This window comes from Peromyscus eremicus, chromosome 14, assembly GCF_949786415.1.
Source record: "Peromyscus eremicus chromosome 14, PerEre_H2_v1, whole genome shotgun sequence".
Classification (NCBI taxonomy): Eukaryota; Metazoa; Chordata; class Mammalia; order Rodentia; family Cricetidae; genus Peromyscus; species Peromyscus eremicus.
In genome coordinates, this window is record NC_081430.1 from 42,527,661 (window position 1) to 42,599,749 (window position 72,089).

At 36.5% G+C, this 72,089-nt stretch overlaps 1 non-coding gene across 1 annotated transcript; it reads right to left on the bottom strand.

Annotated features, from left to right (window-relative positions):
- Positions 1–28,847: 28,847 nt before the first annotated feature.
- On the bottom strand, positions 28,848–28,949 carry LOC131924725 (U6 spliceosomal RNA). The gene has a single exon (XR_009383022.1). It is a non-coding gene; the product is annotated as a U6 spliceosomal RNA (small nuclear RNA).
- Between the last annotated feature and the right edge of the window lie 43,140 nt (positions 28,950–72,089).

Sequence of the window (72,089 nt, forward strand, 5' to 3'; positions counted from 1 at the left end):
TCTCTCTCTCCCTGTCTCTGTCCCTCTCTTCCTATCCCTGTCTCTCTGCGTATGTGTGTGTGTGTGTGTATGTGTGTGTGTGTGTGTGTGTGTGTGTGTTCATGCAGTGTAGGTTACCATATACATGTGTTCACATGCTTATGGCAGTAAGAGGTAAATGTCAGGTGCCATTCTTCAGGTACTACATATCAGTTTTGTGAAGCTGGGTCTCTCACTGGCATGGTTTTCCTTGTTAGATTAGAGTGGTGAGCAAGCAAATCCTGGCAATCATCTCTGTCCATCTCCTCAGCATCTGGACTAAAATTGTGCTTCACTAATTTCCAAGGGGTCTGGGAACCAAATGCAGATCCTCATTCTTGTGCTGCAGGCCCTTTACTGACTGAGCAGTCTCCCAAGTCATACCTTTTGTTACTGACTAATAGGAAAGGAAAATATGTATGAATTCTAGCATCATCAATTTATGATTTTTCATCTACAAGGCTATAATAAAGCAGAGCATAATACATGCAATTGATTTTAAAGTAGCAATCTCATGATTGAACTCTAAAGCAACAAGTATTTGTGTGAACTTTATAGTGTTACTGTTTTTAATTAAAATAAATCGTATTCATGTAGTTCAAATGTTATTCTAAAATAAAAGCCATTCTGCATTCTTCATTTGAAACAGTTTTATCGTTCTCTCACTTTATATAATGCATTTGTTATTGAAAATTCAGAGTAATAAATATAGGAAAATGATGCCTATTTTGTAATTCATAATTTAAACACTCTGGTGTCATTGCTCTTTGAACAGCAAATACAGTGCTCATCCACACGTAGACATATGCATACACTTCGTTGCTCAGCTTATTCTTTTCATTTATGTCTTTGGCTCTTATGTATTGCAAACAGTAATTGCTTCTAGCAGTGCAATGCCTTAGCACCTTAACGTAATCACAACGCAGTTACTAAATATTTTTTACATGGCAGTATCTGTCTTTGGATGTCTATTAAGTTGGATATTACTGTAATTCTCTGTATTCATGTCTTTGTACTTTGAAGATGGGTACAATGGAACCGGCTTCTGAGCAATTAAATGGGGTATTATAAACAGGATGGAGTATTAGGAGACTCTGTACTTGCAGAATTTGTGTTCGGCTGAGAAGCAGCTGCAGCCCTCAGCTCTCTAGGAAAATAACACATTTTATCTAAAATAATGTGAGGCAGCATGCTTCCTTTATGAGGTCTGGTATTCACTTCTCTGCTCATTAGAAGGTGATAATAGTGTGGGCCATCCAGCAAGGTTTGGCTGTGTGAAAAGACATGGAAGCAGGAAACATATCAAAACATTCCACCCTCAGATCCTTTTCAGAAATTCTGCTGCCGCTGTCTGCTGATGAAGATCAAATAGAAAGATAATAAAAACTGGCATTTGGATTATGATTTCTAGTCAAAGCTCAACAGAAATCCTACTCCCTTTCTATACTTCTCTCTTTTTTCTTTCTTTCTTAACATTATTGACATAGAAGGCAATATTCTTAAAGTGCTCAGGAACCTATACAAATATTTTCATGTCCTCATTCATACAAGAAAACACTTAAGAGTATAATGTAATCAAAATATTAGAATAAATTATTTCACTATCTATAGTTACTTTTCATTATTCTCACTATGACTGACATTATTATGACACAATTTTCACATCTTAATTTATCATGGTCCAATACTAGTCATTAGATTTATAGGACTCCAAATTTCATAACATAAAAAATTTTTCCCAGGATACAGATCACATTTCATTTTCTTATCATCTTAAAAGCACAGCCTATGTCAATTTCTCTTTTCTGAATCTTATATAATTTGCATGCATTTATTTCTTCTTCGCATGTCTTACATAGTATTTATTTTGGGGTATTTTGCCATTGATATTAGAAATGGTTTGACATATATAGGATGGCATTTTATTTGCACTCTGCAGACTTTAAAATTTAATAGAAATTCAAATGATAGTCAACATCAGTGTTAGGCCTATGAAGACTTCCATACTACTAGAGCTTCCTTGTTCTTCGGAAAGATGAGACTATATTCATTCCGTTCCAGGCAGAGCAAGTGGAGACTAATTAAAACAATAACAATGGGGCTCTTTTTGGAAATGACGAAATTAAGCTTGAACCAGGTTTGAGTTACTTAGACTTAATGATTCTGAAGGCGATAGTTTATTTCATACTACAGTTACTTTAAGACTAAGTACTCAACTTAAATTTAAGGAACAATTAGATCAAATTCAGTCACTTCAATAAGGGAAATTGTATTAGTCAACTTTAATCAACATAACAACGTATCTGATACAAGTTAATTGCATCCTTTATTTTATTTTCAGTTTTTGTCAATTGTTAGTCCCAGTGTCACAGTGGAGGGCAATGGCTGTGAGCTTATCAGAGGGAGAATTACAATTTAAATCAAGAAATAAGGTCAGAAGGATGGGTTCAAGCATATTCTCTTTGTAACCACTGTCTGCAAGAACTACCAAGCAATTGCAGACAAGAAACCTTGATCTGTTTGTAGGACACATCTCTGATGACCTCCATGTCTTCTAGTAGTGTTTACTTTTTTAATATTACAACACCTTCCAATAGCAGCACCAGAGAGAAAAAACAAAAAACAAACAAACAAAAAAACAAAACATGTACTCCTGGGGACATCAGAATAAAACACAAACAATAGCCGGGCAAAACCTAAATATAAGATTAACAATATTAAATACATATATATAAATTTGTCCAATGACACAAATAATTGCCTATATCAAAGATACGTGACTGTTTTGACTTTGCTGTCATGAAGTAAAATCTAATTCTGTCACAACATTAGGACCCTGATTCTCAAGTCCAGACTTTCCTGATAAAGTGACAGGAGGAAATTGAGGGATTGTTAGCATTCGTTAAATTTGAAGCAAAGTAATCCTGCCACTTTCTGCCAAAAGTAATCAACCTCTGAAAGAATAAATGTTCCCTAAATTGTTTAAGCCTGTACCATAATTAATATACAACACTATAAATTTAATTACATTCCCATACCAAGGAAGGCCCAAAGTTAATTAGTGCCATAGCCCTAAGCATTTCAAGTACACTAGGAAAGTAATTTAGTGGTAAAAAGCATGTTTATCTATTGTAACTTGAAAGACCTTATTTGTGTCTATAATTTCTACATTAATGTTTTTCCCCCATATGATATTCTTTTATTCTGTAGCCATACTGCTTTAGTATAATACTTGTCAAGTGATGATGAATACACAGAGGAAGGCACTAACTCTACAGATATGCCCATTTTTCTTATTTTTTCCCTTTGGTTTTTCGAGACAGGGTTTCTCTGTGTAGCTATGCGCCTTTCCTGGATCTCATTCTGTAGACCAGGCTGGCCTCAAACTCACAAAGATCCGCCTGGCTCTGCCTTCCGAGTGCTGGGATTAAAGGCGTGTGCCACCACCGCCCGGGAAATATGTCCATTTTTCAATGTTCTAGACTTGGACTGACAGATTAGTCTAGATTCTTCAGCTTTAGATATCCAAAGGGCTCCTTCAGTTCTCACAAAGTGTGCCCTGAGTATGTACTGCACCATTACTGAATAAGGAGCACCATCCCCTCCTCCCCAAAACAGACAGCCCATGGGTGAGTCCCAGAAACCATTCTCTGGTTACCTCCTCTTACCAACTGCCTTCTAAGAAGAAACTGTCTGCTGGGGTCTGGATGTTGTTAACCAACCCCCCCCCCCCACTATGTATACTGATGTTCTAAGTTCTAAGATAATGGTATCAGGGACTGGAGCTGTTGGGAAGTGATCCAGATATGTCTAGCCTTATGGATTGTGACTTGATGTTATCTTCAAAGTTCAAAGGGAAGAACCCTGCTACAGAATCACAAAACAGAACACAGATATTTCAAAATTCTCATGTCTTATGTTTATAACTTTGTATGGCACTACATTTATTGCTATCCTTCACCACATGTGGCCATTGGGACTAAGGTCCTTTTTAAAGGGGCCACAGAGAAACCCTTGCCTTTCCACCAATGTGACTGACAGAGAAAGAATTGTGCCCTTGTTAGTCACTGTATTTTCAGGTAAACCAAGGGTTTCTAGTTTTTAGACCTCAGTGCAAAAAAATCAATTGCGTATGAGCCACCTAGTATGTAGTGCTTTATGATAAAAGTCTAAATGGGCTAATCTTATGAATGTAACTAATTCATAACTTGGCATCCTAGGAAACTACATCGGGAATAAGGCTTCCAGAAGAGGCATTTCTAGTATTGGAATCATCACCAGAGATGCCCTATTTATTTATTTAAAACCCTTGTTTTCTACTCAATCTTCCTGTAGATCTAGGGGATAATATTCTCTGCATAGTCTTGAGAATGATTTTAATTCTATTTAGCAAATATATCTATTAGTTGTCATTTTTCAAAATGATAATGGATCTGTTAGGATGCCAAGTATTTCCAAAGTATCTAGTATGAGCGAGCAATAAGAGCCATATTCAGAAGTTAATGTGACTCTTTTAGTAGATCCCGACTTAACCAGTCATATGAGCTCATGACTTGCAATTATATACTTTCCCCATTTTCTTTCTTTGGCTAGTTGTCCCTCCCAGTCCTCACAGCAGTTCCTAAGAGTCTCTGTCTCATCCTATTCACCACTCAATAACCCTCACTCTTTGGCCTACTTGAATCTCCCAAGTATAAGTCCCACCTGCTTTTGGCCCACTCTGCTGAGAACATCACTCACACTTCTCTGTTGACACAGAAGTACACAACTGTGTATCATCTATCCCACTTGGTGATAATATATTTGAAGGAAAGGATAAGCTTTGTTTTCATGTTGGTAGTGCCTGCTACACTATCTAGTTTATAACATGGCTTTAAGAGTTTCTTCATATAGTTTTGAATATAATAAATTATAGGTATAATATACTACTGTGTTATTCATTTAAGTGCTAGGTATTTTGCATTTATTGTTAATATATCATTTTTCAAACCCCATGAAATGTTTTCTATATATGACATTGTCTTACCCATGCATTTTAAAACAAAAAAAAATGTCAGTTCAAACATCTGATGATTCCTTAGTCAATGTTCTTAACTATTGCCCCATAGAAACCAATAGCCTAACCTTTATACCTAAAACTCTAGGTCTTTACCTACAGAAATACAGTTAGAGGCAGTGAAAAAGTCACATGATAGCCTGGAGTTCCAGGTAAAATTTCATGAATGCATTTAAACAAGTCTAGTCTTGTCTTCTAGGTTCTAATTTTCTTTTCTCCAAGCTGAATGTGCATATCTTTTTCCATGCAATGCTAACACAATTTTATAGTGTCTCCATAGCTTATTTACAAGAAGAAAAAAATTAGTGTTGTTTTCATCATACATCATTTTTGTTTTGAATCTCTGAAGTTAGAAACGATTTGATCTTCAAATATGCAGATAATTTTGGTCTCTGATCCCACACAGAGAGTATGCTTTGTATTGTGGAGAAAATTAACCTGATAAACATATGCTCTCATAAAATCAATAGTTGACATAGCGCATCTCATAGTGATCTGTCAAAAGGAAGAGCTACCATAAATCCAAACATCTGTAAAAAGTAAATTCACAGACCACATAAAGTGTTAGAGATAATACAAAGCCGAATCTAGTCAGAGGCATACAAGGGGAGATTGGCAGGATTTATGCCCTAACTATAAACATAAATACACTAAAAGTAAAGTTCCTGATTAAAGTATTTCTGACTCTCCCCTGTGTATATTGTAAAATATGTTTTTCTGAAGAGAAGAAAATGAGAATGGACCATGAAAGACTAAATTCCAGAAAGATTCTTCAAAACCTGACTATAGGAGAATACATAGAAAAATGCACTTTCTCTCCTGAAAATGAAGAAAAACATCAAATCCTCTCTACTTGTCAAGACTCAGTTTCTCACTCTTGATTATAACTTTCTGGAATAAAACCCTAAAAATATACACATTTTGGCTTAGAGGGACACCTCATTTGGTAACTTGAAGGGTCATATGATCCTGAGTTTGATCTATCAGAACACATGGGAAATCTTTGTGCTGTAGAGATGGAGAAAGGACAGACAAAAGATGGAAGGATATCTGGAGCTAACAGTCTAACCAGTCTAGAAGAATCAACAAGGTCCAGGTTCATGTGTGGATACTGTCTCAAGAACTAAGATGGAAGGTCTAGAGAGATAGTTCAATGCTTAAGAGCACTGGCTGTTCTTCTAGAGGACCTGATTATGATTTCCAGCACCCATAAGGTGACTCATAACTGTCTATAACTCTAATTTCAGCAGATCTGATGTCCTCTTCTGGCATCCATGGATTCAAAGCATATAAATGCCATGTAGACATACATGTAAGCAAAACTAAAATATTAACAATATACTAAAATACACAGTATACTAAAATCATTATTATTATTATTATTATTACTATTAATAATAATAATGAATAAAGAGTTTGTTGGAAAGCTTGAGGAAGACAATTCATGTTTACAGATGACCTCCACACACATGTACTCACAACCTTACATAAATAATTGAAGACATATACACACATACACTCAAAAATAAGGTTTTAATATATTTGTGTCAGTATTTAGGCATTTTATCGTTTAGATGGCTCTTCACATTTCTAGGCTATTTTTCTACATAAGTATGAAAACACATTCATTTACTTCTCAAATATAAGTCTAGCTTCCATATATAGATCAAACGCATTAAGACTCAATCAAATTCAAGGATTTCTAAATTAAATATACAATGTTATTGTATTCAGATAGTTATTGAAAATACATAGCTTCAAACACTGTGAATAACTGTATCTGTGTATTTTATAAAAAGTATGTTACTCTATTCATATGGTTATTAAAAATACATAGTTTCAAGCACTGAATAATTGTGTTTTATAAAAATTGTGTTAGTCTTTTTCTTTTTGTATTTTTCCTCTATTTATTCTTGTGCTTGCTAAGTCAAGATCGCTCAGGCTTTATAATATTTTCATACTCCCTCAGACTTCTATGAATGACATCACACCAATACACTTCTATTCCATCTGTATCACACACTTGAAATTATAAATGCTAGCCCAAATCTCTCTTCTGAGCTGCAGAATACAAGCTCTGTCAACTACTGGCCTCTGTTCATTAGATTAGTATTTTAGAAATTTTTAAATGAACATCATCAACCTGATGTAAGTTATCCACACACATAGTCCCGTAACTCTTCCCAAGTACTGTTCAGTTGGTGACCTCTTCCTGCCCAGCTTTTCTAAGACAGCTATTCTGTCATGTATCTAGTGCAATCTCTCTGCTGAAGCCAAGTTGTGTGCTCTCTTAGAGAATCAGATTCAAACTCTGCTGTGGTTAACACTGTAGGGTCATTCCAGAGGTGGTATGTGGGAGGGTCAATCAATTTTATCTGATGAAAAATACCACTGATCAAAGATTCCTTCAACTTGATCTTTTGAGGGAAGTTGTCAGTTTCAGCCAGACAGTCCTTTATGAGTGGATGATGACAGGTGAGATATAAAAGATTCCTCTAACAAAACTTCTTGTAAAGCCAAGAAATATTTACTTTCCAAGGAAAGTAGAAAGACAGCTTTTGGGATTCAAAGGTGCGTATCAAGATAGGTTCTCAGTACATTCAGCTGAAGATCCTTAGGTACCCTGAATATCACAGGTGACAGAAAGATTGGCAATAAAAAGTAAAAAGAAGGATCTACTCACCTGTCCCTGGGAAACCTGGCTACCCAGGTGACACTGTGGGGATTTTATGTCTTCACTTTTGAATGTGTTCTGAGGCTTAAAAATAGGATTTCCTGAATCTAAAATGTCTGTTCCCTATAAACCATTATGTTTGTCAGAGTTTAACAGCCTCCCTCTGTGTGAAGGTATGGTAGAGGGAAAGCTCGCCACTGAACTTGATAGCTCATTTCAAGTTTGCTTCCTTTATGATGGCCTTGCCCTTTTGGAAGCACCTTCCCTGACAGCTCTGCAGGCCATCACACTCAAAAGTAATGCTGGGGATTTACAGTGTGCTTCATTCTGCCCAGCTCCAGGTATAGGAAGGCAAGCTGCAGGTAAACAGAACAAAGGGGATTTGGTAGGATCCTCAGACTTGGTTGTCTGTTTTTAAATTTAGAAGAAAGTTACAGAAAAGTGATCATTTCCTTTCATTTGATCAGTCCAAGTTCCTTCCCACATCATTTGTCTGTCATTTTATTTTGTTTCAAAACTCACAGTTCTTTTAATGATGTATCCCACTAAAAGATCTTTATTGCTTTTAATTAAAATTCAGATCTATAAATCATTTACTGATCAAAGATGATATTTACAAAATTCAATGTGTAATTTTGATCCTTGAATAGTAATCTCCCAATCACTTTATTCACTACCTAACATTTAAAAAATTCCACTATTAATTATCACCATCTTGCATCATCCTTCTTCAGCCCTAATACAAGAGCTACCAGTAAGAATAGTGTACAAGTATTTTAATAACTGTCTTAGAGATAGATGGGAAGAATATTTCATTTGCAGTTAAGCTATCCAAAGACCAGGTCACAGTAAGAACAGCTGAAGATTTTTCAATGTGGATGTCTGGTTTACATTCTTTTAATGACACTGATATCGTGAGGACCAGTTATTACATGAATTCCAGGATGTCATTTGATTTTTCATTTTAATGAAACTATGGTTCTCAATATATTTGTTTTCCAGGCTTTTTTGATGTAGAATTTGAATTCCACTGTCTTTGTTTCTTCTTCTTCTTCTTCTTCTTCTTCTTCTTCTTCTTCTTCTTCTTCTTCTTCTTCTTCTTCTTCTTGTTTTTAACAAGTTGTTTTTTTGAGGAATTTTCTCCTATTAACACTTCTAAACACTTGTCCGTGTTTTTCCATCTACCCATTCAGCTACACTCCTAACTGGGTGGGAAGGGAAAAACCTAAAATGTGATAGTTAATTAGTTCTGCATTCCTTCCAATGTTATTCCTAACTTAAAGTAGCGTAAAAAGTAATTTCTTGTCAGAATGCATTTTTTATTGAATTTCCTCTGTGCTTAAGTTCAGTGGCAGTGCCGGTTTTCAGTCTTGCTTCGATGTCTACTCACTGGTACAAATTGTTTATATCACATTTCAGGAAACCGTCAGTGGAGCTTTCTTGTTTCCATTGATTAGAGAGTCAAATCTTTGGTCCCAATCTTAAGTGCTAGGGCTGTACAAATAGATGTGAGCTTTCTTGGTAAATGAAACCTACATTTCTAGTATGGGGTGCAATCCTCATTTCATTCTTTTGGTTCAGTTTTAAAGAAGTGCAGGAAATTGTATTTCTAGAGGATAACCTTCCCAGGGCATTGATAATATATGGCTTTGAAATAAAGACCTCTATAGACTTCTCATAAACATCTGATTCTCCATAATTACTACCAGAGAAGAAAAATAAAAGACTTGTTTATGTAGTAGATTAAACAAATATCAAGAGCTTCTAAGGCCCATGTCCAGTTGTTTACCATTCCTCAACCACAGCATTCAGATCTATATCAATAGACCATTCCTGTGAAATAACATATCAAATCAAACTTGAGAGCCTACATTTTCTAAATACCTCAAGTCATTCTCCAAACCTGTTAGGAATAATACTATTAACTAATTGTGACTTTTTGGAAGATATGTTTTTCTGAGGTTGGCTGTTTTGTCCAATTTACCATTACCTGTTTGTATGACTGTGTAGAAAAGAAAAGTGACTATATATATATATATATAACTAAGGATTTGGATAATATTTTCTACTCTGATCATTTTAGAAAATTACACATAATATACAAAACAGAGTGTGTTTTGAGTTGTTATTGTCATCAATGTTTAAATTAATTAACCAGTAGGATATTTTAATAATTCTGTTATTTTTTTCAGGAGTCTGAGGAAATTTAAGTACTTCTCTAATGATAGTGGAAATTAGTATTAGGAAAGCAAGTAAAAATAAGAAAGATTCAATTGATTTGACTAAAACAACTTGCGCAGACCTAACCTGGAACTGCACAAAAGCCTCAGTTTCTGAAAGACTGGGTTTGTCCTCACTGCAGATGCTGAAATGATTCAAAAACTAAAATGTCTGTCTGAGAGATCCATATAGTACAAATGACAAAGCACATGGAGAAATAAAGCTCCCAAGCTGTAGAGGGGACAGGGTTGTGTAAAGTCGTTTGGGGAAGTTCTTCTCTAAGAGCTTAGCTGTGCAAAGTACCTGAATTTTTACAGGTGGAGAAATTAGGGAAGACCTGTCTCCCTGGAGGGTATTTATAGGTAATACATGAAGACATCACTAAGCATAGATAGCAAAAATGATACTGGAATGGAGAATTTGAATGCACTACAGCAGGTTCTATTCTATATGTGAGAATATGGGAAAATTTTCAGGCCACATCATCAATGCAATTTAAAAAAGTCATTTACACCAAAGCCCTGAACACCACCACCACCAACAGCAACAACAAATACTCCGTTCTGCTGATGAGTGTTTTTGACTCTCTGGCTTCCCCTCATCTGTCTGTCCTAATTCTAAATAAAACTCTCAAAATCTCTTGAACAACACATTATGCAGGACCTCAATGATTCCTTTAGATACCCAAGACTGCCATTATCATAAATTACTTTGTGGAAATTTAAGAACTAAGACAGTTTCATTACCCTCTTGGCTCAGCTTCACTAGGTTTATTCTCCATCGAATGAGGATTTTGAGCTATGTTTCCAGAAATTATCATTCAGCAAATCCACTATGGAAATTGGCAAAGTGCTTAAAACAAACAAAAAGCAGATCCCTTCTTCTTAATCATTTTTTTTTCTGTTTTGTTATTTCTTAATATCTGGAGCTGACTCACCAAAACTTAACAGTACACTAGTGTAGACAGAAATGATTTGAGGTATGCCTTAGAAAAATATTTTTTAAAATCTCTACTAGTAACTTTTTATCAAAATTTCCAATATATTAGTAGTATCTTGTGTATTCACATAGTCTGACATATTTTAACCACTGTATATAAATGCATGACAAAAATTTCTATTAATTTCCCATATTGATATGAACAACATCAAAATTAACAAAATTTGAATTTAAGTGAACACCAAATATCTCTAGTAAGTAAAATGTTATTCTTATTGACAACTTTCCATAATTTAGTTTATTTATACATAAAATACGTTACACATCAAAAATCTTCATCAACCTCAAATGTATAATTCAAATATTACATTAGAATAATGATTTCAGAACTACTTAGAATAATTTTGTAAAAAGAAAACTACTGCATGATGAATTTCTCAATGTTTAATAGATATTATTTATTACAGCCTTTGCACATCTATTGCAATCATGGGACTTATCTCCAGCCCAGACTCCATTATTTGATACCGTCTGCTTCCCTTTGGTGCAGCACTCATCAATTTGCGCTGCATCCATTGCATTTATCTCCATTTTGAAACCTCTGATGTTACGAGGGCTGAGTTCTTGGTGAGAGAGTTCTCACATTCATTATTTCCATGGCAATTTGCCTGCTTAGATGCTCTGATGTTCAGTTTGACATGAAATGGGTTTAATATGCTTTTCCATGTGTCTCACATATGTGGTGTTTCTTGTAGCAACTGTCTGCTTTGTAATAGGAATTGATCTCGACTCTGAAATTGATCTCATATTTCCCTAGAGTTCTTTATACTGGAGAACTGCAATTTGTTTCAACTTTATGAGCAATAAACAGATCTCTACTGTTTTTCCATACTGTAGAATGTAATTTGTATTTCTCTAATATTCATTTCCCAGAAAGGCCTCAGTTTAATGATAGTTTCTCACTTTCAGATAATATCCTCTAATCTCCAACTGAGATCTCAAGATCTCAAGCAAAATTGTAGCTAAGTAAGGTAGCTAAACAAGGGTTCACAGAAAATTATTAAAATGTGTTAATGACATCAACCACATATGAAATATTTTAAAGTATTTTAGAAACATACATTTTGAGAACACTATTTTTTGATGAGAATGGGTTCTGTGAGTCTCTTTCCTCTCACATAAAAGAAAGTTGGGGCTATGGGTTGTATTGAGCTCATGGAGATACTTTTGAATTTTGGTTCTAGGAAATATTGAGATATTAGTTAAAATTTAAAATCCACTGAAAATGAATTTTTAAAAACCAATAAAAAATAGACACTGCAATTGTCATTTGTGACCATGAAAAGACTAACTTTAGTCAAAGAAATTCCATGGAGAGAACGGAGGAGAAAATAAAGTAGTCTGTTAATCACTTCTAATGCAGTTTTATTTTCTGATTAACTCATGTCTCTTTCATTGTTTGTAACAATTGTTTTCCTTTAGTTTGATAATCAAATCCAAAACCAGTAAAACATACAATGTCTTTTGAGCACAATACATTTGTCCTCCTTCCATGGTCAGTTATGAAGATATACATGTTAACAAGACTTATGTTCACAACATGACAACATGCTTATATTTTCTGTGATAGAATACAAGCTTTTGTTTTAAAGGGGAAAAGATTCCCCTGAGTAAAAAGAAATCACTCACTCAATTCAAAGTGCTCCGTGGCCCCTTTTTCTTTTAAAATGAAAGCTGGAATATGCTTATGGATTCAAGATCTGGTCAAAAAATGGGTGACTTTTTGTTCTTATGAGTCTGTCACCCTTAACACTTTAGAGACATATGCAGAACTAGGTTCCAGGAAGCAAGTGGAATCATTAAACCACTGTCAAATTTTACACTTGAAGGACTTCTTTCCTGACATATTATAGAAATATACACAAGATGCTACATAAACTTAACCACAGTTAAACATTAATTACTTATGTTTCCCAGTAACTGCAAGTGTACAAACACTTCTCAAAATATTAATGCACAAATTTGTATCAGTTCATAAAGGTGTATAGTCACAATGCTCATTCTATATGTTGGTATGTAGATGCTTGTGCATGGATGAATGTTTATGTGACATGGATACATGCAAGTAGACAGCAGAGCTTAATTTCAGAATCTTCTTCAATTACTCTCCGTTTTATTTTCTGATACAAGGTCCCTCACTGAACCCCAAGCTCAGCAGATGGCTTAGCTGGCTAGGCAGCAAGCCCTGGGGGCCTTGTGTCTCTGACACTAAGGACATTGTCTCTGACACTGGTATTTAAAACAGCATGCGTTCTGTATGGTACCAGGAAAGCTGGTCCTCTGCAAAGAGAGCATCCAATTCAGTCCCAGCTCAGGCTTCTTTCAGTCATGTTTCTGAAGTGCATGCTGTCTTCAGTGATGAGGAATTATCTTCTATACAAGCTTCCAAAGGAGGGACATAGCCTAGTTATGATGCCTATAAACCACATTTATGATCAGCATGACACAATAACCCTACTGGTACAGTGTGGGAACAAATACCTTGGTGATAATCAACAGCCCTCTACTTGGACTTAAGACCTGCTCAACAAGAGGGAACTTACACTTGGTACTAGATGCTTATCTAAGTACTCAGTGCTAGTGAAGTCATTGTTTTGCTGAGAAAAATTTACAATCACTAATTCACTAAGCTAACTTAATCCCTAAGAATATTTTATTATTATTTGTCCTTATAACTACAAATAAGTGAATCCCTTACTACTCATCAAGGAAACGTTGCAACTGATGTAGACCACTACGGAAATCCAAAGCCAACATGCACAGTTTGTGGAGTTGAGTTCCAAGAGATACATAGACAAAATATCTCCATGCCAAAGGCCCAGGGAATATCACAGAAGAAGGAGCAGAAAGATTGTAAGAACCAGATTAAGGAATTTGCTACGAGGCTGTGTATCCTAGTAATATCAGAGGATACACCCACAAAGTCTCACCAAACATTTTGCTCATACATAAGTGGAACAAGGACAACACTAATGGCCATGTCAAAGTGAACTGAGGAGAGCCCATGAGGCTGCACCCTTATATACACAACAGCAGGCAGCTGAGAAAATCTGGGAGTAGGATAGGTTGTCTTTCCTAGGGAAATTACACCAATTTTTGGTCCGGTTCCGAACAGTCAGCCCTGAAAGCATTCATATAAGTAGAATTATACAGAATGAACAGGTAATATTTAGTGTTTTATATATATATATATATATATATATATATATATATGCATGTATATATACATATGTAATTTTATATATGTATATATATACACATATGTGTGTATATGTATGCATACAAATCATATATGAGTACATTTATAATTTGTGAAAAACAAGACTCTATGAATTCGAAGGAGAGTGAAGTGGCACATATCCATAGCAAATTGAAAGGTTTGAAGGGAAAGAAGGAAATGGAGCCATATTATATTTAAATTATAACCTCAAAAGTAAAATTAAAAATACATAAAGTAGAAAATAGTAGTAAAAGCACAGTTTGTCATTTCTGGATTCTTACATAATTACTGGGGATTGCAAGTGAGGTCCTTCTGCTTGGGAAGCAAGCACCTTACCAGTTGTGAAGAACAGAAGTATGAATTTTTTACTATCAACTATTATTTACTAATTTAATGATTGCCCAATTGTGTTAAATTCACTTCATTAAAGCAGTTAGTTTTTGATAGCCTCAATGTATTAAAACAAAACAAAAGGCAAAAACAGCCAATGATCAATAATTCCCTGATAATTAAAATAGCTGAATTAGCAGAATCTGCTCTTCCTCACCCAGCTAGGAAGGAAGGAAACAATGACAATGTGTTGCTATCAGGGGCTTTTCATAGTAGTGATCTTATTTTCAGTGTCACCTCTATTTGTATGAAAAACAAAATTATCTTTCCTCTGTGCATCAGTTTCATTCTTAGATAGGTTGGCTGAAATCTATGTTAGGGATTATCATATTCTGCATGGTTTTCTTGTTTTAACTTCACCCAGGACTGGATAATTCTGGCATGAATAGCAACAACCTATGGCATGACATAAGGCAGGATACATTTTTTTAACTTCTCAAGAATTTCAAATCACATGGTGTCTGTTTCTTGACTTTGAATGGAATTGGTAAAAACTATTTTCAGTGCATGCAGTACATCATGAATATTGAATAGAGCCACTGAAAACCGAATCATTGACAATACTTCATGGCAGCAGGGAACTTCCAGCGAGTGAAGAGTTGCCAAAATTTAGTGAGATCATTTTCTTGGCCAAAGCTCTGTTTAAGTGAGATTTCAAACCCTCTGATCCACAATATAATTCACAAATAATCTGAGTCAAGTTATGCACTTAATATACACAGGATTCAAGTACAGTGATGCTTGAGGAAAAACCTGGAAAGGAAGGATAATTTTTATAAATAAGATTTTTTTCTTTAATTTATAGACCTTTATGCTAAACTGTAAGATATCTGTGGCTAAGCATAAGGATAGTATTATGGAATTTTGTTCCATAAATATAGTTTATCAATCTTCTTCCTAGAGATATGAACACAAATATATATGCATATGTATGTGAATCTCTAACATATAAGTAAATCTCTGTAAAGAAGAACTACTGTAAGGAATTGGATCATGTGACTGTGAGTGTTGGCAAGTCCAAACCTGCAGGATTTCTACACATCAAAGAAATAATGTTCAAACTTCAGAATGAAGGCTGGCAAATTAGGCAAACTCTTTGACAAGAAGGCAAGTCTTACTTTATTTTAGCCATTGCCAAATTGAAAACCACCTACCCATATTAAGGACAGTAAGTTGTTTATTCCAGAGTCCACAAAAGTAAAATTTTAATCTCATCCAAAAATACTCTACTTTCCTGTTATTTTTAAAATTAATATCAAATTCAGGGACTGAATATTGCCATTGGAAACAAGATAAGGAGCAAGAGAAAACAATGTTAGAAAAGAACAAAATCACATATGCAGGGTCTATGGTGCTATGGTTAATTTTTTATAGCATAATGGTCTCCTTATTCAGTTCCTCATATGTCATGAACTTAGGTAGATGATAAAATCAGAATTTTATTTCTTATGTCTCTGGAGGCTAGGGAGGGCAAGACTGAGGTACCAGTAGAATCAATGAAAGAGAGCCCCCTTTTCTTGGTTATGGAGACATCTCTTCACTATGTCCCTTCTTGATGAACTAGACAAAGAAAAATACTGGCCACCTTTTAGAAATCCCCTTAATCCATTCATGATGACTTTCCACTCATATGCTAATTATTTCTCAAAGATTCCAGTTTCTACTCATAATTTTACAGATAATATTTCAATATATAAATGTGGGAAAGACACAGTCATTTACATCATGGCTTAAAAACTGTTAGCCTATAGACTGTCACTAATGACTCTAAAATACTGTACAGAAAGTTTAATGCAATAATGGCACAAAGCTTAAGGGAGTAACCAACCAACATCTGATTTGAATTAAGGCCAATTCCATGAGATGGAACCTATACTCAACTGTACTTTGGTGGCCAAGTATCTGAGACAAGATAGACCAGGAACCTAACAGAAAACCAAATACAAATGTTATGCTAATGGAGCATAGCAATAAAATGACTTCTGATAACATTCTGCTATATTCATAGATCAGTGACTTAGCCAGCAAGCATCAGAGAATCTTTCCCTTCAGGCAGATGAGAACAAAAATAGGTAGCCACAATATGCCTGGAATTATGCAGAGAATGAGAGATCATGAAATGTTCAGTCCTACAAGGAATGTCTCCATGAAATCACTCTTCTCAGGGCTCAGGAACCCTATAAAAGAAGAGGCAGAAAAAAAATGTAAGAGATACTGATTTGTAGGACACAAAGGAATCAAGGGTTTCTTCACACGACAGGGCTGGTGCACACATGAACTCCCAGAGTCTGAGGTGGTCTGCACAGGTACTTAAAGGTTTCCACTAGGTGGGGTGCTAAAGCTGGAAGAAGTGGACACACACCAGTCCCTAACCCAGAAGCTATCTCCAACTGGTAGCAACTTGCAAATGAACAATTAGTTTTCTTCAAGGGAGTTGCACTGGGGAAACAAACCAATCTTAGGGACAGTACCCAGGCCCAGCAGAACAAGACCAAAAGAAAATGAACTCAGCAGCATCTTTAGAGCTTCTTTATATCATAATATAATTCAGAACTTTTTTTTTCTTAATCTCACATGTCCTTCGATTATATATTATGGCTTCCAGTTTGGGATTTTCAAGGGATATTTGTGTGAACATGTGTGTCTCCATGCTATATGCGTGTCATGTACATTTCCTTTGGCTCTTTTTCTTGTTTGGTTGTTTTGTCACATTCAAATTTGTTTGATTTTATTTATCCTATTTTTATTTTATTATTATTCCCTAGATTCCTGTTTGTTTTCTAAGAAGTGGCAGACTGGGTATGGATTTCAATGGCAGGGAAGGAAGGGAAGAACTGAGAGGAATAAGAAGATGGGAAACCACAATCACAATATAGTGTATGAAAAAAAACTATTTTCAACATAAGAACAAGCAAAAGCTTAATGAATAAATTAACAATAAATAACTAAAAACAATAAAAATGCAGATCTGTTTAATATGGTTAACACCACTTTATTTAGAAAGCAGTGATTCAATTTTTAAATTATTCAAAGTATTTCTTTCTTATTTTTTCCCTTTTATTTACTCTTTTTTCCCATACAATACATCCCAACTGCAGCCTCTCCCTCCTCTGCTCCACCTGACTTTCATTTCAACTCCCCTCTCACCCAGATCCACTGCTCCTCCACTTTTCTTCAGAGAGTATTTTTCTTTATTTTTTATTTGCATTATATCCTTGAGAGTGGCAGTATTTTCTTGATGTCTATTCAAATTTATATATAAATAATGAACTAATAAAAATGATGATCATTAGGTTACTATGGAAATTTTTATATTGCCTGTGAGCAATTACACATATTTTAATTTTCTATCATTGTAAATTATTGGTGAATTATAGTATCTGTAGAGAGTACAGAAAACAATAAATTCTAGCAATTATGTGGAAATAAAATATCCTAACGTTATGTATTTATTCAAATGTATTAGATAAAGTTCTATTTTAAAAGAGTTGGAGGATTGGCAAAGCAAAACTAACCCCCCAAAAGTAATACTTCCAGCAATATTCTTTCATTTTATTTTTAGTATAAAATATTTTGTGACACATATTAATATTGCAATTGAATATATGATACCACAAAAGCCTATTTTGATATATACTTGAGTGCTCAGACTGAAATAATAACTACTAAAACTGAAAAAGCCCAAAAATCATTTTTTTCACTTAACTTCTTGTGTACTCTACTGAGTACTCTTTTGCTAGAATTACAAACCTATGCACATTAATTATAATTTCCTTATTTAATTAGATCAAATTGTGTAATACATTTCAACAGAGCAGAGTTCTTTTTTTTTAAATTTCCTTAGTATATTTAATAAACCACTAGCAACAGTAGCAAAACAGTCACTGTTGTAAAATTCTCTGATAATGAAAATATCAGACCTAAATCTAGATTACATATGATTCCTAATAAAATATATTGGGGCTCTTAATAACATATTTATAAAATATCCATCTAGCCAGAAAATATTTGAAAGGAAAGGAAGTATAATTCACAACCCCATTAAAACAGAATACTTTGCAAATATTAGAAACACTTTAAAATGTGTCTGTTTTTACATATTCTATAATTTACTTCATTAAAAGGTGAACTGCAAGTGCACTGAAGATTTTATGAAACTCTCAGTAACTGATAGACCAATTAAATTAATTAATTAGTTTTTTAATTTATTTGAAAGTGATGAGGTGTGTACACAACTGTCAAACACCTTGACCTAGTTCACATTTTAGCCACCCAGCAGTCCAGACTTCATATCCTATCCAAATGCAAATAGAGAATTTCATTAATATAGAACACAGCCTGGGCCACAGAATACACCTCAAAATGATTGTAATGATAGTACTAACAGGATATTTGGAAGAAACACATCGTCAGTTCCAAAATGAATAACTGGGAGCTTAAAAATATCACAAGGGGAGTTTTACTCTTAATTATTAATTTGATATGAAACAGTTTGTGGTTTCAGGTGGTGTAGTGTTGGAAGACATGGATATAGCTTTAAAAATGCTTGTGTTAGAAAATGCACATATGCATATGTGTGTGCATACACACACACACAGAGTTAAATCAGAAATTTAAGCTCCTCCCTAACAAAGCTGAAAACAAAAGAAATTAACAATAAACCAGAGTAGAAGAACCCTCTTCCCTAAGAACTAGACCTCACAGCACAGGAGGGTGATATGCAAGCTGCCAAGCATCAAGACAATCAATTTTCTGAGCCAGCTGTAAAGACTGTGAGCCAGAACCATGACCACAATAATAAGATGGCGCAATAGTGACACTTTGAGACCTTATGGATAACCAACAGCAATACTGTTGGACAACCCTACAATCAATGGTTTGGAATAAAGACGCAGCAGAGTTCATGAGAGTAGCATTTTGACGTCTTCACAGTTCCCGTTGCTCCTCCCACAAAATCATATGTGGTGGCTAACACCTCTTATAGATTCATGGACTCATTCATGAATATTATCACTTCCTATATCTTCTGCTTCTGTCAATGACAAGGACTCTAAGGGATGCCCATGTCCTAGCACTCATTGGTCTATTCTAGGAAGGAACACAAAACCAGTTTTTGTAAAAGAATAACAGTCTACTTTCTTTCTGTTTCTGTGAGAGTTGTGCCAGGCCTGTCCTTAGCTATTGCTTATTAATTTGCCCCATTTTCACTTATTTCTCTTATACCTATTTTCCTACATATTGAACATTTATAAGTTCAGTGCCTTCACCCCCATCTACACACAGAGACCTTCATTGCTAATCCTTAGCCCTCTACCTTCAATAGGAAAAAAGTCCATGCAGAATATTCTACATTTTTCAAACTCTTAGTCATAGGCCCCAATGATAGTAATAAGTAGCTTAGTGATAAGGAAATAAAATCTCAGTAAACTGATTCGTTTACAAAGTATAATATGCGCCTCTCTTATTTTCTCATACTAAAGCTAAAGCTTCTAATTATTCAAATTTGTATTGTATGTGATGCTTTTAGCATATTAGTGCATAAAACAAGTGTTCATTACCTGTGGTTCACATGTTTATACATGTTCAAAATATATATGTTCACAATGTTTATTTCCTAATGTATCAGTGTGTGTGTGTGTGTGTGTGTGTGTGTGTGTGTGTGTGTGTGTGTGTGTCTAGTGGGTAAACATTGTAAGCATACATACAAACTGAGTAATTTGCAATTATGTTACATGGGCCTGAACAGACTTTTCATTTCACCAGTGTTAAATTAAATAAAACTTTCTAGCTTGTTTAATTTTTCTACCTCTCTTCTGCAGTATTCCCTGACCCATAGATGCAGAAGTTGTGATATAGATGAATATATTGTGGCTGTGTTCCCCATGATCGTTTAATCTCTGAATTGTGTTCAGTTTTTTAATGGCTTCTATTGGCATGAAGAAAGGTTTTTTGTTTTGTTCTGTTTGTTTTGTTTGCTTATTTGTTTTTATGAAGGAGATCACCTACTCCCTACTCTTACCTATGGATATATGGAGAAGACCTAAAATGTAGTAAGGAACAATGACATTCTAGCAAAGTGATAATAGAAGATTCTTCCCTTAGGTCCATGACCTCCCTTGTCTTAGGAAGATATCTAGGTTTCCAGACCTGGGTTTGATTTCCTTCCCGCTGAGTGGACCTTCAGTCCAATTAGACAGCTGTTTGTTGCTACTGACATGCTACTTATTGTACCTTTATGTCATTTTTGCTGTTCTAGTAATTGCTGTGGTTCATACCTGTTTCAGCTGCATAGGGTTGTTTAATTGATTTGGCCACTTTTCTGGAACCATGGAAGCTAGATCTCAAGAAAGGCTAGGTCAACATAATCTCTTTTGTCAAATATTTAATGCAATCCCAAGATTGGTCATAGCAGTGAGAGGACCCAGGATTGTCTACTTTGCTTATTGCCATTCATCTCTCCTGAAGCCCTGTATGTGAAATAAAAATAACAAAATTAGAAGAAAGACCTTCTTAGTTACATGTTGCTCAGTTTAACACTAGAGCAGAGATTCAGCCTTAGAAAGTTTCTTACTTAGCTTATGTCAGAGAACAAATGCTCAGCTTCTGCTCATCCACAATGTAAATATTCACAAATTTCTATAATAGGCATAATGCCATATTGTTAATCTAAAGAAGTACATTTATCTTCATAATCACAGAAATTCACCAAAGCAAATAAAAGTGGAAGGTTCAAGAAACCCCTGATTCATCTGATCTACTGATACATGAATTGAAAAAATAATTATTAAAAAAAAAACCTTGGGGACAAGGAAGCTTATCTCTTTAATTTATAGACTTACTTAACCTGTTGAGCTCTAGCCATTCACAACAGCAACAATCCTTTATAACATTCATGTGGGCAAATAAAGAAAGATAATGAAGAGATGGGATAAACGGTCTTCTAAGCAAAAGGCGGGCTGAAAACATCCTCAAAACCTCAGCCCTCAGTCCCATCACTCACACATTCTGCAAATATTTATGTTGCAGATGCTTTTTCAAGATGCAGGAACACTTCAGTGGAGAGATAAGTGTGTGCTATTTCTTTGTGCAGCTGTAGGAAAAAAACCGACATTATTATATAAATATTAAGTAACTTCAGAGAGTTGCTGTTAAAATAAAAAAGGAAACAATATCATTCAATACAGTTTTTTACAGTGGGAGAACAAAGGATTTAAAGTTAAATAAAAGCTCAATTTCTTCAGTGATACAAAACCACTAGATGTGCTGTTACATAATTAATCTTCGAGCCTTTCCCGTATAGTCCCCTATAAAACAGAGTGATAAAGATTATATTGATGTGTAATTCTTGCAGGAGATGCAGAAAATATAAATGGCAATGAATACATTCATGTTTTGCGCAAGCGCTGTGCTAAATGTCTTACCTGGCACTCTGATTTTAACCCTCATAACATTCCTAGAATGTACTCACTACTCCATTGCCTGTCTTAATGATAGACAAAAGCAGGAAAGAAACTGGGGTGGCGACATGGCTCAGCAACTAAGATCAAGTCCTCTTCTTCCAAAGAACCTGAGTTCTGTTCTGAGGATCTATGAGGTTCAGAGCATCTTGAAACCCTACCACCATAGGACCACGTGTAGGGATTCAAACCACACTCAGACATATAAAATTTATGCACAAAATTAAAACTAAATAAAAAATTAAAAATCCAGAGAAGTGTCAAATACAAACAAACAAACAAACGAACAAACCTCCAGATCATTTATTTCTTGTGTGTCAGGAACTAAACCAAGATTCCCAGCAGCCAACAGCTCACAGACACTTGTGACACCAGCAGCAAGGGATCCATTGTTTTCTTCTAACCTCAAAGGGCATTTGGACAAGCATGTACTTACACACAGAGACAAATGAAATGAATATATTGAAAAATACAGCAGCTGATAAATAATGTGGCAATTGTATTTATCTAAGGTCATAGACATTCAGTGGCGATCCGTAGGTCTCCAGATAAAATTATGACCTCTTTGTTTCTCTTAACTAAGATTTCCTTACCTAGCAAAGTTGAGATTGAGTCTTTAAATATGTAAAGACATTTTTTCTTTGTACATAAAACTTTCTGAGAGAAGAAATATGTTAAATAAAATCAATAAATTTCAAGATTGATTGTTCTTGTTGTTATTGCTTTCTATTTTAAGATCTTTTTCTTTGTACATTCTGAAGAGTTGAGATACAGAGAGGAAAGATATTTGGAGATAGAAAAAAAATCAATGTTTCATAAAACTGGCATAAGATTTGTCCAGATCCCAGGAGTATAGAGCACAGTGTGGAGATACAGAAGTCATATGAAGGATTCACTTATTATCAAGAGGACTTATCTTTGCTGTTGGGGACCAGCATGGATGTAAATTCAATAGTACTGTCAAAAGCAGCATTATGAAACTAAATACACAAAGCATGCAGAAAAGGTTGAGACAACTGATATGATGTTTCCCATTTTTATACAAATATTCAGTTTCATCGTTTTGTTGCCAGGTTAATATTTTCAGGGGAATGGTAGGTATGGACTAATGTGAATAAATTAAGGAAACATAAAGAAACATCATGGTTGGCAAACCTTCTGACATAATCTAAGCAACTCACACTCACGGCAAGAAAATGAATGGAAGCCACTTGAAGTACAGAAGAAAGATTGAGAATGTCAAGGGGAAGGGAATAAGGTGAAAATTATACAGAGTGGGGAGTTATTAGGAATAACACAATGTGAACTTGAATAGATTGTGAGGGGCTTTATATTCCTGATGAAATAGACTCAACTCTAGTTGCATTATCTGGAGCCTTTGCCTGAGATAAAGACATTATCTCCAAAGAGAGATGATACAGACAGCATGTACAATAATACAACACTTTTTGTCTTTCCCCCAACCTTCAGTCAATTCTGGATGGAGCCCAGCCCAGGCAGAAGAATACAGAAACTTGCTTTTATAAGCAGCACCCCCATTAAAGAACAAAGTACCACGGAGATTTAAAATGAACAGATTAAGCATGCCTGTCACTCATGCTGGCTGTGTGGTGGCTAATGCAGGCGGCTCTGCTCTATTTGAGCCAAGTCTCTTGAGAACAATTTTAAAAGTGTGACTTAAATGGAGTCACTGTAAATGAGTCTGCACAGGGCAGGCACTGAATATGTCATGTGAGAAACAGGCTGTTTGTGACAGAAAATAGATGACAACCTGAAGCCACAGGGAGTGTTGCATTCTTAAAAAGAAAACTACTCAGGATTCAAATAATTTAATATTATTATGAACATGACCTTAGAAGTGACAGCAACCCACTGCTAAATCATAGATGTTTATAAAGCTGTGTCTTCACATGTATTTAATGTGCATGTAATGCACACATGTACAAACACACACATATAAAAGAAAGCTGAAAAAGTTGTTTGATACAAAGTAAGTCAGTAAACCTTTCTGTACTGGATTTTCAAGCAATCTTTATGTATGGAAAAATTGAACTTTAGAATGTATGTATGCCCTATTTACCTCTTGGATTGTAATTATCATAAAATCAAATGTTCAGATAGATCAAATGTCCCCTACCAGCACTAGCTTGACGTTTGTAACCATTTACAAGACATTTTTGCTTTTTTTAAACCTTACTATACATTCCAATAATTGTAGCAATGTATAATTTCTGTGTTAATTAGAGGACTCAAGGAGAAACGATGTACAGGAATAGACAGCAGACACCAAATCACAATAGGCACACATCAAAGACTACATCATATCCATTTAGTCTTACCTGTTGTCATTTATTTAACTAAAATTAAAAAAAAAAACATTTTGTAATCTCAATCTTTGTCAAAAGAGAAACTTGTAAGATATGAAGATGTTTAAATGATTTTGAGGTGATTTGCTAAAAATAATAGTCTTAGAATCAAATGAGATATTCTATTGAAACATAATTTAACGTTCATTCACTCAATAAATCACTTAATTTCAGCACACTTAACCTAAACCCTTCATATATGCAGGAGTATTTTTAAATATATTACACATATTCCATAGCCTCAAATGCCAATGATTTCGACTACTTCCTAAATTCAAGCCTTAGACACAAATCACAGTGAGTGAGGTAGGTTGTGAAATCTGTCACCCCTTTTATTGCTAGGCTTGACTCAAATGATCCATCCACTGAGTGGATATTGCCCTCCTATATCACAACACAACAGGCTTCTCTCCTAAAGATGTAGGATCAAGACTGATGATATTAATGATTGGATCAGAAAAAGGAAGTGAAGATTTTCCATCAATAGCTTGCAGGAAGAAGCTGACCTATGCCAGAATCTCCAAATACTTATGAAGGACAATCCGTGAGAGAAAATGAAGTTTAGCTTTAAAGGACAGAGATCAGACACGGTGGCAGGTATCCAAACAAATGTACCCCTATGGCTTGAGTTGAAATATCAAAAATATAGTCCAGAAATATTTCATGCACTAAAATCACCAATTCATGATGAATATTATACTTGACTATATTTTTTGTTAAAAGCAAACTCTCACAAAACCCTGTTACATTGCTGGTACAATTTCAAGAAGTCAGAAAAAGAAAACAATTTGAATATGTAGCCTCGGAGGAGAAAGCTTAATGTAGTGTTCTGAAACTATAAATTTGTAATATGATTTGGATAAGTGGCACATTTTACAAAATGTTACAGGTTACCCTTTCCAAGGACTCTAGAAGTTATGTTGTCTAATTGGAAGGCATTTTGATTCTATTATTATCCATTCCGGCCTGGATTCAGAAAGAATACCATTATACATTTTAGTAAGCATTCACATCCATTAGCCTTGACCTGCTCTGTCAGACTTCTCTAATTTATTAATTGATCAAACATGTGTTCCACATCTTCAGAGTTTTATATTTTCAGAAAAACAGGAATTGATGTATAGTTCTATACTATATGGTATTTTCCAGCATTTGATAATCTCTAGGCTCAATCCCTATTATAGAAAATATAGAAAAAAGGAAAATAAGTATGCTCTATAACTAAAACTAGTTTTTAACCAAGATACCACTTTTAGCATTATTTATAGTCACTAAAAATGATTTACATATCATCGTTTACAATGAATTTTGCATGAATGGCAGTGAAGTTGGTGGAAAGAACTGAGACTCCACAGTAGAAACCATCATATCAGCAATGCATCTGATTGGTTCAGCATCTCTTTCATGATATATAACACTTCTGGATTCAATTTTGTTTTTTTTTAAAGTATGACTTTATACCATTTCTGAGGACACAGATTCAGTTTCTAGCACTCAAATGGTGGTTTACAACCATAAGTAACTATACTTTCAGGGGATCTGGTGTTTTATTATGACCTCCTCAGACATCAGACATGCCCTTGGCACACACACATATTCAACCAAGGAAATATTCATAAGCATAAAATAAAAATGAAATATTTTTAATATTATAGATAATATTTCTATCCCATTGGATTCTTGCAACTATTATAAACAACACAACAAATGACTTCCTTGTGTATGTCACATAACAGGTGTTCAAGTCATGGTGCATTGATGATAGAATTAGTAAAAGTTGATGTCTGCCTACATTGCATGCATTTTTGATTTATGTTCCAGACTGGAAACCCCCAAGTCCTGATTGAGTTAAAGCTGTGTTCCAAGTATATTATCATCTAAGTCTATATTTGAAATATTAGTGCGCATTAACATAGCTGGATGACCATATAAAAATGAATGAATTTCAAGGAAAGATAACCTTTTCTTGATCTTGAAGATGGATGGCACACAATATTTGATAACTGGTAACAGACATGTATGCAGATGTCTTGACTCACAGTGCTTTTGTTAACATGTTATTGCCTATGCTCCTGTATCATTTGGGATTGAAAATCATTTAAAAATATTAGTATTTCTGTGAGGCAGGCAGAAGTGCTGCACGTTTCTGATAAGGTAGAGCATGTTCTATGCTGCTTTTGTAATGATTAGGTATCCTGTGAAAATAGCCAAAAAAGATGGGGCTTGAGGCCAGCAACAGCCAGCAGATTCTAGAGCCTATCAGAAAACACCAACTTAACCATGAGCACTGAGGTAGACCTTTCCCCAGGATGGGGTGGAGAGTGTATAAGGCTTACCTGCTGTGGGATGTTCTCTATGCTATGAATGTATTGCTATAATTGATTGATAAATAAAACACTGACTGGCCAGTAGCCAGGCAGGAAGTATAGGTGGGACTAGCAAAGAGTAGAATTGAGGGAACAGGAAGGTGGAGTCTAAGAGACACTAGCCTGCCATCCAGGGAGCGGCATGTAAAGGCAGCAGATAAAGCCACAGAGCACGTGGTGACACATAGATTAACAGGAATGGGTTAATTTAAGATAGAAGAACTAAATAACAAGAAGCCTGCCATGGACATACAGTTTGTAAGCAATATAAGTCTCTGTGTATTTGCTTGGTTGAGTCTGAGTGGCTGCGGGACTGGCAGGTGAAAGAAATTTGTCCTGACCATGGGCCAGGCACCACTGGAGAAATCTTCAGCTACACTTACCCTTTCCTAAAAATATATGAGCTTGCTTGCAACCTCCCAGAGTTTGTGTCATTGCCTCCATGACTCCTCACCCTCTGCCCCAGTACCTAGAGACCTCATCAGGCAAACAGCAACATTTTTGTAAAGTAAATTTCTTCAATGCCAACAGAGATTTCTTTAAAAATTTAATGTTCATTTTTTTTTTTTTAGAATTTCACAGAATGTGAGTTTGAAAATGGTGAGAATCTTTTTAGAAAGGTTCTTAGAAGCAAATGTGAAGGTTTCTTAATCAGACCACAGCTGTATCTACCATGTACACAACAGATGCTGTCAATATCAAGGTTTGTTTGATGTGATTGTTCAGGGTTCACAAAGAGTCAGACAACTTATTACTTAAAGAATAGCAGCACAAATCACACATCCCAGTCCTTCATCCACACATCAGAAAACACAACTCTGAAACATGGCAGATAACCTCAGAGTGAGATACTGAAGACCCTGCATGATACTGTTGAAAAGTAAGGTCTAAACTCTAGCTAAATTGTTACATTTTCTAAAGCTTTACTGTAAAAGAGCAGATCTATGGGCTCTAAACGCTATAAAAAAAGCAACCCACTAGCTCTTTAGGGAAACTAGACTGGCCAGATGGTATGATAAGATCTTGAAACGTCTTCTCATATATCTCCAATCCTCTCCATGTATGAGAAGATTGTAATGATGTCTTCAATACTCAGCTTAGTTGTGTGTCATGCAGGTTCATGTGTGCCAGGAGAACAGTAGAACTTTGTCCACAAAGGGAATAGATTAACAAAGAAGAATCAGAAAAGAATCAAAACATGTCCAACAAAGAAAACTAGCAAACATTCTAACTAATATGGAAGGAGAAAAATAAATACCAAATTCCCAGTAAATTATCCAACAAATTGTTAGGAGACAGCAAACAGATGTCCATAAGAATCATAAATGGAAATGATCTCAATTCTCCAACAGTAAGACTGACTGAATGTACTAAAAAAAAGCACTATCTGTAATCTCCAAGAAACACACATGGGAGCAAATACCCTTCCCAAAAATTAGTATCAAAGGATGGAAATCAGACTACCAAACAATGTATTTAAAAAATAATATTCAGGCGGGCGGTGCAAAGCTACACAGAGAAACCCTGTCTCGAAAAACCAAAAAAAAAAAAAAAAAAAAAAAATTCATACCTATTCTTATAATTGATAAAGTAGACTTCAAAACAAAACTAGTTAGAGAGATGAGGAGCTGTAGTATATATTATTAAAGGAATAATCCCTCAAAGAAATATAAAATTATAAATATTCATCCACCGGTTATTAGAGTTCACAATCACATTAAAATATAAATAAAAGGCAATGAAGGTAATGCTGACCTTGACACAATAATAGTGGAAGATTTGATACACTGCTATAATATTTAAATATGTTTTCCACACTAAAGATAAGCAAGGAAACATTGGAGTTACAGGAATTAGCAAATATATACAGAGTATTTCACCCAACAGATAAAAGAATATACATTCAAAGTGCAAGTGAAATCTTCTCCAAAATGGACAATATACTAAAACGACTAATGACATCATATCATTACAAATTATGAGATAATTCTTTGTATCATATTACACTGTAGTGTCATTAAAAAAAATCAACATAGGAACTTGTAAAAACTGCAAAAATGCCTGGTAACTTTTTTTTTTTTTTACATAAGGAATGTTTTGCATTTTGTGTGTCATCTTTTCACAGTAGTCATGCCAATGTTCTCTATGTTGTTCACATTTAATAGATATCCCGGGGAAGGGACTACTGAATAGTAAACTTTTGAATTAACAGTGGGTCACAAAAGAAATCAGAGATGGAATAGAAATTGAAGCATTCCTAGATTCAAATGCAAATGAGAATACAACGTGGCAGACTCTGGGGCACAGCCAAAGGAATTCCGAGAGGAAATATTATAACTGTAGAGATCATATTAAAGACTAAACGGACTTCATATAAGCAGCTTAATGGTGAATTTCATGCCTCTAGACAAACTAAAAGCCAATCCCAAACACTATAGTTTACAAGAAATAATAAAAATTATGAGAGAAGTGATGAAATAGTGATAAAAGAATACTATACAAATAAATAAAGCAAGGACCTGGTTCTTTGAAAAAGTTAATAAGATTTGCAAATGCTTAGCCAAACTGACAAAAAGAAAAATGAAATGAGCATGATCCAAGTTAACAAAATTAAAGATAAAAAGTTGCCCTTCAAATTGTAACATAGCACTATATAGTGGCAAAAACAGCCTGAGAGAGGCATGACACAGCTAGGTAGACCAATGGAACAGAAGAAATTACCTAAAAAATAAATCAACAAAGCCATAGTCACATAAAATTTGACAATTAAAAAAATTTTAAAAAAAAACCTCACAATGGATAAAAATGTCTTCAACAAATGGTGCTGGCAGAAATGGATATCCATTTCAGAAGAATAAAATTAGATTTATGTCTTTCACTTTTATGAAAATAAAGCCAATATTAATCAAAGATATTGTATAAAATCAAAAATGTTGAAACTGCTAGAGAAAAAGTTTTTTTTCTTTCTTTTTTGCATTTTATTAGGAAATGCAAAAATATGAGGTTTAGTCAAACCCTTTAGCAGAACTCCAACAGCATAAGAATCAGAATCAAGATTTGACAGTAGGATTTCATCGCATTAACACAAACCTTTACAGCAAAAGTAACTATCTTCAGAGCAAACAGAGACTCCATACAATAGGAGAAAAATCTTTAGTGGGCATAGCTCAGACAGTAGGTTAACATCTAAACTTTTCAAAGGCCTACAAATATTGAACACATAAAATTACCAATACACAAGTGAACTAAGGAAATGAATAGACAATTCTTAAAAGAGGAAATAAAATGGTCTATGTTACTTCAAAGATATCAATGTCCCTAGTCATCAGGGACAAGCAAACTAATGCAACTTTGAGATATTATCTTACCATCACTAATAATGTGTGGAATATTCCTTTATATTGTGTGAATACATGTCATTGTAATTGCTTTACTAAAGAAGCTCTCTAATAGCGGAACAGAAAGAGATTGGGCATAAGAGCCAGACTAGCAGAATGCTGGGAGGAAGAAGGACAGAGTCTGGATTTGCCAGGAAATGCAAAGAGAAGTAAGATGGGCATGCCTTACTGAGAAAAGGTACCAAGTCATGTGGCAAAGCATAGATAAGAAATATGGGTTAATTTAAAAGTAAGAGTTAGCTGATAATGAGCCTGAGTTATTGGCTGATGATTTACAATTAATATTAAGACTCTGCATCAGTTATTTGGGAACTGGAAGTTGGGACAAGAAAAGTTTGACTACAAAAATGTCTATCATAAAGAAATCTAGCAAAACAGTGTGGATGGATGGCTAAGTGGTTAAAAATAGTCACTGCTTGTCTTACTTAGGTTTTCTACTTCTATGAAGAGACACCATGACCACAGCAACCATTATAAAGGTTTTATTTAATTAAGTGCCTTCTTAGAGTTTCAGAGGATCAGTCATTATCATCATGTTGGAGAGAATGGCGGTGTGTAGGCAGATGCAGTGTTAGAGTAGTAGCTAAGAGTCCTACTTCTTGTAGGCAACTGGAAGTTGACTGAGACAGTAGGTGATATCCTGAACATAGGAGACCTCAAAGCCTGCTCCCACAGTGACACACTTCCTCCAAAAAGGCCATAGGCACTCCAACCAAGCCACACCTCCTAACAGTGCCACTCTCTATGATATTATGGGAGTCAATTACATTCAAACTACCACATTGCTCTTATAGACAAATGAGTTAGTTTTCAGTACCCATGCCAGGTGGTTCATAGGCACCTATAACTCCAGCTCCAGAACATCCTTTCACTCTTCTTGCCTTCATAGACAGCTGCACACATGTGGCATGTATTCATAAAAATGTAGACAAACAAATATAAATAAAAATTAAGATAAAAAATTGAAAACAAATGCTTGTGAGGATGTGGTGCTGGTGCAAACTAGTATAGGTATTTTGCAAATTAGTATATACACTGATATGACATTATTATACATGCATATAAACATGTACTTCCATATCTGATATGTATGTGTGTGTGTATATTGATTCAAATGTATCTCTCCTAGAATGTACCCAAATGATTTCTTGTCATACCATAGACATATTTCCAAATCCATGTTTATTGATGATCTATTCATGAAGCAAGGAAACAGAACCAGTCTAGATGTCCATCAAGTGAATAGATAATGAAAATGTGGTACTTATAGACAATGAAGTTTTGTTTACAAGTAAGAAAAATGAAATTACGAAATTTGCAGGAAAGTATGAATCTCGATAGCATAACATTCAGCAAGGTGACTTACCCCACAAAAGAGAAAAATAACGTTGTCTCTCATAGGCAGAGACTATCTAATAATGCCTACTAAACACACACACACACACACACACACACACACACACACACACACACACACTGTGAGTATATATGCTTGCATGTGTGTATGTATGTATGTGTGAGTAATACTTACAAAACTAGAAAAGAGGCCAAGAGAAGTGATAAGAACTGATAGGGGCACAGACAACAGGAAATACATGACATGAACGTGGAAAAGAGACTGGAGTGGATGTAGGTCATAAAGTAGGATGAGGAGACCAAAGATTTATGAGAAATAACAAGTAAAGAGAATCTACTAAAATACACTTTTTTTATACCCAAATGATATGTAACACCTTCTTCTGGTTTAAAAATATTCAAAATTAGAAACACAAACGATCATAAGGAGTTTCTCCAAGGTCACTCCAGCTGTGCTTCAAGTCTGTGAAATGTGGTTTATGTAAACTTATCAGTTTGCAGAGCTCCACAACAGGGTCATGCCCATCAGATCACATTCATATTGATCATTTTCTGTAAGACATGTATCATTTTACAGAAAATACTTTGCACTTAATATTAAATTAAGTTAAAAATCACAATGTCGCTGAGGTTTCTGACTCCTATTTGATTATCTCTGGTCAGGAATGAAAGCTCAAAAATATTTATAGAGTATAAATGCACTTTTTGGTATTTAAAAATTCATAAAACTCTGGACTCAATTGGTAAAATGCTTGCAGTTCAGTCATGAGGAACTGAGTTCAGATCTCAACACAGAAGCCTTAATTTTTGTACTTTTATAGTCCATAGTTTAGTACCTATAGAAAGTGCAATGGAAATCAATCCAGCCATAAAATCATAAACCCACTAGATACTCTAGCAGATTGCAGGCAGATTGGTATCCATTTAAGTTTATGTATTTGGTGGAAGGAATATTTTTCAGGCCTTGCAGTCACTTTCCAGTCTACAATAAAAAAAAAAAAAAATGTTTTATCACATGACTCCCTCTCGTATGCTCTCATCGCCTCTCAGCTAGTCTAAAGGATCAGTATCCATATGTATAAAAGTCTGTTCCTTTTACTATTTAAGTAGGCTACGTAGAGTTTACACAGCAGTTTGGGGGTGGGGATGCAAAGAGTGGATTATTTCAAAAGTTTATACAGCAAAACAAACCAACAGTCTGTTCCTCTGAGAATAAAACTACCAAATGTTTGCTGCTGGTAAATGGATATGCTCCGAAGCCTTCCCAAGAGTTTGCTTTGACAGATGTCTGCTGATGGACATTTGCACAAAAGTCTCTGGAATGCCTTATTTTATACCCAGTGTCAATTGGCACATTACTTTCTTCTACCTTCTGTGTTTCCATTAAATTAGGCTGGAAACAAAGACTCCTATTTACTGAGCAAATTCCTTTCTTTGTGAAATGGTGAACAATTACGACCATTACCCTGTCAGCCATTTCCATCAGCTCAATTAAAAAACGCCTCCACGCTGCTTTCTGAATCACAGTCACCCTGAGTGGAGCCTGCCTTTGGCATACAAGAGTGTGAATGTGTCTAATCAAACTGGGGAGAAGGTGGAAGGACCTTTCTTTTGTAACCTTCTTTAGGATTCTGAGAGAATTGTGTTCTGTAGAGTGTTGGAAAAACATCATGTCCACATACCAATGAAGAATATTCCATGACATGTAAGACAAAAAAAAAAAAAACCCACGAATATCAAAGCGATAGTAGGAAAGTGTGTTTTGATGAACTAAGTATCAAAGAAGAAAAATATTCAAGTTGAACATGGTTTGGTATTTATTTTAGCCGAAATGTGAATGTCTTTGTATTCCAGATATTTCCAATTCCAAAAACAAGAGAAAAATATGTTAATGCTAAAAAAAAATAGTCCTTAATGTGTTTTCAGAGGTGTTCTTTTTGAAGGATATATTAATTGATACTTTGGAAATTTTATACAATACACTTCATCATATTAATCCTCTACTTCTACTTCAAACTCTTCCTGGATCCATCCCTCCTGCCTATTTCCCAAAGCTTCATTCCATCTTTAAAAAAAAATGGAATTAAGCCATCAACTCCAGTTATCACTGTCCATATATTCCTAGGGATGAGGACATCTCCCTGAACATAGTCAATCTACCAAGAACCACATCTTTAAAAAATCCATTTTCAATAAAAGAAAAAGATGACATCCAACTTCAATGTTCAAACTCCTTAAAATTTGTAATTCCTAATTTGATCATAGGTGTTAGGATGTGTCTTTCAGGTTTGCTCTATTTTGCTAGAAATGTAGGAAGATTTGCCTTGTTTTTAAACGTTATGACCATGGATTTCTGCATCTGCTTCCTTAAGCACTGGATGAGGGTTCTATGATGACAGTTAGGGTATTCAGCCATATGATCACCAGAGCAGACCAGCTCAGGCACCCTCTTGACTATTTCCAGTAGTCTATGGTGGAGTCATCCTTGTGGATTCATCCCAGGCAGAGCTCAAGGAGTCCAATCAATGAGAAAGAGGAGGGATTCTATGAGCAAGAGATATCGAGACCATGATTTGAAAAAGTACAGAGACAACTAGCTAAACTAGTGAAAATATATGAACTGTAGACCAATATCTGAGGAGCCCTCATGGTACTGGGCTAGATCCTCTGGATCAGTGAGACAGTTGTTTAGCTTGAACTGTTTAGGGCCCCCAGGCAGTGGGATCAGGACCTGTTCCTAGTGCATGAGCTGGCTTTTTGGAACCTAGTGCCTACGGCGAGACACTTTGCTCAGCCTTGATGCACGGAAGAGGGCCTTGGACCTGCCTCAACTGAATGTACCAGGCTCTGCTGACTCCCCATGGAGACCTTGCCTTGGAGGAGGCAGGAAAGGAGGGTGGGTTGGGGGGAATGCTGGGGGGAGGGAGGAGGGAGGACAGGGGAATCTGTGGTTGGTATGTAAAATGAATAGAAAATATCTTAATAAAAAATTAATTAATTAAATTTATGACCTTAATTTCAGCCCTTGGGAGGCAGAGGAAGGCAGATCTCGGGGCTCAAGTCCAACCCGGTCTACATAGTGAGTTCCAGGACAGCCAAAGCTACACAGAGAAACCTTGTCTCAAAAAATAAACAAGCTGGGCGGTAGGGACCCATGCCTTTAATCCCAGCACTCAGGAGGCAGAGCCAGGCAGATCTCTGTGAGTTCAAGGCCTGTTCTACAGAGCAAGATCCAGACAAACAAAAAGTTATCAAGCTTTATCTTCTGAGTTTCTGATACAAATACTAATGGCATTTCAGCACTATGAAGATGAATAAAAACAATGAACTGACTTGAAAGAAATTGCTCTCCCTCTCCAAGAAGCTGTTCAGTGTCCATTTATCCTCAGTTAAGGATGGAGGTTGTGAACCTCTTCCCACACCGTATTTAATGTTGATGGGATGACTTTATCTTGTGTAGGTATTGTAGAAGAAACAACATGTTCATGAGTGTAGTGGTCCTTATGTATCCAGAAGACCTATTTCACCTCAACCCTTCCTGACACCTGGCTCTTGTTATCTTCTACACCATAATCATTAATGGTCCCTCAGTTTTGAGGCGATAGGCTGACATATGTCCCATTTGTGGCTAAGCATTCCACTGTTTCTTATCCTCTCTCTCTCTTTTTTTTTCTCAACCTGTTGTGAGTAACTTTTATAACCATGGTCCACTGCACAGAAAAAGTGCTCTGATGAGATCTGAGATAAACACTAACTCTGGTCCAGGACAGTTCAATCCCTTGAGGTCTGAGCAAGCACTCTATAAGTGCTTTTAAAAATACTAGATACCAGGCATGATACCAATCTGATCAAATCCAACTGTATTAAATATTACTCAGTAACTCATATAACATTCATAGAAAAGTTTCTTTTCAAATTATAAGCACTATAAATTATTATTCATTTACCATATTAAACATTCATTTAAATAGATTTTATTTGAGTCCCATGATGCACTCAGAACTTTGAGAAAACACGACAGAAACCTATTCAATGAATTGTGGTCATTTATACTCCATGCTTTCGAACAGTACACAACACATTTATTTGAAGAGATATATATTAATACAAGTAAACACATGATTATAATTAAGATCACCTTATGTTACAATGGCTTGAATAACTTTAAAGAATATAATGACAGTGGGAATTAAGAGATGAATATTATACACATGACAAGGGTTAATACTAACTTTTTTTTTCATAATTATTGTTGCTGGAGAATTTCTCTCCAGCTCCCGCCACCAAGTCCCGCCAGTCCCAGAGCCCACTTATAAAATAAACACACAGACTCTTACATTATTTAAACTGCTTGGCCATTAGCTCAGGCCTGTTATTGTCTAGCTCTTACTCTTATATTTAGCCCATTTCTATTAATCTTTACTTTGCCACATGGCTCATGGCTTACTGGTACCTTACATCTTCCTTGTCCTGATGGCGGCTGGCAGTGTCTCTCTCTCCGCCTTCCACTTCCCAGAATTCTTTTCCTTGTCCCGCCTATACTTCCTGCCTAGCCAATGGCCAATCAGTGATTTATTTACTGACCAATCAGCAACACACTTGACATACAGACCATCCCACAGCACTTCCTCTTTTCTTTTCTTAAAAAGGAAGGTTTTAACTTTAACATAGTAAAATTACATATAACAAAACAATTATCAAGCAAGGATTACAGTTACAATATTAAAGAAGAGATCCTATCTATCTTCTATTTGTAAGTTTAAGGTTTTATATCTAACTTATCTTTTATTATAACTAAGGAAAATTGTAAGTATCTAGTCTTTAACCACATCAAAGACCTCAGAAGGATATACTACTACCTGAGAAATGGAGAAGGATATAAGCAACTTTTAGGAGTCTTGTAGGGTAGACAGAGACAGCTGGCAGCCTGGACAGTCATTCAAAGTTCTCTTGTAAAGTTGGGGCATCTGTCTTCAGCCCACAGGCCTAGAGTCTCTTATTCACTTTTCTCTGTGTCCTGTAGAATGTCTGGCAGTTTTCTCTGCAAAGCAGGAACCTGAAGGACCATTTTGTCAAGCAAAGTTCAGTGGTCACCTTTGTATGGGTCCTGCATGTCCAGTTGATCAGGCAGTCCAGGCAAGAACAGTTTCTTGCCCAAATGGCTATTTTTGTCAAGGTGAAGATAAACTCCGTATGGAGTGTCTTCGATGCCCATCCTCCTCTCTGAAGTAAATCGGTGCTGTCAGGAGCAGACATGTCTCACTGTCCAGAAAGTCTAAATTTTTAAAACATTTTAAATGCCATATTCTGTAGGTCTTTGAAGTGTTTGAAGACTACCTATCTATCTGAAATATAACTATGTATACCTAGAAGACTTAACTAACATGGCTACAAATATTATCATAGATGACTAACTATTAATCTATTTTTTAATTATCCATTACAATTTTAAATGAGTTACATAAACATAATACCTCAAACAAGAATAGAAATATATATATACAGTATAACAAAATTAAGTTTAAATTTGTATCAATAAACTAAAATCTATAGCAATGTAAAACATTTTAAACAAGTTGTTACTCTTTCAAAGTAGGTTCATTAATCTACCCTTTCATCCTATCATATCTAAACTATCCCCCTTTTTGTTTTAGAAAGAGATTGTATTTATAATCAACCTGATTTAAATAAAAATATTGTTTTTTCTCTGTCCCACACCAGAGGGCTCTTCTGATTTGGGACACAAGAATCTCTTAACCATTTTTTTTTTTTGAGCAATATGTCTGGGTTTAGAGGGGGAGTGAGCCAATTCCATCTCTAAAGCCAGCTTGGTATATTTGGGAATTTGGGCGTAGCTTCTCTTACTACTTCCTGCTGGAGGGGGGCGCTGTATCTTCTGGAGACAGAAAGAAAATTTTAGGATCATGGAGTAGTCCGTGAGGCTGTATATCTGAGCCAGTTGACTTGAAACCATTCTGGATGTTGAATCATCTGGGCCATGGTGTCATTGGAGACCTTTCAGGGGGTCTTGGCTGGTCAAACCTGATGTATCTTAATCTGGAACAAATCCATAGTCTCTGGCTTTCTGTGGAAACAAGAGCAGAGTCTCTTTTCCAAAGTAACATATCCTTACATTCAAATTTTGAAGTCAAGGTATCTTTAAAATATACATTTTGGCATAACTCAACAGCTTTTACAATCAAATGTTTTTCTGCAGTTAAAAATCCCAAAGACAAAACAATCCAGATTCTCTGTGTAATATCCATTTTTACATGGCTTATTTTTTATACTACCTTTACTGTCTCTTTAAAGACTTCATTTTTTAAAACTATGTATTTGTTTCTATAACTCTATATATCACCTTTTTTGTCTCTTTCAAGCCTACTTATCTTTTACACACATTGTAAACTATTACATCTGAATCTGTCTTATTGTGAATCTGTAGCTTTAAACTGCACAGCAAATTATAATGTCTTCTTAAATCTGTAACTGACCAGAAAGGACTGAGAAAACCAGAGGATGGTTTAGGAGATAATACTTACAGATATAAATACAGTGGAGTCAGGATCCTATTTAATTGATGTGACAAGTATTTGGTAACTGTTTTCAAATGAAAAATATGCTTGAGGTCAAAATGAAGTGGGAAGGTTTTTCTAAAACTTAATGAAAATTAAAACTATTAGACAAATAATGTGTTGCATAGGAAAAGCACTTTAAGTTATGATTTTGTAGTATATTTGAATACTTGGAGACATAACTTGAACTTAATGGCTTCTTGGTTCACAAATCAAAACCAACTTCTTAAGAAGCAACAAAATTGTTTTTGAATAATTAAGTTCCACTATTCATAGATAGTGACCCTCTAAAATATTTCTTTAGAATTCTAGTTCCTGTTCTAATTAATATTAAAAGCATGGTATTAGAAACCTAAGGATATTGTATAAGTAACAATCATATTTTATTAAAATTATAAAGCAAATGATTATTCATTTTTCTCTCATTAAGTTTACTTTATTACACCTGGTGTGTGTTTCTGCGAAAGAATACACATCAAGATTTATTTCTCATGTAATTTTTTTTTTTTTTTTTTTTTCGAGACAGGGTTTCTGTGTGTAGCTTTGCGCCTTTCCTGGAACTCGCTTTGGAGACCAGGCTGGCCTCGAACTCACAGAGATCCGCCTGCCTCTGCCTCCTGAGTGCTGGGATTAAAGGCGTGTGCCACCACCGCCCGGCAATGTAAATTTAAAACACATTAAAGGCATTGTATTGGTTTGTTTGGCTTTTTGTTTTTTTGGTTGTTTTTTGTAGTTTCTAATACTCAGTTAATACCATAGAAGGTAAAATGTAAACATAAAAGCAACATGTGCCGGGCGGTGGTGACGCATGCCTTTTATCCCAACACACGGGAAGCAGAGCCAGGCAGATCTCTGTGAGTTTGACGCCAGCCTGGGCTACCAAGTGAATTCTAGGAAAGGCACAAAGAAACATAGAGAAACCCTGTCTCGAAAAACCAAAAACAAAAAACAAAAACAAAAAAAAGTAACATGTACTGTCAGATCAATATATAAATGAAAATGTGATAATACCATATAGAAAGGATGCATTTAGTATAGAATTTAAAATTAACAATGGTCAGTCAGAAAATCACAGGTAATACTTAGAAAAAATTATGAATGGAAATATTTATAGCACAGAGTATAAGTTATCAACAAATGGAAATGTATACAAGCTCATATTCCATGTGGATTCTGATTTAAATAAAGCACATGAATTTGGAACAAGGTGATGCCATTCACTAATTATAAATGTAGAAAAGGATTTAGACCAGTTCTCATACCAGAAAAAAAGAGAAATACATTAAAGAAGAGTGAAATAGAATTTCAACAATATGATGAAAACACTTGTATATTAAAATTAATTAAAGTATATCAGGATTAATTATAAATATAGCCAAGGTCCCATAATGAGTTTATTTTGTCATCATGCCCTAAGAATTTTAACATATTGAAGGAATTCTGGGAGGAAAGAGAGATGAGAAATGGTTCAACAGTTAAAGAGAACTCTCTGTTCTTACCGAGGTTCTGGGTTTGATTCCCAGCACCTACTCCTGCTCCAATTCCAAGATCTGCCTCTCCCTTCTTGTCTCTACAGATGCCTCACGTGCATGATGCACAGCTACAAATACTGGCAAAATACCTACACACCTAAAACAAAAATGAAGAGAACATGATTCTGCTTCAGAAGAAGAGAGGTTGGTGGCTCATGTATATAAACCTAGTACTAGGGATGCTGAGATAGAGAGATTGACATGAATCTAAGGCTACTAACTCTATCTTACATAGTGATTACTCTGCTAGGCGGGGCTATGTAGCAGGGCCCTGTCTCCAGAAATCAACTGACTAACTAAATAAGTAAATGAATAAATAAATAAATAAATTTTAAAATAAATTTCAGGGGGAAAGAAAAATAAGGATTTTTATAAGTCTTCAGAGGTTTTAACCAAAACTCTAGCTTAGCTCTTTTCAACATTAGACATAAATAAATATTATTGATAATTTGGTGCTATGTCATAACGGCTCCATTTCATGAACTTAATATTCTTATGTAATTACTAATGGTTATCATATTATACCAAAAAGTTAAGATTATTTCCTCCATCATAGAAAGTTCTTTCTTTAATAAACATTCAATTATTACTCTAGTGAGGTGCTAAGTAGGCAAAAACACTTTATACAATGCCTGATAGCTTGAGTTTGATCCCACTTGGGGAAAACTGATTCTCATAAGTTGTCCTCTGACCTCCACACAGGGTTGTATCATGAGCACAAACATGCACACACACACACACACACAAGCATGCTCACACTCACATACACACACATACACACACACACACACACACACATGCACACACACACATCCATCCATCATTCAATCAATGTAGAATACAAAGTAAGTCATGCTCTATATTAATGGTTTTCAAGTGAAAAAATTGTCCTCTCTAGGAATTATTTTCTCATGTCCAGATATAATTTTCCCTGCCACAGATGAATTAACAGAGGACAAGAATGAAGCTAAAAAGCCTTAATTTTGTAAGAATGCTCACACAGGAAATAATTACCTGATTCAAAAATCAACAGTGTCATAATTAAACATTATGTGTTAACACAAATAGGTTAAATATTCAAATACAATTTCTGTATGTATGTGAAACATAGAAGATATCACTTTGGGAAAAAGTTCAATGCGATTCAGATTTGTCAATAGCTTGGACATGGAGAGTGTGGAAAATAGTCCTTGGAAAGATATGTAGGTAATCCAACGTAGTATATTCTATAAGGAGAACTGAGCACTGGCTTGGAGATATGTCTTCTGGATTAGGAAAAGTACCTCTTTGCTATTTTTAGATTTTGATCAGTAGAATTAATACAGGAAATAACAATGGGTGTGGAATCAACTTGACCACCCAATAGACACCTGAGAAAATTGGATGATGTAAGAAGGAATAACATAGCCAGCGCTCAGCCTGCAATTTTTGTTTGAAGTGAGGAGGAGGAAGACATGTGCCCCACAGTACATTAAGATGATATCCTTCAAATATTATTTTTTCTCCTAGAGAAAGAAGATTAATCATAGTCAGTGCAGCAGAAAGTACCCAGAGCTCTTTAGACTCACTATATGGGTCCTGTGCCCACTCTAATACAATCTGTAGTGCGTGAGACACAGTGTGGAAGTTGCTTCCTTTCCTGGAAGGTACACAGGCTTGGAGTATAAATTGCACTCCAGACTTTTGTAGGGTAGCAGTGAGGTCAGAGCTTGGCCTAGAATTCTATTTTATCTTAGCTTTTGGCCTCTTCTTATTCTGCTCCCCACTTTGTTTTTTTTTTTTTCCTTAATATTTTGCCTTTTTTTTTTTAACTCCTCACTTGTGCAATACTTCAGGGTTGACTCTCTGTAAACACATTCTCTGACACCAAGTGTCTCTAGTTTATCCCATGTTTCCAGTTTTCTTGGTTTATGTTCTTACTGTGATTATTTCCTTCCATATTGTTGCTTTAAGATTACTTTCCTATTTTTTTTCTTAATTTCTTCAGTTGGAAGTTCAGGTCATGACTTTTAGTCTTCTTCTTTCTAATACATGCCCATATACTGTTTATAATGCCTCCAAAGCATTGTGTGTAACCTACAAGTTATACTGTATTGTATTTTCATTTACATGCAGTTCAAAATGTTCAATAATTTATCTTGTGACTGCCTTCCTACCCTATTTAGATTACACATTTTTGGATGTTTCCTCTTTTAATGTGAAAATTTTTCATTAGTTAGAAACTAATTATACTACAAGAAAGATTACAGGATTTCATATCTTACATTCTTTTTTAATGCACTAGGTGTCTTTCAAAGAATGCTTTCCAGAATAATATTTTTATTGATTCTTTGGGAATTTTACAACATGCACCTCAATGATCACACTCACTTCCCAGTCCTTCCATGTCTGGTCCTATCCTTGTGAGCTCCCTCCAAAAAATTAAAATTAAATGGAAACAAACAAACAAGAAGTCCAGTTTGGGTTATCTGTATATTCCCTGGAGCATGATCAAACTCTCAGTGGTCTATCCCTTAAATAGATCCAAATTCTTCCTCTCCTGTACCCCTGCAGGAAGACATCAATCGTACAGACCTACACTTCAGCATCCTCATCACATTTTTAAAAAATTATTTTCAATAGAATCCTGTTTAGGCTATTACTTTTTCCTGAAGGGGTTGGGAGAATGGGGTTGTCACAAAAGCCTTCCATGTTCTTCTTTCTCAACTGTTCATCTAAAGTCATCAATATCACTTCAAAGATAGTTTTCCAGCTCTTTACAGTCAGCAGGAACATTTATCATGGGTTTCCACGTGGTTTCTGGTGACAGCAAAGATCAAGAACATAGCTCCTAGATGCAATAGGACCAAGGGCCCAAGCAAGGTCCTTGGGGTAGCACAGATCAATAACATCAACATGGCCTTGGATGGCAGCTTAGGTGACTAAGGTCATTATGTCCCCTGACACAGCACAGCCCCTGGACATCAACTTGGGTTTCATTGGTAACTGGGGCCACAGACATCAACAAACACCCCAACTGTTACAGGACCTCAGACCCAGACATGGCCCTTGGCGATGTTCTAAATACACTAGGACATATTTGTATTTTATTTGGTTTGTGGAGTTATCTATGAGTATCACAAACTAAAATTTAGTTCATGTTGATAATGATATTTTTCTGTTGCTTTTTTCATGAATTACTAAGAAATTTGTACAAAGTCTCTGTAATTGTGGATTTCCTCATTAAATGATTTTATTGTTTTAAAGCTTTGTTTTCAAGAGCATGCATATTTAGTAAGGCTGCAGCTTTCTTTATTTTATGTTCTGTAACTGTTCATTGTGAGTCATAGGTTTTTTTCCCCTAAAGTCAGGTCTTTATGATATATCAATTTCCTTCCTTTGAGCAAAATCTCAAAGGAATCAAAATCTTATTCTTTACCAACATTGTATTTTATCCTATATATCTTTATATAAAGTATAGTCTACTTGTAGGCAGCAAATTTGTGGCCTTACTTTCTTTCTTATTTTGGACTCAGCTTTATTCTATCTGGGCCATCTTGCTCTTGTTGTGGGCTTCACTATACCATCAGGATCTTAAATTGGAGGCTGTTCTGGGTCATAAATTCTCTTATTCCATCCTTATTTTTAAATTTATCTGAGCACTCCGAGTCATAAAGTTCTTTCTTCTGTTTTTACAACCAGCTAACTTAGATATTCTTTATCAGTGATGTCTGGTCTGATAGACTGATCTTATTTCCATTGTCCTGGCATAACTACCCTTGTTTCTAAGCAACACTATTTGCATGGCTATCCCAGATAGGACTCTCGTGGATTTTTTTAAAAAACTGGTTTTCAACAGTCAACGATTTACTATTTATTAACTGTACTCAGTGGTTATAAACCTCAAATGTCATTTAGAATTCTAATCTCAAGACTTTTGTGAATTAGTGGTCAAATTACTTTAGATATTTATGTTACTTGAAGACTATTTTTCTCTAGTCTTTTAACATTTAACTTTTTCTTGTGAATAATTAATAATAGTGTAAAACATGCAAGTAGGCGTGCATGTGAATGCTAGATACCTTATAGCAACAGAGAAACTAGGGTATATAACATTTGAACACAGAAAGGATCTATCTATCTTGGGCTTGTTGTATGCTGACTGAGATGATGTTGTCAGTTGAGTTGACTTTTGGTTCTGTTGTCATAATCATACTTCAGCTCAGCAGAAGGTTTAGATTAAGTGAACCATATCTTTCACCATATGGTTGGGCTGAGAGTTTGGAGGTGTTCACCATGTTATATTCTACCTTATCCTCAGATGTCCTGAGTGCCACAGAGAAAAATGTCACCTTCTGTTTCTGCCCTGTCAAATTTATCCAGCCAAGTCTGAAGTATAAACTGTATCCCTGAGCCCAAGGATATATGGTTTTTGTCAAAAGATCATGTTTCAATGAGCAACACTTTTGGTAATATCTACTGTGAACAACAATTCTCCCAAAACAGATCAGCATGATTCTGGTCAACCTCCCACAAATTCATGGATATCCATATGGAAAACTTAATTGAACAACAAAGGAGTAAATACACCAAAATGTTTCCAAAGAATACAATGTGTTAGCCCTTTTCCTCTGCCAAGTATTACTCATTGTAAGGTGTAGAAATATGACAATATGAGATGCCCATGAACAAAAATGCATCCAAATATTTTACTGTTATTCAAAAAAATAGTCTTAAGATTATAGATATACTGAGATGTCCCTTTTTATGATGAACTCTTAATGTGAAAATGGCCTCCTAAAATAACCTTTTTAATGCTCTTGAGATTATAAAAAATTAAATCATTTGTTCCCTCCTTTCTTTCTCCTAATTCTCCAATTTACTCGACCACAACCTGCTCTCTCTCAAATTTATGACTTCTTCCCTTTTCTTCATCTGTGTGTGTGTTTACATTACACATATATACTCTGTAATATCTGAATATAATCTACTCAGTACTTATATTACTTTTATGTATATGTTTTCATAGCTCATCATTTGATATTGAATTGATTACCAACTAGTGTGTTCTTCTGTGGGAAGACTATTTCTCCAACTGTCAGAATTCCTTAGATGTCGGTAGTTGTCTTAGTGTCGAAGCATACTAAACTTCCCTTCTTCCACACTAGTGTGTCTTTGATATTACCCATGTTTAGCTCCTATCGAAGCATATCAGGAGCTGAATGTGCAAGAGCTAGAGGGCTTCAAATTCAAAGTGATGGAACAACCTATCTGCAGACAGAAGTTGAGGGAGCTGTGGTGAGTTCAGGTCAATTCAACCATTATATAAATTCTGGTCAGATAAATCCTAACAAAAACAGAATCAGCAAGTCAATAATCATTAATTACTCTTATGCTGCAGCCATTTCAAGAGGCTGGTTGTTAATTTCTTCCTCTACAGGATATATGCAGAATTACACCCAGCACACCCTATAACAAAAGTCCACAGGCTTTCCTTCTGTGCTCCAGTTAAGTAGGTAAGTTGAGAGTTGACAAATTGTTGGATGCAATTTGCTTTTGTGGTCTTTATTAATCTCTGTCTTTATTTTGTTTCTTGATCTAACTGTAAATTCCCTGTACCTGGTTGTCAGAACTCCAATACTCACTAACAAAATGAGGTAGAGTGGACAAGTGTTGAGAATTTGAAAAATCAGCCCCATGGTTGATGCACAGGACCAGCCAGAAATCTGTTCCATAATTACGTGGCTTTTTTTTTTATTTCTAAGTGATAAGTTTCAAAGATAAAGAATGTAGGGAAAGAGCATCTAATGCTTTATTTCTTTAAATTATTTGCCGGAGATGTAAAAATAACAGACAAAAGCCTGTGGGCTTAGCAAGATCATTAGTGTGAAATGATGTACCTGGTTCCAAAAACACATCCAAAGGCAATATGGAATATAAGCCAATTCCCAGCAGTTTGAATTTATTATTTATGATGCCAGTTAAACAAGGCTAATGTGCTCTGCAGAAGTGGTTATAGCAGCTCTGCAATATTAGTAGAAATTAGTCAGATGTTACCAGCTCAATACAAAGTGAATTTGCAAAGGTTCATCAAATGACAGTTTGGCTGAGTTAACATGACAGTTGAAAGCATTCAAGCTGTTTCAGTATTGGCAAGTGGGTTGAGAACCAAAGTCAGCATTTATCAGTGTTGGAAGGAAATTAAACTGAAAGCTGGGGGAGAGTAGTAATGAGCTGCAGTGTTTTACCTTTGAGCAGAAATGTCCCCAACCTCCTCTTCCTCCTCTCTAATTAGGCCTTGTTTAGATTCAAGAAAAAAAAAAAAAAGGTAAGGGTCACCTTCAAGGTATTGTGTGGATTCTTCTCAAGTCAGCTTCTTTTCCCAAAATTAGGTGCCCTAGGATTAATCTCTAGTAGTGTGCCCTACTTTATAGGCTAAATATTACATCAGTTTCCCAAGGATATGATACAGAAGAATTTGCTTTACAATATGTTTTTGATTAGTAGATTACACTGCTGCCCAAAATACTTAAAATAATATTTAATCTTTACATGTATAAAGTCCTCCTCATGAATATATAAATGATATATTTTTTTATAAATTCTTAAGACATTGAAATACTATTCTCATTCAAAAATTATATAACATCAAGAAACAGAGAATGCACAAATATGGGGACTATCTATCATTGATATTTAAAGAGATGCAGAATATTTTTGAGACTTTAGGAAAAAAATACTTTCAATAGGAAGAGAAACCTGAGGAAATCCATAGTTAGTTTGGGCCTGAATAATTTCTGTTTGCTTACTTCCAATCCCTCCCCTATCTCTCTTGTGTCTGTGTATTCATAGTCACCCGAAAGCAACTGTTTCTGCTTGTTTGATTCTCCTCACTTATGGTACAAATATGGGGTCACCATGATGCTTGACACCTCAGCATGTATTAATTAGAAACAAGCAGATTCAAGTCTAGCCTCAGCTACAAAGTTAGTTCCAAGCTAGCCTAAGATGTACAAGACATTTATCTCAAAACAAAACAAAACAAAAAAAAAAGAAAAAAGAAAAAAGAAAAATATCCCATGCAATGATCCTGTTCCTATGGAGGGTTTGTCTATTCACTGAATAGTAAATTGTAAGAGCCTCAAGAATGGCTAGGAATTTCAGTGACTATAAACACAACATTGCTGTCTTCAGAATATAGGCCCCAGGAACCTGTACGCATTTAAATGTCAATTAGAGGAAAATATACGTTAGAATATAGGACTTTGACTCTTTAAAGCTAAGATTGTTCAAGTTACGTTCATGATAACTTTCTATTGTACTTCAAAGTTTGAATATTCTGGGAATACTATTTTGTATTTTATTTGTTTTGAGAAAGCCAAGTATTCTTATTTGGTATTCTTAGTGAGTATTCTAGTACTCACTAAGCAGAAATGTGTTCTTCAGTTTCCCAAGTGCTATATTATAGGTGTGGGCCAGAGTTCTGGACTAGTACTATTTTGCAATCACTGAATCTTCTTATTTCTCTACCTGGACTAGTTCTCTGGCATCTGACCTAGTCTTAATGACATTCTGAAAACTGTATGTACTTTTGTGATAAAATAAAATCCAATTCACTTATATAGTAATGTGATAAATATTCTAACAACCAATTGTGACTTTTTTCTCACATACTATGTATTTTAGCATTGGCTTATATGCATCTCTATAGCCATGGATCAGACCATTGCCACTATCTTCAAAACAGATTGAACAGGTATGATTATTTTTACCTAGTATTTAAATAAACTCTGAGAGATAAGAACTAGTCTGCTCCAGAGATAAGAAAAACAGCCTTCTCCAGATTATCTGGGGTATCAATAACTAAATGCATCAGATTGCATGGATGACTTTTAAAAACTATTCAATTTGGGTAGCCTGGACAAGAACATATTATACACAAGACTGGGGAGCAGAAACGCAAAATCAAGAAGTAGCTGGACTGCTCACTTTAGAGATCAGTGAGGGAAGACTTCCCCTGACTGCATTATGTTATATATAAAGGACTTTTTACACATGCCTGTATTCAAATTTCCATGTTTTGTACAGACCTCAGGGAGTTTGCATTACAGTCCACCCTGATGAGCTCCCTTTAGCTTGCTTCTCTATAAATACTCTATTTCTGAATAGTGAAGCTGTGAATCAGAGCAAGGCTCACTGGTTGAATATATAAATCAAGAAGGGACACATGGCGACCCATATATGTCATGAGAACCAAATTATTTGGTTAACCACTACCTCTTCAATCCTACCCTCCAGCCAAGGAAAGATGGGTATCAGAAAATTCCAGAAAAATCAAAACTCAGAGAAGAGACAGTAATGCTCTGAAAATAAGATAGACAGTGTTGGGTGCTGTTGCAGAGACAAAACTCAAGTAACACAGAAGAAATCCAGTTTTCAAAATCAACCCAGCAAGCTTCTAAATTTATAGACAACCAGATCTCTCCTTAAAATTTGAAAGGGTTACCTAAACCAAAAGTAAAGTATAGGAGAGAGCAAAAAAGTTCTTGCCGTTTATTTAGTTCATTGTAATAAATTCCAATTATTTTGAATTGACTTTTGTAGTAGGTAGCCATTCCAGCTTTGATCTGGAAGTTCGAACCCCCATTGAGACTTCGGTAACTGTCATGCCTACAAGGAGGGGCCAAGGGAGGCGCCTTGGGACCCAAGATCTGGATCAGCAGGCACTCTCTCCAGTCCGGGACCCTGGATGGTGGAGGTGGGCCAAGCAGAGCTCCAGAGAACACCGCTGGACTGCGATACACCTTCCCCAGACCCCGCGACCTATCTATCCCTTAATTTGTAAGTTACGCCATTAAATAAATCTCCTTTTAACTACGTGGAGTGGCCTTAATAATTTCACCAATAGACTTTATTCTATGCTGTGTAAACCTGACTCCATGAACTTTCTTCTTGCTCTGTTAAAGTACCAAAGACAAAGGAATATCCTAAGTTATTTGGTATAACTCACCTATGCTTCTTTCCCCGCCCACACCTTTTTTTTTTTTTTCCATTTTAAGAATGCTTGGGTGAAGTAAAAATGCATGAACCAAATGCTGAGGCTGTGTGAATGATGTGATTTTTGAAGAGAGGAGAGCAAAGACTGAGCTCTTTCTTGAAGTTTTGTGTTAGCAGCTCTGGAGAGAAATTATCCTAATTAATAAGAATTGATACCGGTTTATCATATAAACTTGGGCATGGTTATTGTCCCTGCCTTTTTTTCTACCTCACTCCCTACTCCTCCAAGACCATACAACAACAACAACAACAAAACTATTAATTAAAAAAAAACACAGCTATAGGTCTTATTTAATTCTATACCAAAGCTTGCTTTCATAAATACTTGAAAATTGAAGCCTACACCAAATTTTCCTCCTCTCAAGGGAAAACTTCGGGCTAATGTAACCGCCCAATGTGTGAAGTTCTTCAAGGAGGGAAGTGAGAGATGATGAGATTTGGGGACGGTTTATGGAAGCAATTTGTAAGGCACACAAGAGGAATGACAGCATGATGACAGATTCACTTTTTATTCCTGAACCTCAATTAATCAGACATTATGAGTAACTCACTGAGAAACAACAGGAAAACTCTTCTGAGCCTTTCACAGATTATTCACCCCTAATCTATGGGGACTTCTTTTACTATTATTTTTCTTTCTTTGTGAGCTGCAGCTTTGTTGTCTTGACATCTACACTTGAGAGTTTTTGGTATCAAACCCAGCTATATAAAAAACTATCAAGCACTTCTCAAGTTTCCACAGTTCAAAGCAGCATTGGCTGCCAGCCAGCCCTGCAAGATGAACTGAGCCTCAATTTGGTGAGTGTGGCTGTGTGTGTAAAAAGGAGCTTGGGAGGTGCGGTAGGAAGGGCTTCCAATATACAGAATCCCAGAGGGAAGAGAATTGAATGCTTCTCCAAATAAGGGAGGGTCATACTTTCCCACTACTGGGAATAAATGGAACTAATATTGTTATGATTAGATGCTGTGATACTAGAAACTCTACTCCTGGGATCTCACTCTCTCTCTCTCTCTCTCTCTCTCTCTCTCTCTCTCTCTCTCTCTCTCTCTGTGTGTGTGTGTGTGTGTGTGTCTCATATATATAAAATATATATATGAAAGAATTAATTGATTATATATATGCCTGAGAGTCAGAGTCATCAGATCACCTGGAGCCTGCTAGACAAAGGTACTGAGAATGTAGCTAACGTCTTTGCAGGAAATTATGCACTCTTAATTGCTGAGCTATCTTCACACAAACACACACACTTTCTTCTTCCTTTCCTTTGCTTCTCTACCTTCTTTCCTTGTTCCACGCTTCCAACCTCCTCTGTATTTCTTTCTTTTCCACTTGTAACAACAACAACAACAACAAAATATACCAATGATGATCTTATTTTCCCACAGATGACCTAGATGTCAAAAATATTGGTTCTCCAAATAATTTTTGACAAAGAAGCCAAAAGTGCACAGTGGAAAAAAGAAAGCATCTTCAACAAATGGTGCTGGCAAAACTGGATATCAACATGTAGAAGGCTGCAAATAGATCCATATCTATCACCGTGCACAAAACTTAAGTCCAAGTGGATCAAGGACCTCAACATAAATCCAGCTACTCTGAACCTGCTAGAAGAGAAAGTAGGAAGTAGTCTTGAACACATTGGCATAGGAGACCACTTTCTAAATAGAACACCAGTAGCACAGACACTGAGAGAAACAATCAATCAATGGGACCTCTTGAAACTGAGAAGCTTTTGTAGGGCAAAGGATACGGTCAACAAAGCAAAGCGACAGCCTACAGAATGGGAAAAGATCTTCACCAATCCCACATCTGACAGAGGACTGATATCCAGAATATATAAGGAACTCAAGAAATTAGACATCAAAATGCCCAACAGTCCAATTAAGAAATGGGCTATAGAACTAAACAGAGAATTCTCAACAGAGGAAACTCAAATGGCTGAAAGACATTTAAGGAATTGCTCAACATCCCTAATCATCAGGGAAATGCAAATCAAAACAACTCTGAGATACCACCTTACGCCTGTCAGAATGGCTAAGATCAAAAACACTGAAGACACCTTATGCTGGAGAGGATGTGGAGATAGGGGAACTCTCCTCCACTGCTGGTGGGAATGCAAGCTTGTACAACCACTTTGGAAATCAATATGGCGATTTCTTAGAAAATTGGGAATCCATCTCCCCCAAGATCCAGCTATACCACTCTTGGGCATATACCCAAGGAATGCTCAACCACACCACAAGAGCACTTGTTCAGCTATGTTCATATCAGCGTTGTTTGTAATAGCCAGAACATGGAAACAACCTAGATGCCCTTCAACTGAAGAATGGATAAACAAAATGTGGTACATATACACAATGGAATACTACTCAGCAGAGAAAAACAATGACATCATGAGGTTTACAGACAAATGGATGGATCTAGAAAAAATCATCCTGAGTGAGGTATCCCAGACTCAGAAAGACAAACATGGTATGTACTCACTCATAACAGGATACTAGATGTGGAACAAGGATGACTGGACTGCTACTCACATCACCAGGCAGGCTACCTGGAAAACAGGACCCCAAGAAAGACACAGGGATCGCCCAATGACAGAGAAATGGAATGAGATCTACATGAACAGCCTGGACATGAGTGGGGGTAGTGAAGGGCGAGGGTCGAGGGAAAGAGAGCTTGGGTGAGTGGGAGATCCCAGCTGGATCAACAACAGAGAGGGAGAACAAGGAATAGGAGACCATGGTAAATGAAGACCACATGAGAATAGGAAGAAACAAAGTGCTAGAGAGGACCACAGAAATCCACAAAGATACCCCCACAACAGACTGCTGGCAATGGTCGAGAGACAGTCCGAACTGACCTACTCTGGTGATGGGATGGCCAAACACCCTAATTGTCGTGCTAGAAACCTCATCCAACTACTGAGGGATCTGGATGCAGAGATCCATGACTAGGCCCCAGGTGGATCTCTGGGAGTCCAATTAGTGAGAATGAGGAGGGTTTATATGAGCGAGAATTGTTGAGACCAAGGTCGGATAAAGCACAGAGACAAATAGCCAAACAAACGGAAACACATGAAATATGAACCAATGGCTGAGGGGTCACCAACTGGATCAGGCCCTCTGAGTGGGTGAGACAGTTGATTGGCCTGATCTGTTTGGGAGGCATCCAGGCAGTGGCACCGGGTCCTGTGCTCATTGCATGAGTTGGCTGTTTGAAACCTGGGGCCTATGCAGGGTCCCTTGGCTCGGCATGGGAGGAGGGGACTGGACCTACCTGGACTGAGTCCACCAGGTTGATCTCAGTCTGTGGGGAAGGCTTTGCCCTGGAGGAGATTGGAATGGGGGGCGGGCTGGGGGGAAGGTGAGGGGGGCGGGAGGGGGGAGAACAAGGGAATCTGTGGCTGATATGTAGAACTGAATTGTATTGCAAAATAAAAATTAAAAAAAAAAATATTGGTTCTCGTTTACTTTTTTACAGTTATAACAAAGCACCATGATCATGGCCTCCTAGAAAAAAAGTTTATTGGGGCTTACAGTTCAAGAGTGTGAGTCCATGACTTTGAAGGCAGGAAGCATGGTGGCAGGCAGGTGTGCATCCCATTTGAGCAGTTGCTGAGAGACTACATCATAATCCACAAGCAGGAGGCAGAGAGAGTGTGCACTAACTGGGAATGGCCTGATTTTTGAAACCTGAAAGCTAGGTGACATATCTCTTCTTGCAATGCCATATCTCCTAAAAAATTCCCAACTTGAAACCAAGCTTTCAAATATATGTTTAAAGTGTAAGCCTATAGATTCTTCTGATTCAAACCACTACAACTGGTATTCTCTTAGAATGAAAATACCAATATTTGGGACCTGAATTAATAGACCTCTCTTCTCATTGTCAGAGGACATATAAATAGGGGGAATGCTAATAAATATGGAGGACTTGCAACATTGATTCTGTTGAATTATTTTTAAAGTTGTGTCCTGAGTTTTCTAACCCTAGTTGGTAAAAGATTTGAAAACACAGACTATGTTTTAATTTGTTTTCATGTTACTAAAACATGTTTTATGTCCCCATGGGACCTGTGTTAAATTCCAATCTTAGAAAGACAGTGAACAACAGTGTAGGCAGTATTTCTGATATTTCAGGAAGGGGGATCATAGGAACCAGAGAGCTAAGTTCTTAAGAATACTTGTAATTAGCTAGCAGTAAATATGGCAGCCAGAAATCAGCTCTTATCCTGCCCATTTATTTCCTGATGTTTGCCCTTTTTAATAACAGATCCAATTATAAATAGCAGGCATACCGCCAGATTATGGGGAAAACTATGTCAGCTCCATGAAATTTCCCTACCAGTCATCTGTGGACCTTCTGTGGTACAGAGATCAGAATTGAATACTAACAGCTAGAGTGACTGGAACCAAGGAAGGATGAAAATTGGAGGAGAAAAAGTACATCCTCATCCTTCAGTGACAAAATTTTCCAGTGAATTTCAACATAGATTCTCAGAGCGCCTGTGATGAGCTGAGTTTTATTGGTCAAAAGCAGTGACTGAATTCACTCATGTTCCCTTCTAATCATTGTTTCGCTGTCTTCCTAACACACTATCTCCACTCTGTTCAACCTGATGTACTAGAAAAATCCAGCTGGAACCTGGGTTACTGGTCTGGTTTTTCCTCGTCTCTTCTTGTCTTTTACCTGCAATTTTCTTTCTAAGATGCTTTGAAACCATGATTTTTTTTTTTTAAAGAAATCAGGAAAGTTAGGAGAAAATTAACGTATTTTTCTAAATTTTATCAACATAAGACAACCATTTCATCCGACTGAAAACATATTTTCATAGCTATGTATATACTATAGGATACAAAATTAAATAATTTCATCATGGTCTTGTTCATCAACTTTTTCTTAACACAGTAAGAAAATCCTTGGGAGTCAGCAAGCATTGCCTTATAATATTGAACTTACACAGCATAAAAAGTTAACTTGATCTGTAAACAAGAATTCCAGTGTTTTTGAAGATTTTTTCCATTTTGTACTAACAAAACCATTTTTGAAACTATTTCTTCATCAAAGAAACTTCTCTTTTAACATATGGAGATCATTATAGAAACCCACAACCAATGAAACGGAAGTTGTGGAGCACAGTCCCAACCTATACATGTACCACACAGCTCCTGCATCTAAAATTCAGGGACCATTGTGGAAGAAGAAACAGAAATATTTCAGGAATGTCAGGAGCTACACACATGTCACCACCATGATTGCCTAAACATATGCTGAACAACAAAAACAACCAAAGACATGCTAACATACTTCAGATAAAGTCCATAAGACATAAACCCTACATAAAGAACTACAGACAGCTAAGAAGTAAAGAGATTGAGAAGAACAGTCTTCCCTAGGGGTCAGATAAAAACTGATTCAATACTAAATGCCTAACCCTAAAATCAAACATATAAATAACAGTATATAGACACAGAAGATTATATTTATATATTTAGGTATAAATATGTGTGTAAACACACACATATGTATGTAACAACAGTTAACACAAAAAGGCCATGAATTTGAAAGAGAGCAAGGTAAGGTATGTGGGAAGGATTGGAAAGAAGAAAGGGAAGAGAAGAATAATGTGATTATCCCCTCCAAAAAAATCTTTAGAAAAAGCTAGGAAATTCTCTTACATGTATTTTTCTTTCTTCTTTAGGAGTTTTTTGTTGAAATAGATTACTTTATTTATTTATTTATTTATTTATTTATTTATTTATTTATTTATTTATTTATTTATCTGTTTATTTATTTATTTACTTTGCATCCCAGCCACAGTTTCTACTCCTTCCTCTTCTCCCAGTTTCTCTCCCTTAGCCCCTCTCTGTTTCCAACCCCTAATCCACTCCTCCTTTTCTGTTTAGGAAAGGATAGGTCTCCTATAAGTATCAACCAAACAGCATGTTGTGTTGCAATTAGACTAAGAAGCTCCCCATGTGTTAAGGCTGAGCAAGGTGACCCAGTATGAGGAGTAAGGTCCCCAAAGCCTGTGAAAGAGTCAGAGACAGTCCCTGTTCCCAATATTAGGAGTCCTACAAGAGAACCAAGCTATACAACTGTAACATATATGCAGAGAGCCTAGGTCAGTCCCATGCAGGCTCCCTGGTTTTTGGTTCAGTCTCTGTGAATCCCTATGATCCCAGGTTAATTGATTCTGTGAGTTTTCTTTTGGAGTCCTTGACCCCTCTGGCTCCTACAATCCTTTCTCCTCTTCCTCTGCAGGATGTCCCTAAATCTTCCTCATGTTTGGCTGTTTCTATCAGTTGTGAACAATGCTTATCTGATCACAATTGGGGTAGGCACCAATATGGTCATAGGAGATAGCCAGTTCAGGCTACATATCTGCTATTCTTAGTAGCCTAAGTTGGGGGTTCTCCTTGTAGATTTCTGGGAGATTCCCTTATGCCAGCTTTTTCCCAAACCCCAGAATGCCCCCCTTTCCAGTAGTCTCTTTCAGTATTCCACCTTCTATCCACTTGCAAATCTGATTGCTCATGTTACCACCCCTGCCTGCCCTCAGTCCATTCATGAAATCTCTTCTCTTTCCCCTTCCCAGGGACATTTGGCAATAAGACAACTAAAGGAAATCAAGGGGATACAAATTAGACAGGAAGAAATCAAAATATCATTATTCGCAGATGATATGGTAGTATACAGAAGAAACCCCATAAACTTTACCAGGGAGCTCCTACAGCTGAAAAACACCTTCAGTCAAGTGGCTGGATACAAGAATAACTCAAAAATAGTTAGTAGCACTTCTATATAGACATAATAAATAGACTGAGAAAGAAATCAGAAAATCAACAACCTTTCCAATAGCCTCAAATTGTATAAAGTATCTTATTTATATTTCTAACAGCAGGAAAAATAAGAACAAAGTGCTCCGACACAGTTGCTAAAGTGTTCTTCAAATCATGCCACTTTCTCACTTTGATTTTTCTACTCCTAAGCCAAATTATTTCTTACCTGCCTTTCTATGATTTTCTTCTTACACATGACTTTATTTTTATTTTTATCACTTTAATACTAAAAGACTGCAATGCTTCTTTAGGAAGTCAGGGAATTCTTATTATTAATCAACAAAGAGCCATCAAGCACATAACTTTCCCTGGTGGCAGTAGGGTCACTCACAGAAAATGGGTAAGTCCTAAGATTACAGCGTTGTGTTCATGAAGGCACTTGGCACAGTTCAAGATGTTGGTGTAGATAAATATATATACATAGTACCGAAAGATAGAGGCAACACCTTTTTTAATAGACAGATTATACCAAACTATGATAGTTTTACAAAACAAAAGAAAAATGCAGAATTGAGAAGCAACTTACAGACTTACAGGAAGGGCTTAAATATCATCAAATTCCTGACTCCAACAAAGGGTTGACATCAATAATCTATATGATCCAGGAAACAACACTCAAAAAAGCAAATAATTTAATTAAAAAGGACCAAAGTCATCTGTTTATGACTATCATAAATATAACAGTCACCCTTTTTTTGAGAATGGGAAAACTTTTGCTATGAACTTTTCAACCTAAATTTCTCTGTGGTTGAAAAGTATCCCCAGCAGCTGCCTGAAAATTCCTTTCTAGGCAGCTGCTGTATTTGGGGGGCTAGAAGGGTTTTAAGACTGTACCAAGGGATTGGGGGGGGAAGGAGAGCGTGTTTTTGCAAGTAGTGGGAATGAAGCTTTAATAACATGTTTTCTTGTGGGCTTTTGAGTGTACAGGGGAAAGACTTGAAACAAGGGACTTATCCACAATATCTTAATCAACAATACCCTGTCTGTCTCTAAGCAAGCTTCCTCTAAGCAGAATGGAGCCCCATTTTAATTCATGTAGACAAGCTAGTTTTTTTTTTCTTTGTGATGTAAGCTGTATCAAAATTTTCCTTGCTTTCTGAAAAATGGTTTTATATCTTCTGGGTAAACTGAGCCACTGCAGCAGCTTAGAGAGAAAAATAAACTATCTGGGGTGTGATTCTTGGTAGTTAAGAATTCACACAGTTTCAGTGGGAAGTTATTTTTGCAGAAAACAAAATCTTGGGTAACATTAGAGAAATAAAAGGAGAGGACAATGAAAAGCAAGTTAGGTAAAGAGGAGAAAGAAAAAGGAAAGAAGGATTACAGGATGGATAAGGAAGAAATAAGAAATAGAAAGGGGTAAGGAAGAAGGAAGGAAAGACCTTTACTGTTAGTCTACTCATAAGAAAACATCGTTTGGAATACCAGTTTCCCACAATTTTACACAAGAAATGTTTGTTGTTATGTTTATTGCCTGGTCTATATACTGAATCCTAGCTCAGTAAAGGCTGCACAGTGAGACCTTGCTCCACCCAAATGAATGTGTAAGTCCATAAAACTTATATTAAAAAAAAGTAACAGAAGCTCTCACTCATTAAACAAAACACTAGAATCAGCAGGATAATAAATATTTAAAATAAGAAGGAAAATGATTCATAGAAGCAATGGTCAAAGATTCCCACTAGCTCCTATAATTCACATTTCTAGGTGTATACTGTACCTAACATACCTCTATGATTTGGTCTACAAGTGTAATCCCAGACATGTTTAGTTACCCAAGCTTCTACATTCAGTTCCATCTACTTGCTTTCATGTATGATGTAGACATGTCTCTAACACTATGTTGCCCAAAATGAGCTGAAAATATATGCTTCCAGATTTTTCTGTGCACTATACCTACTGGAGTATAGTTTCTGCCTTAAGGTATAATGTGATCATCTCCATGATACAGAAGACAATGTTGTGGCACATAGAATGTTTGCCCCAAGGTCAAGGTGATAAAGTAAGAGGAAAGACACAATGGGAGCTGGATCTATGGTAATGGTGGTGGAGTTGTTCTCACTTTATACCAGAAGTGGGAGGATGGCTCATCAGACTATCACCTAGGATTCCAACAAAATCTCTGTCTTATACCCCTTCTTCCAATTCATGTTGTTTGACTTAGGGTTGCTAGAGTGTGTAGGAGATGAAAAGTTAACTTAAAAAAGGACTCTGATACAAAGTCTATGAATTCCCTATCTGTGATGGGATAGAATTTTTTTTTTTTATTTAGCTATCATTGAATCTTCCTTTTTACACTCAATAACTCCTCATTTACATTCCTATATGTTAGTCTAAGAAAATGCTGGGGTGTAAAGTTGGACTTGAGTAGAATCATTTCTTTGGTCTGTCATGGACACCCTCTCTGGGATGAAGAGACATCTGTTTGTGTCTCCCACAGAATGACAAACAGCACCTTCTCCCTTGTAATCCACTGCTGTGCAGGGATGCACTATCTTGATACAACTCTCATTGCATATACCACCTCTTACCTGTAGAATATGTTGCCTCAGAGGTGATTTATCCCTCTTTTCCATCTTATTGCCTCAACCAATTAGCTCCTCAATAATTTTGATTCTCCTAAAAATTGCCTCAAAATAGAGAGCCAGCCATATACCCTTTAGTTTTAAATATTGCTATAGTCATGTTTTTGCCTGTAAAAATTTCATCTACAAAATGCAATTATTCACCGGGTGGTGGTGGCGGCGGCGCACGCCTTTAATCCCAGCACTCGGGAGGCAGAGCCAGGCAGATCTCTGTGAGTTCGAGGCCAGCCTGGGCTACCAAGTGAGTTCCAGGAAAGGTGCAAAGCTACACAGAGAAACCCTGTCTCAAAATCCAAAAAAAAAAAAAAAAAAAAAAAAAAAGGCAATTATTCTACTTTTGTCATGTAGCTTCATCTAGCCATTGTAAGATACGGATGCTAAGTAGGAATCAATCATTCAACCATTCAGTATGTTTTGCTCACATATTTTCCATATCCCAACTGAAGCCATATTATCAGCATATGGAGAGGGAGAAAGAAAACAAATACAGAGTTTTCTTCTATCTTTAAAATGATACAGAACCCAAGTATGTGCTGCTCACCACTAATCCCAGGATTCAGAGTATAATGGAAGGCAGATTTCTTCGAGTTCAAGGCCAGCCTGGTCTTTATACTGAATCCCAGGTCAGTCAAGCCTACACAGTGAGACCTTGCACCACCCAAATAAATGTGTAATTATTTCCTCAGCAATGTCCATAAAACTTATAAAAAAGTAACAGAAACTCACACTCATAATAGAAACACTAGAATTAGAGCAATGACAAAATGTTATCATGCCACTGAGTGAATATTTACTATGTGCTGATGATAGAAAAACATGGTTTTCTTTTGTTTGTTCTATAGACAGGCATTATTACATGGTTGTAAGTGCCACGCACCATGTATTTTCAAAGGAGTCAACGAATCCATTTCTACAAGACGCCTGTGTTTTCAGCATCTAAGGTGATGATCATGTTTTTTTTTTCTTTTAGTTTGTATGTATGATGTAATACATTGACTGATTTTTTTATGTGGAGTTATCCTTGCATCTCTGGGATGAAGCCTACTTGGTCATGGCAAATGAACTTTTTGTTGTGTTCTTGGATTAAGTTTGTGCATATTTTATCGAGTATTTTTCCATCAATACTCATGAGGGAAATTAGTCTGTAATTCTGCTTCTTTGTTGAGTCTTTGTGTGGTTTGGTTATTGGGTTGACTGTGGCCTCATAAATTGAATTTGGAAATGTTCCTTATGTTTCTATTTTGTGGAATACTTTGAGGAGTATTCTTTGATTGTGTACTTGAAGGAATTCTGTACTAAAACTATATGGCTATATGGCCCTGGGTTTTTTTTTTTGGGGGGGGGGATTTTAATGACTGCTTCTATTTCCTTGGGCATTATTTAAATTATTTATCTGACACTGATTTAACTTTGATAAGTGGCATCTCTCAAGAACATTGTCAATTTCTTTTAAATTTTTCATTTTTTTTTTTTTTTTGGAGTACAGGTATTTAAAGTATGACCTAATGATTCTTTGGATTTCCTCTGTGTATTTTGTTATGTCTCCCTGTTCATTTCTGTTTTTGTTAATTTGCATATTCTCTTTCTGTCTTTTAGTTAGTTTGGGTAAGGGTTTGTCTATCTTGTTGATTTTCTCAAAGAATCAACTCTTTGTTTCATTGATTACTTATATCATTCTCTTTGTTTCTATTTTATTGATTTCAGCTCCCAATTTGATTATTTTCTGCCTTCTACTCTTCTTGGGTACATTTTTTTTTCTTTTTGTTCCAGAGCTTTCAGGTGTCCTGTTTAGGCATAGTATTCATTCATTTATATTGATAACTAGGATGTCTTTCATTTTTTATTTCTAGACCCAGTGGTGATTCAGTAGAAAGTTGTTCAGTTTCCATAACTTTGTATGCTTTATGTAGTTCCTGTTGTTGATATAGAGCCTTAATCCATGGTGGTCTGATAAGGTAAAGAGTGTTATTTCAATTTTTATTTTTATTTTTGTATCTATTTAGACTTGCTTTGGCATCAAGTACATGGTCAATTTTGGAAAAGGTTCCATGAGATGTTGAGAGGAATGTATATTCTCTTTTGTTTGGGTGAAATGTTCTGCAGATATCTGCTCGGTCCTCTTGAGTCATAACAATTGTTAGTTTCAATATTTCTCTGTTTAATTTATGTTTGAACTACCTGTTAATTGGTGAGAGTGGGGCATTGAAGTCTTCCACTATTAACATGTGTGGTTCAAGGTGTGATTTAAGTATTAGTAGTGTTTCTTTTACAAATGTGGTAGCCTTGCATTTAGGGCATAGACTTTAAGAATTGCAATGCCCTCTTGGTAGACTTTTCCTTTAATATGAAGTATGAAATGTCCTTCTCCAAATCTTTTGATTAACTTTGGTTGGAAGTCTATTTTGTTAAATATTAGACTAGCTATACGCGCTTGCTACCTAGGACAATTTGCTTGGAAAATCTTTATTCCAACCCTTTACTCTGAGGTAATAACAATCTTTGGTATTGTGGTATACATCTTTTTTTTTTTTTTTTTTTTTTTTTTTTTTTTTTTTTTTTTTTTTTTTTTTTTTTTTTTTTTTTGAGACAGGGTTTCTCTGTGTAGCTTTGCGCCTTTCCTGGAACTTGCTTTGGAGACCAGGCTGGCCTCGAACTCACAGAGATCCGCCTGCCTCTGCCTCCCGAGGGCTGGGATTAAAGGCGTGCGCCACCACCGCCCGACTGTGGTATACTTCTTATATGTACCACAAGGATGGATCCTGTTTTCATATCCATTCTATAAGCCTGTGTTTTTTTATTGGGGAATTTAATCCATTGATATTTTGAGATATTAATGACCAATGATTGCTAATTCCTGTTGTTTTGTTGATGGTGGTTGTGGCAGTAGTGTGTGTGTGTGTATGTGTGTATGTGTGTTTCCCTTCTTTCTACTTTGTTTGTGTCAAATTATTTATTACCTGCGTTTTTCTAGGTGTAGTTAACTTCCTTGGGTTTGAGTTTTCCTTCTGTTACCTTCTGCAGGGATGGATTTGTGGATAGACATTGTTTAAATTTTGGCTTGTCATGAAATACCTTGTTTTCTCCATCTATGGTGATTGACAGTTTTTCTGGATATAAGAGTCTGTGCTGCTATCCACAGTCTCTTAGGGTCTGAAAAACATCTATCCAGGCCCTTCTGGCTTTTAGAGTCCCTATTGAGAAGTCTAGTAATTCTAACAGGTCTACCTTTATATGGTACTTCATCTTTTTCCTTGGAAGCTTTTAATATTATGTTTTTTGTTCTGTATGGTTAGTGTTTTGATTATTATGCGACACAGGGACTTTTGATCTGGTACAATCTATTTATTTTCTTTAAGGTTCTTGTCCCTTTATAAGCACGTCCTTTTTTAGGTTAGGAAATTTTTCTTCTATCATTTTTTTTTAATATATTTTCTGGACCTTTGAGCTGGGATTGTTCTCATTATTCTATCTTTATTATTCTTAAGTTTGTTCTTTTCATGGTGTCCCAGATTTCCTGGGTGTTTTGTTAGGATTTTTTTTTTATATTTAACATTTTTTGAACCAATGAATCTATTTCTTCCATCATATCTTCAATGACTGATATTATCTTGACCATCTCTTGTATTCTGTTGGTAATATGTGGTTTTTGTTTGCTTACCCAGATTTCTTTTTTTCCAGATTTCCTACCATTTGTGTTTACTTTACTGCTTCTACCTCCATTTTCCAGTCTTGAACATTTTTCTCTACCTGTGTGTCTCTTTTTTTATGACTTCCATAGTATTTTATAAGGGATTTATTGATTTTCTCCCATTTGTTTGGTCTTCTTTTTCTCATTTTTTTCCATTTCCTCTTTAAGGACCTCCATCATCTTCATAAAGTTGATGACCCCAGCTAAGACTCCTAGCAATAGTGCATAGGTAGCTTGAACAGGCCATCTATTGTTATCAGATTGGTAAGTATGTCAGTTTTCCTCAGAGAGCCTTCATCTAGTTACTGATGGAAATAAATGCAGAGATCCACAACCAAGCACTGGGTGGAGCTCCAAGAATCCTGCTGAAGAGAGGGAGGAAGAATTGAACAAGCCAGGGGTCAAGGTTATCCCAAGACAACCTACATAAACAACTAACTTGGGCTCATAGGAGCTCACAGACTCTGCGCAGCTAAAGAGCCTGCATCGGACTGATCTAGGTCCTCTACGTATATATGACAGTTGTATAGCTCCATCAACTTGTGGGACTCCTGATGGTGGAAGCAGGCCTTGTCCCTAATGCTTTGGTTGACTTTTGGGCACTTATTTCCCATACTGGATTGCCTTGCCCATCCTTAATACAAGGGGAGAAGCTCAGTCCTATGTCAACTTGGTATGCCACACTTTGCTAACATCCATGAGAAACCTGCCCCTTTCTGAACAGAAACCAGGTAGAAGTAGATTTGCGGCAGTAAGGGTCGGGAGAAAGAGGGGAAACTTCAGGTGTCATGTAAAATAAATGAATAAATTTAATTAAAAAAACAAAAATTGGCCAACATATAGGGCCCTTTCTGTTGTTGACTGTGTTCTTACACTGGCCTTTAGGCATCTGGGTTTAGGATGATTATAGATCTAAGTGCTGATTCCTGAGTTTGTCTTTTTTTTGGGGGGGGGGTGTATTGTTTCTTGGTTTCTGTTTCCTCTCTGGTCTTCTGGCCTAAATGTGTAGCTCAAAGTTTTCCTGTGTTCTGCCTGGCCCACAGTCAGGACAAATCTCTCTTACCTGCCAGTTCCACAGCCACTTGGACCCAAGTAAACACATAGAGGCTCATATGAATTAAAACTGCTCAGCCATTAGCTCAGGCCTACCACTGACTAGCTATAAATTTAAACTCAGCCCATTTCTGTTAATTTACATGTTGCCACGTGTTCTTTGGCTTTACCTATGTGTCATTACATGTTGTTCCCTGGATGGTGGGCTGGCATCTCCTGACTCAGCCTTCTTGTTCCCAGAATTCTGCTTTTCTGTTTATCCCACCTATACTTCCTGCCTTGCTACTAGTCAATCAGCGTTTTATTTATGAACCAATCAGAGCAACATATTTTCACAACATACAAAAAGATATTCCCCATCACTTCCCTTTTTCTTTCTAAACAAAAGGAAGGTTTTAACTTTAATCTAGTAAAATTACAAATATCAAGCAAGAATTATAGTTACAATATCTAGTCTGTTTTTATTTTGTAAAATTAAAGAAAATATTTTATCTATCCTATATTTGTGAGTCTAAAATATCATATCTAGTTTATTTTTTCTCATAACCAATGAAAACCATAATTATAACTATCTAGTCTTCAACTACATCAAAAACATCAGAAGGATATAATATTATCTAAGTAAACATGAAGAGCATTGTAAGCAACTTTCAAAAAAATCTAGAATGACAGAGACAGCTGCCTGCCTGAACATAAATGGTCAGGTGTTCTAGTGACTAGCTAGTCTTTAGATCCAGTAGGATGACTCTGCTGGGTTTTTTGTGACCTGTGAGATCTCTAGGGTTTTGGATACTAACTTTGCCTCTGCAGTTCCAAATACCTATGCAGCCTCTGGGGTTCTGTGTACCTACTTTGTCTTTTAGATTCCTTCTAAGGTATGGCATCCAGTAAAGCAGAAGTTCTCTGCCAAAGCTGTGGACTGGGGAATGGAATTCAGGGGATAGGGTGCAGTTGGGGGCTGTTTGGCAAGCTTTAGGGAGTGTCAGATGGCACTGAACAGTGTCTTACCTTGGGTCCCTAGAATTGGTCTGGCCTCCAGTAAAGCAGAAGTCTTCTGCTGAAGTTGTAGGCCAGACTATGGAGTCCAGGAGAGAGGATGCAGTTTAGGGCTGTTGGATAGGCTTTAAAGAATTTTAGTGGGAGGTGAGCAGGGTCTTACCTTGGATGCCTAGAACCAATCTGTCCTCTGGTAAAGCAGCAGGAGTTGTAGGCCAGAATATGGCACCCACGGGAATGGTTCAGGATATATTTTTTAAACTGATATATAATGGCTCAGCCTTCTTAGTGTTGGGATTATAGATATATACTACCACACTCAAATTTGTTAATTTCTGTACAAATATGTCTACTGAAAATAATTTTATTGAATTTAATAACCAACTGCCTTGGCAGTTTGACAATTTCTCCACCATTCCATATTCCCATTCCAGTGCCTCCGAAATAACAGATTACCATTTTTTCCTTTCCTTAAATGTTATGATTTTAATCACGGAGAGTCTCTTCTGTTTTTTTTTTCTTTCATTTTTCTTTATTAAGAAATTTTCTACTCACTCCACATACTATCCACAGATCCCCCCTCCTCCCTCCTCCCAAGCCCTAGCCCTCTTTCCCAAGCCTCCTTGCATCACCACATCCCCCAAATCGAGGTCTCCCATGGGGAGTCAGCAGAGCCCAACACACTGAGCCTAGGCAGGTCCAAGCCCCTTCCCACTGCACCAAGGCTGTGCAAGGTGTCACACCACAGGCACCGGGTTCCAGAAGCCTCCCCATAGACCAGGGACAGATCCCGATCCCCCTGCCTGGGTGCTCCCCAAACAGTTCGAGCCAAACAACTGTCTTCCATATCCAGAGGGCCTAGTCCAGTCCCATGGGGGCTCCAAAGCCACTAGTCCACAGTTCATGGGCTTCCACTTGTGTGGCCAGTCATCTCTGCACGTCCTCCCATCATGATCTCCATGTCCCTTGCCTGCGGTATCTCTCCTCGCTCTCATCAATTGGATTCCTGGATCTCAGCCTGGTGCCTGGCTGTGGATCTCTGTATCTGCCTCCATCAGTCACTGGACAAAGGCTCTATGATGACAGCTAGCTTATTTGCTAGGCTGGTCACTAGAGTAGACCGGTCCAGGCACCCTCTGGACCACTGCAAGCAGACCAAGGTGGGGTCAACCTTGTGGATTCCTGAGAGCCTCCCCAGCCCACTGCCTCTTCCTATTCCCATAATGTCCTCATCTATCATGGTATCTTCCTCCCTGCCCTCCCACTCTGTCCCTGTTCCAGCTTGACCCTCCCATTTCCCTATGTTCTCATCCCCCACTCTTCGCCCTCTGCTCTTCTTGTTTTCAAGTCATACTTCAAGTGCCTAGACAAGGTTGTTAATTAGGACTTCTCATTCTTATTTTCGTACATAGACAGATACTGGGCACGAGTAATAACCCTTTCAAATGGCTGTCACTTCAACTAGCACCAGAGCATGTGATTCCCAATTGTCACAAGATCAGCAGGACTTAATCCCTGGATAATGACACAATTTTAAAAAGTTTTGGGGAAACAGTGCCTTGCTAGTGGAGTTTTAGGAATGACTATCATAACTTCCCAGTTCCTACATTCGTTTTCTAGTTCACCAAAGTATGAAATGGCCACCTGGTAACCTTGAGCTGCTATGACTGGGGACCTGAAAATGCAATGTGTTAGCAGCCATGATGGATTGATAACTCCTGGGTCTCTGAGCCAAAGTAATGGTAGCAAACACAAAATGACATTTTGTTACAGAGATGAAACAAACAATGAACACAGCAGTTTTAAAAATGTACCATTGTTTTGAATCACTATTAGCATGAAACCACATTTTATTCCCAAAATATATCATGACATGAATTAGGTGGGTCATTGTATTCTGTCCAATGACCTTTCTATGCCCCATAAGCACTTTGGATAGTTATTATTACTCTTTTCTTTGCAAGTATTTTCCCTCTATCTATACTTGTACCTCACTCTATTAATATATAGTAATCCGTAGTTTAGCACCCACAAGTCTTGTTTTCCATGCCTGGAAGGAGACCAAAATCTGTACATGCTAAATTCCTTCACTGAAATGATGCATTTTTGTATATACACCACACACATAAAGATTAAATCATCTCTATGCTGCTTTAACATATCTAGCACAATGCAAATGCTATGTAAGCACTTATTCTAACACCATTTTTTTTAGGGAATAGTGGACAAAATAGATGGTATGTCTTCAGTATAGACATATTTTTCCAAAATTTTCAGCTGGTAGTTGTTTGCTATTAATGTGCGAATGTATAATCCACAAATGCAGTGGAGTGGGCTAACTATATTCATGTCCCAGGTAAGAATTGCACTCCTTGTGGGTACCCAACTTTGGCTTCATTTTGTTCAATATGTTAATAGTTTTGCCATAGCATTTACTATTATAATATATCACTTTTGTTGTTTAATTTTTTCAATACATTTTAACAGTTATGGAAAATCACTTCCCTTTTACTAAATTCTCAATAAATAGCAGTTCTCTTAATTTATTAACAAAAGCATGTCAGAATAAATCTAAAAGAGAAGCTATCAAAATTTTAAATGGTATACTAAAACCATATTTTCAAAAATATCAAGTACCTCAAAGATGGACTTGAGAGGTGCACCGGATCTTTTTGTCTCTCTTCCCCATGTGGCTACATTGAATAAACCTCCATTCTCTGCTGTCCTATTTAAAAATAATTAAGTAATGATAGCAAACACTTAATTTTTAAGGACAATTCCATGATTAGCATGCTTTTAATGGCTGTTTCATGTCTCCAAATCTTCTCACAACCAGTATGTAAAATCAAAAATTACAGTGATTATTTCTGATCTCTATTAGTATACGTGTTTTATTGTTGTTTCTTTCTTTATGATAGATAAACCTTTTTTACCTTTCTTTTTATTTATTTTTGTCTCTTTTACATCATGCATCTCAATCCCATTCATCTCCCTGTCCCTTTATATCTGCCCTCTGCCTTTGCAACACCCCCCTCAAATAAAATAAAATTTAAGAGAAAAGAAAAAAAAGAGAGGAAAAAAAAGAAAAATCTCATTAAGGAAGCTGTAATGTGACATAGTGAGTCACACAGTAAACCCTTTTTTCATACAGTTTTATGTGCAAGTGTTCATCGCAAAGTCTTTGGTCTGGTTTGAAGTCTCTGGTTTCTGCTACACCATCAATACCGGGCCCTCACTGGGGCTCCTTTTTAAAATCCTGTTGTTGCCCTGTGTTGTGGAGATTCTTCAGCTTTGGGTCTGCAGGACCTGCTTCTTCATGTACTCCAGCAGATCATAGATGGGGCGGATGTTTGGGTGGGCCAATTCAAAGCCTGGTGCTGGGGCTGAGTAGTTGCGAGACTCTTCAACCCTTCAGCTCTTTCCTATCCCCACCACCAGAGAGAACTGTCCAGGGTTGCACAGCTAGTTCACCCTAGGCAGTAAGGAGCAAGGGGCAGATCAGTTCTCCTGCTTTCATGCCTTCAGGGCCAGCCTCCCCCACCAATACCTATGCTAGTGCCAGCTCTACTGTGTTTCTCAGAGGAGGTGTAGGGACCATTCTACTAAGTGCTGCAGCTGGTGAGGCACGGGAGCAGCTCTCCAGCTCTAATGACCTCAGAGCCAGCTCTCCCAATTGCCACAGGTGGTAATGGGGGAGGAGGGGAGGGAGGAAATTTCTCCCAAGTTCACGTTCTAGAAGTGGCTCACCCATGCCCCTGTCTACAAGGTCAGCTCAACTGTGTTGCCCAGGTAAGATGCAGGGTCCATTCTCCAGAGTAAGTCTTGCAACTGACGAGGGACTGGGTCAGCTACCCTGCCTGTTGCAGGTAGCAAGAGGCAAAAAAGGAGAGGGAGAGAGAATCTTTCCCTCACCTATGCCACCATGTGCCCAACCAGGGGAGGGATCTGCTCCCCTACTCTCACAACCTCAGGGCAGCTCTATTGTGCTGCCCAGGCTAGGTGTAGGACCCACTGTCCCGAGTGCTTTAGTTTTGGCACATGCACTACTGGGATTTGCTGAAGGAGGTGGCGTCAAGTGGATCATGAGTTTGAGGCCAGTCTAAAATAAATTTCTTTATATGACAAAACTTTAGTTTCTTTTCATGACAAAGAAAAACTGGAAGATGTCCTAGAGTTCTAGAGCCATGCTTAATGCCATGAAACTTCTCGTCTTTAGCATTAGTCAAGAACGTTAGAGATTAGTATTGGTGTTCAGTTAAACATCTTCACTGAATCACCAGAACAGAAAGCTCTAGTTTGCGTCAGTGGGTCTGCTCTCCACCCTCCTTTAGCTACTCCCTGCTTCTGAAGGCTTGTGGATTGAAAGGACGGTTAAGACATTCCCTATGTTATCTTGGGTTATAGTTTTGGTGAGTGGCAAATATCCATAGTGCACTAGAGGTGGAAAATCCCCTGCTTATCATCTTAGTGGCTGCCAGCCGTGTGACCTTCCTTTGGGAAACATTTTTGTGAATGTCCAGCACTTTTCTAGATGGATTTAATACTGCTTATCTACTGTTTCCTGAATTCATTCACCCATCCATTTGTAAGGGCTTGTGGTCCACTGTTAGTATGTTCTCCTTATTAGTCCACATCAGTGCTTTGTAAGCGGACATCTCAAAAGATTGTGTCCCCTTTACACTTTTTGTTATCTGTCTAGATTTTGAGATTGATCTGGTGCTCTATGTCAGAACAGATCCCCCCGACTTCATGTTTTTATTGAGCCGATATATATATATATCCTAACACTAACTCACATCAGTTGTACTATGTGGTTTCCCTTGTTTAGACACTGTACTCTGTGTCCCTTCAGAAAATGTCTTCAAGGAGCCATTCAAATTTTATAATACATTAAAAAGAGTTGAAAAGAAGCTAACAACTGATGTAATCTCTAAAAAGGGATGGTAGCCAGTGAACGAATACTCTTCTCCCTTCTCTTACCGTAACCATGCTGACGTATATATTTTGCTTAGATATTGCAGTATCTCGGTGTAAAACCTTGGTTGCCCATGGAATGTAATGGTTTCAATAAAGAATTTTTGAATTGGCTTCTTTCCACTTTTATCTCATTCTTCATTTTCTCTGAAGTGGATCTCTTGAGAATAATCCAAACTAATTACATCTGACAAATACCTGTCGAACGTTCTGGTTCTCAGCAAAGCATCCATCTAAGATATAGCAAGGGGGATGAAATCATCACACTGCTTCACGTATACACACAATTTTGTTTAATATTAAGAATATTTGTGATGGAGAATTATGTTTAAGACGTTTCTAGAATATCCCCCACATCTGCCTTTTACTGTGTCACCCCCCAACTACCTCATTTCTCCATTATCACAAAAACAAGAATAAATGTACTTTATTGCACATTGGATAACACATCAGTAAATTTTTCCAGTGTGGTTTTTGACAGGTCTCAAAGAGGTTCATAATAGCATTTCCCCTGAGGATACTACCGCCATTATTCAGAAGTAATAAAACCTTTTAGTGAAACGGAAATTGAAAAAACCTCCATATTCTCAATACATTTCAAAATTGCATACATTTAAACTTTAGTTTTAGACTTATAACACAAATTCCTAGCTTATTTTCCATGGCAAAGCCATGGGCAAACAGGTGCAGGGAAGAAATTTAATTCCCCAACCCTTTCAGAGCCTGATTTTTGAGTGAGCATTTGCATTGTGAAACCCTACCTTGAAGGTGGTATTGTCCCTCTTCAGGGAAGCTGGTGGTTCCTGTAATGACATTGCGATATTTGGAGAGCAGGTATTTGGAATGATTCTTATGTGAAGAAATGCTGATTCAAGCAAAAAGCTCTAAACATTGAAACAGATTAGGTACATCCAACCTCTGTGATCATAAACAACTGTAAATTCTTAAGAAAGATTATGCACTGGACATCAGACAGTTTGCATTGAATAACCACTATAATTTCTATTTCTTTTTTTTTTCATCTTTTTGCATTGATTCTGGTAGCTGAATGAGAAATGGAGAAATAGACCTACAGAAGGAGTAAAAGCGATCTATTATTCCACCATTTCCAAGCAAGACCTGAAATAGGAACATTTAGAGAAGAAGCAAGAAAGTCTGCTCTCTTGAGATTTCCAGAGAGGTTTTGTTTTTTAAGAGCTCTGACTCTGCAGAAGATGCCAGTTAATAGCACTGCCTTGGCCGGCTAAAGTAAACCTCAGATCACTTGAGCGCTTCACTTCTCTCTTTTAAAATTGTATCTTGTACTACAAATTAGTGTAAGCATTGAAGGTTATATTCCTCATCCTTCCTAATGCAGATTTACATTTACAGGAAAATAGAACAGAAAACATAAGCAGGAAAATGCCACTCATTTTGCAAAAGTGCATTATTCTTCAAGGCCTGTGGATTAAACAATGGAATTCAAAGTTCTGTGTACCAACCGAACTGATATTCCATCACTGTTACATCACACAGAGCCCTAGATCTAATAACAGTCTATAGACCTGGGTTTCTAAAGGAAATAGTTTAGTGGTGTACTCATGTTACAGAAATGAGACATATGTAAGAGCCAAGAGCATCGAGAAAGCCAGTGGGAAGCAGCAAATCTCTGGTGTGTGTTCCTAGTCTGTGTGCTAACTTGGGACATATGTTTTAAACAAGAAATACATTGATCCAAGTTATCCTTTGCAGGATTGTTTGCTTTCTGAAAATATCTTGGTCCATAACATTCCGACTCTATCAAATACAGCCTGTACTTCAGTCTCTACTTACTAATCCATTTACACACAGATACTTCTCAGTGTACATTAGCAATATCATCCTTCTGATTGCATCAGAGATAGCTATAGAAAGCATAAAGGGATCTGAATTGCAGTAGGTCTCAATTTATTTTATACATTTCTCCTTTGGAAAGCCCAAAATTCCTTATTAAATTCTTACTATATATTTGAACTGTTTTTTTTTTTAATTATTATTTCGTTTTGTTTCAAAACTGCCCTGTGGTCCACAACTTAGCACTTTCAAGTAAAACTGTTATGAGTGTGCCACACGCTGATATTAGAGTCACTGCTTTATTCACGTGTAACTTTGTGAATGAAGAATTTTATCCCCTAGGGAAAATCATTGTTTTCTGACATGGCATCACTTGGAGAGGGGAAATAAGACTATGTCATCAGAAATCAATGAATGTGTTCAATTACTTACTCTCAGTATTAAGAGAACAGAAACTGTGTTTACCCCTTTTTACAGCACACTCTAGCTTTCATTGTGTCTATAAAGTTGAATAGAATTGTTCTTTTTAATTAGGAAGCATTATAGCAGGGACAGATTTTATGCCTCAGTATTTTATAGAGGACAGTTCATTATTTGGAAGTAACACCAGGTAAGGGTTTTGTTGTTGTTATTATTGATTTTACTTCACCAACCTAAAGCTGGAATTCTTTGAGGAGGTGTCTAAGTGGTAAACCTATCATTGTCACTGTGACTCATTTTTTCTACTGTTATTGTGAAAGCAATGAGCATCACAGGCTATAATGAATTCTGTAATATCATTAACAAGCGACTTGCATCATCTGTTCATTTCTTTTTACTCAAGACTTCAGACAATGTCTGATGTACAACCACAAACAGAGAACACAAGTCTCAAATCTTGTGAGAAAACTCATTGTTAAGGTAATGGTGGACACCGGAACTGATGGTCTAAGTCTACAAGACATTGTCAGGATTGAATTATAAGAGTTTTATGTGGGCCCTAATGTGACAATCAAGTTGCTTTTACTATTAATGTTTAAAACAGATGTTATGTTTAAAATGGATATTAAAATTAAAACAGCAAGTCAGATTCACTGTGGAAAGTAAACAAGAGGGTGTTAAACTAGGAGTGAGATAGCCAAGCTGAGCAAAGAGAAAGAAGGTTAGTACTCTGAGAAAAACAACAAAGCTGGTCTCAGTCTAAACAGGCTCCATGAAGTCAGATCCCAGGAAATCTACTACTGAGGGGCCCAAGAAAGGACATTATTACCCTTTTCCATTTGTTGTTAGTTACACCTTTATAATATTCTCATATCTAATATAACTAAATGTAATGGACTGAACAATGGTGATGAGCGCTTCTAACTAATTAAATGTTATTCCGTAAATTAGAATAACTTCTAATGTATGTACACAAGTGAGATGTGAAATAATCCTGGGATAAAGCTGTAGACTGGGTTTTAGTCAAAGGAATTTTGATGAAATGAGTTTACCAT